Genomic DNA, 72,089 nt, shown 5'->3' with positions numbered 1-72,089 from the left:
CAGAAAAATCATTAGAAACAATTAAGTATTAATAGATTTAAATACCACTGAGCCTCTTGGGCTTGCAGATCGGAAGGTTGGCAGTTCGAATCCCTGCAATGGGGTGAGCTCCCGTTGCTCGGTCCCTGCTCCTGCCAACCTAGCAGTTCGAAAGCACCCCCAAAAGTGCAAGTAGATAAATAGGTACCGCTCCGGTGGGAAGGTAAATGGCGTTTCTGTGTGCTCTGGTTTCCATCACAGTGTCCCGTTGTGCCAGAAGCGGTTTAGTCCTGCTGGCCACATGAACCGGAAAGCTGTCTGGGGACAAACGCCGGCTCCCTTGGCCTGAAAGCAAGATGAGCGCCGCAACCCCATAGTCACCTTTGACTGGGCTTAACTGTCCAGGGGTCCTTTACCTTTACCTTACACGTATAAAATCTGTCAAAAATATACATGAGACTGCAATCAGCCTTTGCTTCAAAACATTGCCATTGGGAAGCCTATCTTCTATAATCTTATGAGGATGTCTACCTGTTGCTGTTATAAACACACACACACACAGAGTGGTACCTCTGGTTGCGAACGGGATTCATTCTGGAGCCCCATTCGCAACATGAACAGGATGCAACCCGTGTCTGCGCGTGTGCGGGTCGCGTTGTGCCGCTTCTGTGCATGCGCATGACGTCATTTTAAGCGTCTGCGCATGTGTGAGCGGCGTAACCCGGAAGTAACCCTTTCCAGTACTTCCGGGTCACCGCGGGATGCAACCTGAAAAGATTTAACCTGAAGCAAACGTAACAAGAGGTATGACTGCACACACACACACAGTATAAACATAAACGGTATAAAAGGAAAAAGGAATGGGGAGGGTAGAGGAAAAGGAATAATAGAATAGAATAGAAGGGACCTCCAAGGGTCATCTTGTCTAACCCCCTGCAATGCAGGATTCCTAGATAAAGAATCCCTGAGAAACAATCATTCAACCTCTGCTTAGAAACCTCCACTGAAGGAGAGCCCATAGAATCATAGAATCACAGAGTTGGAAGAGACCCCAAGGGCCATCGAGTCCAACCCCCTGCCAAGCAGGAAACACCATCAGAGCACTCCTGACATATGGTTGTCAAGCCTCTGCTTAAAGACCTCCAAAGAAGGAGACTCCACCACACTCCTTGGCAGCAAATTCCACTGTAGAACAGCTCTTACTGTCAGGAAGTTCTTCCTAATGTTTAGGTGGAATCTTCTTTCTTGTAGTTTGGATCCATTGCTCCGTGTCCGCTTCTCTGGAGCAGCAGAAAACAACCTTTCTCCCTTTCAGAGGGAGTCCACTCTCAAAAAAGCTCTTGCCATCAGAAGGTCCTTCCTAATTGGTTTAGGTCTGCCCCTCGAGAGCAGCAGAAAAGAAGCTCACTCCATCTTCCCTTGTGGGGGCGTCAATTTCAGGGGGTGAAACTCAACGTTTGCATATTTCTGGCTGTGAGGAATTCAAATCTGCTATTGGTTTTGTTTAATCAAGAACCACATCATCTGCTTTCGGAAAACCTAACAATTTCAATTTTACCTCTGAAATGTTAGGTAATGCATAATAATAATAATAATAATAATAATTATTCATCATTTTTTATTTGTATACCATCTTTCTATCTTACAATACTCAAGTCGGTTTACAAGCAGAAGAAACAAAAAATGTACAACTTATAACAATCCAATGCAATACAAAAATGTGATAATAAAACAAAACTTTAAAATAAGCAATCTACATCAAAAAGTAACATTCAACAATTATTAGAATAGTATAAAATAATAATATCAACATATAAAAGTTAAACAGAAATCCACTCAACAGTTACAATAAACAATTTCTAAACTATAATCAATAAAACAACAGCAATCCATAGTACATAAAATAATACAATACAAATTGAGAAGCAGAGACTGGAGAGGGGAGCAAGGCAGGAGGAAGGAGGACTTGCCTAACAAAGTCCCTCCCCTCACATAATAATAATAATAATAATAATAATAATAATAATAAAGAATATAAATACATTTGTAAGTACTTGGTAATCATTTTCAATTAAAGTCATCCCATGAGCCTTTGCACTGACCTTTGAGGTCTGTGGAGAATTGGAGTTTGAGAAAGGGGGATTTTTGTGGACTTTTGGTGGAATTTGCCGGTGTTTTAGGGGGACGTTTTTGGAAGTTGTTTGTTTGATTTTGAGATAGCACCTAAATAAAACATATTGTCATTTTCCTTGGGTGCTGAAAAACCCAGGAAGCCGCAAGTGGTGCCCACACTGACAGAGAAATAGGAAGTGCTGGACTGGCTCCAAGACTTTGGCCACCTCATGAGAAGAGAAGACTCCCTAGAAAAGACCCTGATGCTGGGGAAGATGGAGGGCACAAGGAGAAGGGGACGACTGAGGACGAGATGGTTGGACAGTGTTCTCAAAGCTACCAGCATGAGTTTGACCAAACTGCGGGAGGCAGTGGAAGACAGGAGTGCCTGGCGTGCTCTGGTCCAGGGGGTCACGAAGAGGCGGACACCACTAAATGGCTAAACAACAACAACAACAAGTTTGCACTGTACCTTTAAACTCAACCTCCTTGTTATTAGCATCACCTGGAGTTAGCTTTATATGTTTCTCAAAAAAATGTTGTTGCTAGCAGTGATTACATTATTATATGAGCACTGTTCCACAGCATTTCATATTTTCATTCACATACATTCATTCAAAATAAGATGGGGTATGTACTCTTTTTCATTACTGTTTGTATTATAGTTTATAATTTTTGTAAAGTGATATGTCACGCAGGTCATCGTCTGTAAATTTTTATTTTCAGTTTATGAAGCATTCTATATCCTCTCACCATGCTGACGAAGAATTCTACGAAACAGTACAGTGGTGCCCCGCAAGACAAATGCCTCGCAAGACGGAAAACTCGCTAGACGAAAGAGTTTTCCGTTTTGGAGGTGCTTCGCTAGACGAATTTCCTATGGGCTTGCCTGCGGGTTTTTTTCCCTCCCCCCCTTTTTCTAAGCCGCTTATCAGCTGATCCGATCAGCTGATAAGCCTCTAAAAGCCGCTAATAGCCGCTAATAGCGCTAATAGCGCTAATCCGCTAATCTGTCAATGGGCTTGCTTCACAAGACGAAAAAACTGCTAGACGAAGAGAATCACAGAATGGATTCTTTTCGTCTTGCAAGGCACCACTGTAGTCAATATCTGGAATCACTGTTCAGTGTTGGACGTCATATTTGCTGAATACGCAAAGCTTCACAGCTTGTCTTTCACCGTACAAAGTTTGATACCTCGCTTCATTTAAAGATTTTCAGAAACTTTGAGACTAAAGATTTCATTTTGAACTTTTAATGGTTTGAAGGATTATCTATTACATATGTATATGATCATCATGTTGCGTGGACATTCTTCATATTGGGACAGTGAGTGGCATCCATGTGACTCCTGGCACCTTAAGGAAGAACTATGTCATGAGTGAGGTCTGGAAGCTACAACTTACTCTACCTGAGATTGAGGCATCGCCATCGTAATCATAGACTTGTTTACATGTAATGCTGAACACAGGTGCAGGACATCTCTAATGCTCTCTGCACATGCACAAGTGTTTGTGGGAAAGTGCGTAAGCTTGCCAGCTTACACAGCTCAGCTCCGGAGTAAAGAGGTTCACAGTTTGCACCCTTCTTGACTGCAACAGTGTGAACACCTCTAATTATTTAATGCTGACATAGTGCCTGCAATGTTGAAAGACCAAAAGGACCCTAACTTCGTGCTCACCATCTAATAGGCATGGCATAAAAGGAAAAAGGAATGGGGAGGGTAGAGGAAGAGGAAGAGGAAGCATTGGGGCAGCTGTTCCTTCTCTGTCTCGTGGATGGGGACAGCCTCAGCTTCTTCCTTTCAGCTCTGCAGCCCTTGAGAGACCATCAGTTGGAGGAGCAGAGTGTTCTTTCTTTCTTTCTTTCTTTCTTTCTTTCTTTCTTTCTTTCTTTCTTTCTTTCTTTCTTTCTTTCTTTCTTTCTTTTCTTTCTGAGAGAGAGAGATGCAAGCTCCCGGCATCTCCTTATGTAAGGCAGAGAATTCAAAACCGCAATCAACCTCCGTTCAGGTCAGGGAAATCAAACAGCCGCACAATGTTCTCATCTATTCTGCAGAAGATTTGAAAGTAATTTGAGAGCAAAGAAACCCATTCGCTGCAAAATGCAGGGCTTGACGGCAGAAGCAGGTTCCCAGATCTCTCAGAAATATCACGTTGAGGAAACATCCCTGCAGCACTAGAAGGAGGAATGTTTTTATAGCGCTTTCCCAAAGTGCTCAACTTGTATTGCATAGAGCAATTGTTATGAAATGTTTTAAATTGTTGGGCTAGATGACCCCCGCCGTCCCTACAATGTTGCCATTCTATGATTCTATGTTTTTAATAATGGTATTCCACTATATTGCTTTTCCTACTCTGTCCTTCGCCGCCCATGGATCCTTTGGGCAAAAGTGTGGGGAGAGAAAGCTAATAAATGTATAGCTTTCATTAAAGCCTTGCAACAGCCCTGTAGGGTAGGACAATAAATTTAACCCCATTGCCACAGGCGGCTTTCTAGCTTCAGCTGGGGTTTGGGTTGGGTGTTCATCAATATGCGGATGATACCCAGCTCTACCTCTCTTTCAAATCAGCACCAGTGAAGGCGGTCAAGGTCCTGTGTGAGTGCCTGGAGGCGGTTGGAGGATGGATGGCGGCTAACAGATTGAGGTTGAATCCTGACAAGACAGAAGTACTGTTTTTGGGGGACAGGGGGCAGGCTGGTGTGGAGGACTCCCTGATCCTGAATGGGGTAACTGTGCCCCGGAAGGACCAGCTGTGCAGCCTGGGAGTCATTTTGGACTCACAGCTGTCCATGGAGGCGCAGGTCAATTCTGTGTCCAGGGCGGCTGTCTACCAGCTCCATCTGGTACGCAGGCTGAGACCCTCCCTGTCCACAGACTGTCTCGCCAGAGTGGTGCATGCTCTGGTTATCTCCCTCTTGGACTACTGAAATGTGCTCTCTGTGGGGCTAGCTTTGAAGGTGACCCCGAAACTACAACTAATCCAGAATGTGGCAGCTAGACTGGTGACTGGGAGCAGCTGCTGAGACCACATAGCACCGGTCTTGAAAGACCTACATTGGCTCCCAGGACGTTTCTGAGCACAATTCAAAGTGTTGGTGCTGACCTTGAAAGCCCTAAATGGCCTAAAAGGCCAAGTATACTTGAAGGAGCGTCTCCACCCCCATTGTTCAGCCTGGACACTGAGGTCCAGCTCTGAGGGCCTTCTGGCGGTTCCCTCCCTGTGAGAAGTGAGATTACAGGGAACCAGGCAGAGGGCCTTCTCAGTGGTGGCACCCGCCCTGTGGAACGCCCTCCCAGCAGATGTCAAGGAAATAAACAACTATTTTACTTTTAAAAGACAACTGAAGGCGGCCCTGTTTGGGGGAGTTTTTAATGTTTCTACTATTCAGTTGGAAGCCACCCAGAGTGGCTGGGGAAACCCAGCCGGATGGGTGGGGTATAAATAACAAATTATTATTATTATATTATAGCCTCACAGGGGTGAGGTACGGCTGCTGAAAGATTCTCCTTCTCTTTTCACACGGAGGTAGTGATCATAGATCACGGAATTGTAGAGTTGGAAGGGACCCAGAGAATCATCTAGTCTGACCCCCTGCAGTGCAGGAATACGCAGCTGTCCCATCCAGTCCAGCATCCTCATCTCACCATTGCTGACCAGATGCGCCAATGGGAAACCTGCAAGCAGGATCCGAGCACCAGAGCCCTCCCCCTCCCTCCTGCGGTTTCCAGAAACTGGTGTTCAGAACCATTGCTGCTTCCAACTGTGGAGCCAGAAAATGGGCATCATGACTATTGGCCCTCAATAGAGGAGTCAGTGTGGTGTAGTGGTTAAGAGCGGTGGACTCGTAATCTGGGGAACCGGGTTCACTTCCCCTCCTCCACATGCAGCTGCTGGGTGACCTTGGGCCAGTCACACTTCTCTGAAGTCTCTCAGCCCCGCTCACCTCACAGAGTGTTTGTTGTGGGGGAGGAAGGGAAAGGAGAATGTTAGCCGCTTTGAGTCTCCTTTGGGTAGTAATAAAGCGGAATATCAAATCCAAACTCTCTTCTTCTTCTTCTTCTTCTTCTTCTTCTTCTTCTTCTTCTTCTTCTTCTCAACAGCCCTCTCCTCCTCTGTGAATTTGTCCTTGTTGTTGTTTAGTCGTTTAGTCATGCCCGCCTCTTCGTGACCCCCTGGACCAGAGCACGCCAGGCACTCCTGTCTTCCACTGCCTCCCGCAGTTTGGTCAAACTCATGCTGGTAGCTTCGAGAACACTGTCCCACCATCTCGTCCTCTGTCGTCCCCTTCTCCTTGCGCCCTCCATCTTTCCCAACACTAGGGTCTTTTCCAGGGAGTTTTCTCTTCTCATGAGGTGGCCAAAGTCTTGGAGCCTCAGCTTCAGGATCTGTCCTTCCAGTGAGCACTCAGGGCTGATTTCCTTAAGGATGGATAGGTTGGATCTTCTTGCAGTCCATGGGACTCTCAAGAGTCTCCTCCAGCACCAGAATTCAAAAGCATCCATTCTTCGGCGATCAGCCTTCTTTATGGTGCAGCTCTCACTTCCATACATCACTACTGGGAAAACCATGGCTTCAACTATACAGGCCTTTGTTGGCAAGGTGTTTTGACCAAACGTGATCCACCTGAAGCAGGAACCGGCAAGCCACTCCAGTATCCCTGCCAAGAAAACTCCATGGACATAGGGGAATTTGTCCAGTCCTCTGCTAAAGCCACCCAGGTTGGTGGCCATTCTTGCGGAAGGGAGTTCCGCAGTTTAACAATGAACCACATGGAAAAGTCCTTTCTATTATCTGGTTGTCCGTTGTGTAAACTGAATCTCAGCTGTAGGATGTCGGATGTGCGGGGTACAAGTAATATATTGTTGTTACTACATGAAGGGAGCAGGGTGTCGGTGTCAGAAAGAACTTGGCGGAGGGGGGGCGTAGCGAAATTAGTGGAACTGCAACAGAAATGCGGCTTTCCTGCACACAGGAATGGAACTGTCTTGCCTGCTGCTGCTGCTTTGTGGAGGAGGATGAATTTGGTTCCTTCTGAGCAGAAGTTGCAGGGAGAAATTCTCTCCTGCCCAAAACTCCATTAGTGCATTAGGAACTTGCAAGGCCCTGGGGCATTCTCTGTTTCCACCACCGCAGTGCCTCTGCCAGCTCTGTGAGCCTGGAGTATGCAAATACAAGAGTTGCTGTTGAGAGTCTTTGAACTGAAGAGTCCTCAAGACAATTATCTTTGTTTTCGCAGCAAGGCAACAGCTTCCCACCGATTCGGTCCCTGCCGAATGGCAGAAGCTGCTCTTGCTGGGGAGAACATACCCAGGGTGTGTGTGTGTGTGTGTGTGTTCCTCTCCTTTCATAACACACCTTTGATCTGATCCTGCAGGGCTCTTTTCTCAAGCCACATCATGTTATTCTCTTCCTGGAACCTCTGGGTGACAACAGAGGTGGTTTGAGGGTAGCACAACCGCTGCGGCGCTACCAGGCTCTGCACTACAGGGGGCGCCATAACAATGTTGTAGAATGGAAGGTGAGACATGGTGGTGGTGGTGCGCCAAATTTTAGCACCGCACAGAAATCCGCTGAATTTTGAGAGCCCCAAATCCGCCACTGGTGACCAGGAGGCATGGAGCGCTGCAGCCGGGAATAGGCGCGTTTTGACAGTGGTGGACAAAAGCAATTGCCTCACACCCTTTCAGCCTCCCACAAAGGGCTCCTTGGGTCTTTCAATGGATAGTTTAATTCTAGCCTGACCCCAAGCAATACGGGAATATGCAGAGTTCCCGCACGGTCATCAAATCTGCAACCTTGGAATTATCAGCCCACGCTGGTCGCACTCCTCCTTCTGTCGCTGTCCTTCTTAAACTGCAGTGTTCATAACAAGATACAGCACTACAGATTGAGCCTGGCATTTCTGCATTCTCCTACCAGACAGAGTAGGCAAAACAGGTCCAGATGTGCAAATAATAATAATAATAATAATAATAATAATAATAATAATAATAATATATTATTTATACCCCGCCCATCTGGCTGAGTTTCCCCAGCCACTCTGGGTGGCTTCCAACAAAATATTAAAATACAATAGTCTATTAAACATTAAAAGCTTCCCTAAACGGGGCTGCCTTCAGGTGTCTTCTAAAAGTCAGATAGCTGTTTATTTCCTTGACATCTGATGGGAGGGCATTCCGCAGGGTGAGAGCCACTACCAGGAAGGCCCTCTGCCTGGTTCTTGTAACTTCACATGTCGCAGTGAGGGAACCGCCAGAAGGCCCTCGGCACTGGACCTCAGTGTCCGGGCAGAACGATGGGGGTGGAGACGCTCCTTCAGGTATACTGGGCCGATCAAATCTTCTGATCTGGAACAAACATCAGTGTATGGGGCAAAGACACAGAGCCCCGCACCCAACACTGGCATTCTTGCCGCTGCTTAGCTGGACTGCTGTGGCAGACAGCACCAAGGGCAAGACACTGGTGGGACGTCTGCCGCCAGTCAGGACCCCTACATGGAGCTGATCTCACCGCCCCCTGCTAGAGCTCATCCAGGTAAGTGGTAATGGCAGTGCAGGTCTCGGGAGAGCAGCTTCATAGCTCTGCCACATCAGACATGCTGCTACTGTCTTGAAGAAGGCAGCCTCCTGCAAGTTACAGTCACCACGAGCCCTTAGGGAAAAAACAGGGCACGCAAAATTGAAAATGATAGTCAAAAATTTTTGCTGCTTTAAAATGGGTAGGAACATATGACCTGTGCTGGAGGTTTATCAAAGTGAAAACTTTTCCAGAAAGCAAGAAGCAGTGGGATCTAAACTCTCTCTCTCTCTCTCTCTCTCTCTCTCTCTCTCTCTCTCTCTCTCTCTGTGTGTGTGTGTGTGTTTGTGTGTGTGCACACAAAACTAACTGCATCTTTAATTTCAGCCCATATTTCATCCTGACTTTCCAGGAAGCGCTTATGAAATACTTGCCCAGGGTGCTCGTGCCTACAAGCCCAGGTCCTTACCGAAGAGCAGAAAGCATCTCCTGCCATTGCAAAGGTGAGACTGTTTATAAGTTTCTCGGATTTGCTGAATAACATTTGCTTGCAAGCTGCCCCGTTGGGAATCGGAGGAAACTCGTTGAGATGCAGCCTCCTCTAATGAAGGAACACGTTGTTCTGGTTTCCCGAAGAAAAGAATGCGTATGGCACTGTGTAGCTCTCATCGCCACATGCCCTCCCCTGCACTCCAGGACGGGGACCGTTGTATGAGCTGCACAGAACATGAGCATCAAGGAGTGGGGCTTGACCTCTGAAGAAGGTCGTGCGACCTTCAGCATCACAATGCAAATGCTGGATCGCAAAGAGAGACACACGGTCAACTCATGCATTCATCTGCGATTGCACTCATCCCAATGCTCACATCTACACTGGAACATGTCTGCACATCTATGCAATGGTTGCCGATGGACGTGTGGAAAACGAGGAAGGGACTACCAGGAGATTAATCCCACTAATTTCTCCCATGTCTTCACAATGCCTTTGGTTTTAAAGATTTCATTAAATTCACTATGTAACAACATCAGTCAGGTAAGTGATGAAATATCCTACCCTAGTCCGGAAGCTGGTGTTAAGCAGTGCCTGCAAAACAACATCCGGATAACATGTTACGTTCTTATCCCAGACTGCTCTTTGTACAGAACGTATAAAAATTAGCCAAAAAGCTTTGAGGGGAGCCTTCTATTTGCATTTTTAGCCATGCATATAATGGATCTGTGCCAGTCAGTTGCAAGAGGGTCTTGTGCTTCAGACCTCGTGCCAGTTTAAGTTTATTGTTTAATTTTTCCACAAAGGCTATTTGCCATACATTGTTGTCCCAATTGGTCAGAGAAGCACCCTCATAAGGTCTTCCAGTTCCTCATTCTAATGAGCCTGGCCACTATGAAAAGAAAACTACTACTACTTCTTCTTTGGCGATCACTTGTAGCCGAGTAAGATTGTCTTCCATAAACACGGTTTTAAAAGTGACTGTGGAGGCCAATTCTGGATCCACAAGTCCTTCCACAGTGGGGACACTGGTTTCTGGGAGTGAGTTGATCATGATGAGGGTTTGCCAAGCGTGCCTTCCTCCTATAACATTTCTCCCTTTCATCCTGAGTTTGAGTGTCTTCAATGCCCATGACACCTTTGGTCAAGACTGTTCTCCAACTAGAGCGCTCACAGGCCAGTGTTTCCCAGTTGTTGGTGTTTATACTACATTATTTTAGATTTGCCTTGAGAGTCTTTAAACCTCTTTTGTTGACCACCAGCATTACACTTTCCATTTTTAAGTTTGCAATAGAGTAGTTGCTTTGGAAGACGATCATCAGGCATCCACACAACATGACCAGTCCAACGAAGTTGATGTTGAAGAATCATTGCTTCGACATCTTTGCTTCTTCCAGTACACTGGCATTAGTTCGCCTGTCTTCCCAAGTGATGTGTAAAGTTTTTCGGAGACGCCATTGATAGAATCTTTGGTGGAGTTGGAGATGGTGTTTATAAGTGGTCCATGTTTTACAAGTGTACAGTAAGGTTGGTAGTACAACAGCTTTGTAAACAAGCATTTTGGTTTCCCTGCAAATGTCCCGGTCCTCAAACGCCCTGCACTTCAGTTGGGAGAAAGCCGCACTCGCAGAGTTTATTAGAGGTTTATTGCTGCCATCTTGGAAGACCTTTCTCTAAGACCTTGGATCTTGGGGCTGATGTCCAGAGACCCACAGCTGAGAGGGCTCCCAAATCACTACCCAGAGGGGGACAGATGATGGGAGCAATGCCAAACAGGCCTGGCCTCCGCACCCATCCTGGCATTAGCAGGATGCTTCTTGCTACGGCATACTTCTTTAATTGGCAGTTTTTAAGAAGAGGTTGGGCGGCCATCTGCCATGGATGCTTTTGTTGAGATTCCTGCATTGCAAGGGGGTTGGACTAGATGACCCTCGGGGTCCCTCCCAACTCTGTGATCTTAGGATTCTTCATTTTTAAAAGCCTTCGTTCTCCTGAGGGTGGCCCAGTGGGCACAGACACAATTAGTGCTGCCCTTTTGCAACACTATGGTGCTTATCATTCCCAAGTAACTGAGTTGAGCATCAGGGCAGCAGAAGCAAAGCACATTTTATTCCTTTTGTCATGGGGGTGCTACAATGTACTAAGTGAGTTTTCAAATGCAGACCTGCACGTGCTCAGGGATTAATTATTGTTGCCCTTTAGAAATCAAAGATTGCAAACTTTCTTTGTTTCTGCTTTTTGCTCTAACCATATCAGGAATGTAAGAAGCAGTTGCAAAACATGAAATGGGCTTTGAGAGGGGGAGAGAAGAGGGATATGTATTGCGTGACTCTAAATTGAAGCAATAGACTTCTTGGTTGTTTTTTTTAAAAGACCCCCCTAATAAGACCATTAAATTCAGGTTCTAGGCACTGAACTGCATCAGTAAGAAAGTAAAAAACCATTTCAGGTGTGGAACACACCCAGAGGCTCATCTGAGAACAAACTAGGCATCTTCGCAGGACCTTCTCTTTGCCCAGGTCTTCCCAGGATCCTGGCAGAGCTGGTTTTTCAATGGGTCCTATTTTATACCCATCCTCTGGTTTTCAGTCTTGATTGTTTTAGCATGCATGCCACTTTTTAAATGTCATTAATCCTAGATTTTTAGAGTCGCGTTTTATTGTTTCATCTTCTCTCTTTTGGAAGCCACCCCGGGGGTGGGGGGGCAGTCCTTTAATTGAAGTGTGGGATATAAATAAGTCAAGTCAATTGAAATAAATAAATAAACCCCTCTCAGCCTTGAGAGCTCAGCTGACTTGAAAAAGCCCCTTGCGGAGAATCCATTTTCAAGAGCGGCTTCTTCACAGGGAATTCCTTGCCCCATAAAATATGAATGGTCCGTTTTAAATTATGAAGACGGAAGATGTACTCAGGGCATTTGGAGGGGATACGACTGGTGCTTTGAGGATGTTTCCCAGAAATGTTGTCCTCCCTTCATCTCATTTGAAATGATGGCTGATATATATATATATATATATATATTGTTTTCGTAGATTTTCACGGGTACAGGAATGCAGGTTTTGGTGTCCTCGTTAATTAAGGAACAAAAGAAGAAAAGAACACTAGCCTGGGAACTTCCCCTCTGCCCAGAACTTTTGAGGCAATACACCACACCCCTCTACAGTATTTATAGGAACTCAAACACTGAGATCCCGCTCTGTTCCAGTAACAAGAAGCCGAAAGCACCAGCCTGAAGATGACGAGTGAGACCTCGTCGAAACGTCGCCTAGACACCCCAACTTTTACACGGGAAGACACCCGAGGACACCAAAACCTGCATATATATATATATATATATATATATATATATATGCTTTCGTAGATTTTCACGGGTACAGGAATGCAGGTTTTGGTGTCTTCGGGTGTCTTCCCGTGTAAGAGTTGGGGTGTCTAGGCGACGTTTCGACGAGGTCTCACTCGTCATCTTCAGTAACAAGAAGCCGAAAGCACCAGCCTGAAGATGACGAGTGAGACCTCGTCGAAACGTCGCCTAGACACCCCAACTCTTACACGGGAAGACACCCGAAGACACCAAAACCTGCATATATATATATATATATATGCTGCAGGATTGAGGTCCTCTTTATCCCTAGATAGTGCGCACCCCGGAAATGATCTCTTTCAGCTTCTGCCTTCTAGAAGAAGGTACAGGGTTATAAAGACTAGGACTAGCCGCCTGAGAAACAGTTTCTATCCAAATGCGATTTTGGTTTTAAAAACAGTGTAAGGTAGTCTCTATGGGAGTATATTGTATTTAATTATGGGGTATTAGAGTTTTTAGGGGGCTAACAAAGGTCCGTATAGTTAAAGTTATGGTTTTCCCAGTAGCGATGTATGGAAGTGAGAGCTGGACCATCAAGACTATCCAGATTTGTCCAAGGATAGCTCGTCCTACAGGCGAGTAGGACCCTGGCAGAGACACATGCCTAACTGGCATGTTCTCTCGCTCCTGGTCGATCATTCGGGAGCTTCAAAAGCTTTCTTCAGCCTGAACATCACAGCGACTGATGCCAACCGACACCGGCACACTTAGGGATCCGCAGAGTTTGCGCATCATGCGCGTAACAGACCTCAGCAACTCAGCATTTTGGCTAATCTACTTTATTTTCATATCAACACACACAGAGCACTGCAACATGGCTCCCTCTCTCTCTAGCATCAGACAGCAAAGACAAAAAGGACAATAGACCCACTTCACAGAACACAGGAACACAAGCATCCTGTCTCCGTCACTTCCCACTCTGTGGAGTCAAAACATACATCGTCATGTGAAAGACAACAATCCCATGACTGCAATCCTGGAGCAGGAATTCTAACAATTACCAAGGTCTGCCCCTGTTCCCTCCGCTGGAACTTGTGGGTTTCCAATGAAGCTAGAATCATAGAATCTTAGAGCTATAAGGGACCCCAAGAGTCATCTAGTCCAACCCCACAATGCAGGAATGTCAACTAAAGCAACCATGACAGGTGGCCCTCCAAACTACTCTCAAAAATTCAGTATAAAATGGAAGCACTTCTTCACGCAGTGTAGAACTATGGAACTCCCTCCTGGAGTAGGCCGTGATGGGGACCGACCGAGATGGCTTTCAACAAGGACGAGGCAAATTCATCGATGGCTGCTAGTCATGATGGCTATGTTCTGGCCATGATTGTGTGGGAATGTTCAGGGATGCAGGAGAGGATATTTTGTTTGATTATAGCCTTTCCAACTTGTGTAAACAACTTCACAATTTGGCAGAGTAACATTCCCCTTTTTAAACTCACAGCGGATGCGTTTGCTCAGGCTCGCTAAAGCCTCTAAAATAACTGTTCTGGTATTTTTCCCTTATTCCCGCATAAAAAATAAGACACAGCCTTCTATAAAAGTATAAAAAGAGTTTACTCACTCACATTCTGTTCACAATCGGATCCCAGAAGGCAGACTTAGCTTAGCAAAGTAACATACACCTGGAAACTATCTCATAAGAAGACAGTCCCTTTGTCCTCTATTGGCTGGAGGCCAAGAGAGCATCTTTGGCTAAGCAGATGTTGCTTCTTTGATGCATGTAGTCAAAGAGAGAGAGGTGGCTGCCCTGCCCTGTGCTTTTGTTGTTACCTGCACAGGTGAGGCCACGCCCACCTCTAGTCACATGCAGAGGAAGTCTGTCCCAGCCCAGAAGGAAACAGGAAGTTGACCTGCTGGCTGGACAAACATTCCTCCCCATGTGTAAACATGTTCACTCTAGGAATGTTATACTTGACTGCTCTTGTGTTTCACATCTCACAGATTGGAGGCAGTAAATGCTTCTGAACAGCAGTTGCTGGAAGCCACAAGAGGGGAGTGTTGCTCTTGTGTTCGAATCCTGCTTGCTGGTTTCCCATTGGGGTGTCTGGCCTGATCCAACGGGCTCTTCTCACGTTCTTCTGTCAGCCTGGGACCTTCTGAATGCAAAGCAGCTGCTCTGTCACTAGGCTGTGGTCCTTCCAGTAAGAAAAAACTCCCTCTCCCCACCCACCCACACATTTCTCATTTTTCTTGAATTAGCGTGGAAGGTAGACGTTAGTCCTGAAAAGGGAGGGGGAATAATCCTTGGTAGCCTCTATGAAAAGCAGGGAAATTAATGAGATTCATTCATCTCCATTTCTCATTTGGCTGAGTGTTTTAAGAAAAAGGGTAATGAATTTATTACTTGTTTATATATTGCATTGTCTGTGTGCATGTAGATATAAACAACCAAGGGAGATGATCGTTTTTCTTTCCTTTTTTTATAAGCCGGCGAGATTCAGCTTTGCCGGCTGATGTTCTGCCTGCTTGCGAATCAGATTCGTGAAATCTCAGCCTCCGTTTGCAGGTATTGGGGGAGGACGAGGGGGGCCAAGTGGTAGAGAATTGCAAAAGGGGCCACCTGCAAGAAGAGGAGAAGAGCCTGCGGGATCAGGCCAATGGCCCATCGAGTCCAACGGAGCAGCCAACCAGATGCCCCCAAGGGAAACCCACAAGTAGGACTCAAACACAAGACCACCCTCCCCTCATGTGGTTTCCAGCAGCTCATATTCACAGAACCATGGAACTGTTGAGTTGGAAGGGACCATGAGGGTCATCGAGTCCAATGCTGGAATCTTTTGCCCAGCGTGGGGACCAAACCCATAACCTTGAGATCTCATGCTCTACCATCTGAGGTATCTACTGCTGACTCTTCATCCATGATTGATTGATTGATGGATGGATATAAAATGGCCAACGGAGGTCAGTGTCTGGTCTGACTAGTTCAGCAAGCTCCCCTGTGAGATTCTCACCCTTACTGACCAAAGGCCTCTTAGTGAGTGTCATGGCCAAGTGAGGATTCGAATGCTGGCCACCCAGGTCCTAGTCTGACACTCCAACTCAGTATCTGAAGAAGTGTGCATGCCAATAACAAACTTAGTTGGTCCCTAAGGTGCTACACCACTACACCAGTAGTGATGTATGGAAGTGAGAGCTGGGCCATAAAGAAGGCTGATCACCGAAGAATGGATGCTTTTGAATTCTGGTGCTGGAGGAGACTCTTGAGAGTCCCATGGACTGCAAGAAGATCCAACCTCTCCATTCTGAAGGAAATCAGCCCTGAATGCTCACTGGATCCTGAAGCTGAGACGCCAATACTTTGGCCACCTCATGAGAAGAGAAGACTCCCTGGAAAAGACCCTGATGTTGGGGAAGATGGAGGGTACAAGGAGAAGGGGACGACAGAGGACAAGATGGTGGGACAGTGTTCTCGAAACGACCAGCATGAAGGAAATCAGCCCTGAGTGCTCCCTGGAAGGACAGATCCTGAAGCTGAGGCTCCAAGACTTTGGCCACCTCATGAGAAGACTCCCTGGAAAAGACCCTGATGTTGGGAAAGATGGAGGGCACAAGGCGAAGGGGACGACAGAGGACGAGATGGTTGGACAGTGTTCTCGAAGCTACCAGCATGAGTCTGACCAACCTGCGGGAGGCAGTGGAAGACAGGAGTGCCTGGCGTGCTCTGGTCCAGGGGGTCACGAAGAGTCAGACACGACTAAATGGCTAAACAACAACAAGAAGTTGCTACTGGAAGGATTTCTTTTTATTGTGTTTTGACTATGGCAGACCAGTACTGCTACCTACCTGTAACTCCAACTCGGTGTTTCTCGAATGTGGGTTCCTAGGCTGTTGTTGGACTACAACTCCCATCAGCCATGACCACTGGTCCTGAAGGGTAAGGGTGATGGCAGGGGCAGATTTAGGGCAGCAGGGCTGGTTCCACTGCCAAGCCTAGGGGGCGCTGCAGGGCATTGCAACTAAGGTGCAGTGAATTGGGGCCGGATGGAAGGCGAAGGGGAGGTCTTGCTAAGGGTGCTGCTGACATTTGAAAGAAGGACGTCTGACCCGGATGATGGGAGTTGTAGTCCAACAACAGCTGGAGACCCACATTTGAGAAACACTGCTCTAACTACTACTTCACACTCCCTGGAAGGTCAAATCTTGGTAGCTGGTTTGGTTTTGTGGATGAGGAAAGGATGCTTGGATTGGGCCAGGGGCAATTTGGGTACCCCTTTGAGAGGCACCTGCAGAAAGAGCCCCACCCAACTCAACCCTCCGCCTGTTTCTTCTCCCCTTCCCTGCTCTGTCTCCTCTTTTCCGGAGCCTTCCTTTCTTTTCAGCACATAAGGGCGCCATCTATAGGGCCCTGGGAGATTTATTCCGAGAGATTTGCCACGAAGCCTCTCTTGCACGGGGAAAGCAGGAACCTGGCAGGGGAAGTTGGCTGGATTTTCAATGGATGGAATTTGCTAGTTGCTGTTCCCAGCAGGGGGGACACACATGCACACAGAGTCAAACTGAGCAGGAATAAACCTTTAGCTGGGGAACGGAGGATGCAATCCTGATGGCTGTAGGGGTCTGCTGCATTCCCCCCCCCCAGAGACGCACAGGTGTAACAGTTCCCAGCAGGTGTGACCTTCCTGGTCTCTGCAGTGCAGCCAGGAGGGGCCCAACTATATACAGTGGTACCTCGGGTTAAGTACTTAATTCGTTCCAGAGGTCTGTTCTTAACCTGAAACTGTTCTTAACCTGAAGCACCACTTTAGCTAATGGGGCCTCCCGCTGCCGCCGCGCCGCCGGAGCACGATTTCTGTTCTCATCCTGAAGCAAAGTTCTTAACCTGAAGTACTATTTCTGGGGTAGCGGAGTCTGTAACCTGAAGTGTATGTAATCTGAGGTACCACTGTATTAAATTAGGGGATAAAATACCCCTAATTAGGTAAAGGTAAAGGGACCCCTGACCATTAGGTCCAGTCGTGGCCAACTCTGGGGTTGTGGCGCTCATCTCACTTTATTGGCCGAGGGAGCCGGCGTACAGCTTCCGGGTCATGTGGCCAGCAGGACTAAGCCGCTTCTGGCGAACCAGAGCAGCGCACGGAAACACCGTTTACCTTCCCGCCAGAGCAGTACCTATTTAACTACTTGCACTTTGACGTGCTTTAATTAAAGACCCCCTAATTAAAAACTGCGGGAGGCAGTGGAAGACAGGAGTGCCTGGCGTGCTCTGGTCCATGGGATCACGAAGAGTCGGACACGACTAAACGACTAAACAACAACAATTAAAGACCAGTCCCACACCCCAAATTGATTCAGGGTGAAATCTACGTGTTCCTCATGTCAACCTGGGTGGTATTGCTGTCGGGGTGCGAGTACAACCCTGGTTTCGAGACACAACACATCTTTGCATGTTATTTTCACCAATGCACGTGTTCTTTTTAAATGTATTTATTAGATTGCATGCCTTGCAGGTAGTACACAAAAGCAGTACAGTAAATGAACGGCAGCAGTGTAAACTAAACGTGTGGGAAAGAGTAAGCGTCTTGACTTAGGAAAGAGGGGAGAGGTTATTGTGAAAAAGTATAGGATGTCTTTGCAGGTCTTAGGGATCAATGTTCCAGCTGTTCAATGAAGACTTTTTCCTAGTGTATCCATTTTTCGTAAGCGTTGGCTGGAGAACCAAATTGCAAAAGTTGGAAAGGCACAGATTTCAAAGGGTAATTGTGTTTTGCCCTGTGTCGTGGTTTGAAAAGTGCAAATTGGATAGTTTCTTATGAAAATGCAAGCAAAATTGGATTCCCCCCCCATCCCTTCAATAAATATATCCTTGAAAACACTACAATTTCAAGGCAGCTAATCAGTTTCAGTTTCTGAGAGATAAGCAGCTTCTAATTCAGAACACTCATTTTTCTCTCCCTAGACCCCAGAGAACTGGTGTTTTGCATGGACTGAAACAAGCTTCTCTCTGTTTCTTCGTGCGTTTATATTTCAAAGCGCAGATCTTTAATATTTTTTTTTTGCTTCAAAAGATGAAGGCATCTTAGGCAGGCATTTTCAGAATTGCACATGTCTACAGTTTAGAAGATTTGTAGCCGCCTAATACTGGAGATCGTCTTCCATAGCTCTTAGAAGGCATATTGGAAGCTGTGAAGGATTCCTAAAGTGATACCTTATAACCTTGCCTTTAACACAGCACATAATTAAACTATGAAAAAGGAGGCAGTGATGGCTGCCAAGTTGTATGGCTTTTAAAAGAGGATTAGACAAATTCACTGAAGATGGGGCTACAGGTTTATAAAGGACTTCCTTTTATCCCTCTTGAATCTTCTTGCACTCAGTTTTCCTGGATGCCTAGGAGTTCTAGTGTTAGGAGAGGAGAAGAAAAAACTTTTCTCTGTCTGCTTTCTCCCTGCCAAGCATCATATTACAGACTCCAATCATGTCGCCTCTTGTCTTTCCTCTAAACTGAAAAGTCCCTAACTTTGCAACCTTTCCTTATAGGGTAAGGTTACCAGATAGATAGATAGATAAACTTCATTCGCATTAGCCAACGGCCATAGCTGTGGGAATGTTCTGGGGTGCAGGAGAGGATATATTGACTAATTATATCCTTATCCAACTTGTGCTAACAAGTTCCCAAAATATCAGCAGAGTTTATAGACAGTCCCCTTTAAGTTCACAACGGTAACGTGTGCACAGGTTCGCTAGAACCTCTATAATAATTACTCTGGTAATTTCCCCTTTTGTTCCCTCTTAAAATACAAGACACAACACACTTTATAAAAGTATAAAAGAGTTTACTCACAATCTGTTCACAACATGATCCCAGAAGGCAGACAGGCTTAAAAAGGTTACATACACTTAGAATCTATCTTGTTGCAAGTTAGACCTTATCTCCTCTCTTGGCTGGGAGCCAAGAGGGCATCTTTAGGTGCTTCCCCATCGAAGGAAAATGGCAGAGAGAGAGAGAGATGGCTGCCTGCCCTGTGCTTTTGTCATTACCTGCACAGGTGAGGCCACACCCACCTCTGGTCACATGCGGAGGAAGTCCGTCCCCAGGAAGTTTACCTGCTTGCTGGACAGACATCCCTCCCCATGTTCTAACATGTACACTCTAGGAATGTTGTCATTGACTGCTCCTGTGTTTACAATAGCAACATAAAACAAGCAATATATACAATTAAAAAGACAACAAGGGGTAAAAAGGACAATCAAATGATCAAGATTATCGTTCAGATAGTAGTTACCAGATTTTTTCCAAAGAATCCGGGAACAGTTTTTTTTTTTTGAAAAGAGGGAATTTTTTTTCTATTTTTTTTAAAAAAATATTTTAAAAAATAAATAAAGAAGTAATATCTTCTCTTCTGTTGCACAGCCTTCCTCTGTGTCTCAGCCTGCTCTCTTGGAGAGCTATCTGCCATGGAATAGGCTCAGGTTGGGCCTGGGCTCAGCCAGGTGTCCTTGCCCTCCCGGTGTTCTCCTACCTTTCTTCCTTGGCAGCAGCGGCGCGGCAAGGTCAGGGCTCCCCTCTTCTTTCTCCTTCCTCTTTCTCTCTCTTCCTCCTCCTCCTCTCCTCCTCACTGTGTCAGCTCTGGGGTTTTTACTGGCCCCGGAGCGCCGCTGGGCCATTGGCTGGGTGGCCAGGCGCTCTTGCCTCTGGTTCGATTTGGGTTGCAGGAGGAGGAGTCAGCAGTTCCCTCAGTTGACGCGCCGGGCGTCCCCGGTTCCCCCTCGGCAGTGGCAGCAGCATCACAGTTGGCTCTGGCTGGCTTCAGGAGCTGCTCACTGCCATAACGCCCACCATTTTGCCTCGCCGGAAGTCCCCATATGATGTGTCTTGTGCCGTTGAACCAATCACGCAACATTCATTCCCTACTAATAAATCTATAACACTTAGAATCTAAATCCGGGGACATTAACTGAAATCCGGGGACAGATTTGTAAATCCGGGGACTGTCCCCGGGAAACGGGGACGTCTGGTAACCATATCATAGGGAGTCGCTCCGTCTGTCGGCAAGGTGCAATAAGAGAAAATGGAAGGCTCCAAGAAGGAATTGGGATAAGTTGGGGCATATCTCAAGATGAGAAGGAGCAGCAGAATTCATTGCAGAGGGGTTGGACTAACTGATCCTTGGTTTCCTTTATGACTCTACGATTATTTGAAAGGAGCCGGAGAAATGATCAAAGGAGCCAGTGGGAGCTCAAGACTGAAGGCAGGATCCTGGTGTCTTCCTGGCTCTCTCATTCTGTCGCAGCTGAGCAGATACGGAAAATCCCTCTCCACGCGGCTGTGAATCAGAGACTCTGTTATCACCCGGCTTCCAGAGGGTTTCTGCGACTGCTTTTAGTGCACTCTGGAATGATCTGAATTGCTATCAATCCAGCTATTTAAAGCAAACTAGGCCAGCTTCTGAAAGGTGGATAAGAGCAGGACCAGGAAGCTGTTGCCAGCTGACAAATAATTCAATTTTACAGGGCTGTCTAGAGGCATAAATGCCGGTCGTGGACACGGGGGGGACGGGGATGGACAGGCCTGATCTGTGCTGTGGAACAGAGGGGAAGGGGACCCAGAAGCCACCCTGATTTTGTTGGCGGAAGGGTGGAGGGTGAGAATTTGAGCAAGAATTTCTTTGCTTGTTCATTCATTTGATATATATATATATATTAAAATTACAGTGGTACCTCGGGTTACATACGCTTCAGGTTACACACTCCGCTAACCCAGAAATAGTGCTTCAGGTTAAGAACAGAAATCAGGCTCCTGTAGTGCGGCGGCAGCAGGAGGCCCCATTAGCTAAAGTGGTGCTTCAAGTTAAGAACAGTTTCAGGTTAAGAACGGACCTCCGGAACGAATTAAGTACTTAACCTGAGGTACCACTGTAGATATCATCCCGCTTTTCATTCCAGGAGAAATTTTGAAGCAGCTAACAGCAAATTAAATGAAAAAGCCTGTACAACAACCAGAACATCAATAAAATCCAACTGAAGACAAAAACTAAAGGCCAAAGTTTCGTGTTTGCAATAACATTGTAGTTTTAGGTCTTAAATGGGGGCTGAGGAGAGGGCTTTTTGAAAGGTTATTGTTATTATTATTATTATTTATTGTGTAATGTATTATTATTATTATTATTATTATTTATTATTAATTTATTCAACTTATACACTGCCCTATATCTGGAGGTCTCAGGGCAGTTCACAAGAAGACCACAACATATAAAATCAAACCAAAAGCAGTAACTCAATAACGCCCCCCCCCAAGCCACATTCTAAAAGGGTCTTGGATGTCAATCAAATCAACCAAAGGCCTGTTTAAAAAGGAACATTTTTGCCTGGTGTATAATGAAGGAGCTAGGCAAACTTCCCTGGGGAGAGCATTCCAGAGACAGGGAGCCACTGCAGAGAAGGCCCCGTTCTTGTGTTGCCACCCTCCAGACCTCTCGAGGAGGAGGCACATGAAGGAGGGCCTCAGAAGATGACCTCAGGGACTGGGTTGGTTCATATGGGAAGAGGCGGTCCTTGAGGTATTGGGGTCCTGAGCTGTTTAAGGCTTCATAGGTCAAAACCGGCACTTTAAATTGGGCCCAGAAACTAATTGGTAGCCAGTGGAGTCGGATCAGGATCAGTGTAAGATGCTCAAACCGCCTTGCTCCGGTGAGCAACCTGGCAGCTGAATTCTGCACCAGCTGAAGTTTCCGAACCGTCTTCAGAGGCAGCCCTAGGTAGAATGCATTGCAGTAATCTAACCTTGAAGATACCACTTGATTGTAAAAAGAACCCTCAGAGTGGTTTATGAAAAGAAAGAAACAATAAAATTATCAATAGGAAGAAATAAGGACATTTTAAAAATTTCTAATAGATAAAATGACAATAGACTATTGTTGTTGTTGTTTAGTCGTTTAGTCGTGTCCGACTCTTCGTGGCCCCCTGGACCAGAGCACGCCAGGCCCTCCTGTCTTCTACTGCCTCCTGCAGTTGGGTCAAACTCATGCTGGTAGCTTCAAGAACACTGTCCAACCATCTCGTCCTCTGTCGTCCCCTTCTCCTTGTGCCCTCCATCTTTCCCAACATCAGGGTCTTTTCCAGGGAGTCTTCTCTTCTCCTGAGGTGGCCAAAGTCTTGGAGCCTCAGCTTCAGGATCTGTCCTTCCAGTGAGCACTCAGGGCTGATTTCCTTCAGAATGGAGAGGTTGGATCTTCTTGCAGTCTATGGGACTCTCCAGAGTCTCCTCCAGCACCAGAATTCAAAAGCATCCATTCTTCAGCCACCAGCCTTCTTTATGGTCCAGCTCTCACTTCCATACATCACTACTGGGAAAACCATAGCTTTAACTATATGGACCTTTGTCGGCAAGGTGATGTCTCTGCTTTTTGAGATGCTGTCTAGGTTTATCATCGCTTTTCTCCCAAGAAGCAGGCGTCTTTTAATTTCGTGGCTGCTGTCACCATCTGCAGTGATCATGGAGCCCAAGAAAGTAAAATCTCTCACTGCCTCCATTTCTTCCCCTTCTGTTTGCCAGGAGGTGATGTGCCCAGTGGCCACGATCTTCGTTTTTTTGATGTTGAGCTTCAAACCATAGAATAGACTATAACACGCCTCAATTTTCTAAACATCTGATTAGGCGTGTCTAAAGAAAAAAGATTTTAGCAAGTGCTGAAAAGAAAACAGTGATGGTGCCTGATGGATATCATGAGGCAGGGAGTTCCAAAGTGTAGGTGGTGCTACACTAAAAGATCCTACCCTCTGAAGCAGGAGAGAAAAAGATGGCTACATGACAGCCTTTCCGATATGTCACCTCTCTGTCTACTCCAGCCTAAACCTACCCAACTCCTTCAACAAGTTATGACAGCCATCTTCAAATATTTCAAGGGCTGCCACAAGGAAGAGGGAGGGAGATTGTTTTCTCCTGCTCTGGAGGGGAGGGCTCAAACCCATGGCTTCAACGTACAAGGAAGGAGATTCCATCTAAACATGCGGAAGAACTTTCTGGAGAAATGAGCTGTTGCACAGTGAAACTGTCTCCCTTGGAAGCTAGTGGACTCCCCTTTGTTGCACGTTTTCAAGCAGAGGTTGAGATTTCCATTCCACCTTAAGGAGCAGATGTGTGGAGCTGTTGCGTGTCACATGTCTGTTTACATTCCAGTTCAGCTTGCTGGGAACTTCCGTTTCGTATAGCTTTTGCTTTTCCTGTTCTCTCTGAGACGATGAGAGAGTGTGATGGCCTGGGACTCGGACTCAAATCTGAACCTGAGGAATCCCAGCCTGCACAGGATCCTCCGCCTCCAGAACCAGCTGGGCCAGGACTGGGGCCTGAGCCTGAAGGGTCCTCACCTGTGCTGGATCCTCAGGTGCAGGCACCAGCTGAGTCTGCTCTGGCTCCTGAGGTGATGGAGGACCCATTGCCTGCAGGTGCTCCACTCTCAGCCCCGTCAGGGGAAGGTGAGGTTGCCTCTGGGTCCGGTCACCCTCCAGCCTCTCCTGAGCTGCAGAGGCTCAGGGCAGAGGCGGAGGGAACTAAGTTCCCGCAGGAGGAGTGCTCGCCTCCAGGCCAGGAGAGGTAGTCACCAGAGGATCAGGGCCGCCCTATGCCTCGGGGCAGATAAAAGCCAGCCAGCCCAGTCCCAGGTTGCAGGAGCAACATTGTTGGTAGCCTGTTCCTGCCTGCACCCTGTCCTGCTCTTCTGCCAGAGTTCCTGACCCCACCCAACTCCCTGCCTTGGACCCAGCTACAGCTTTGACGGACAACCTCCATACCGCACCATCGACCTTGGACTGGACTCAGATCTCGCCTCTCGGTTAGCCCCCGGGACCAGCACAGAGAGAGAGATGACATGTTTCTTTGTCCTGATTTATGATTAATAAATCTGTAGTTGTAGTATGCTTCCACAAGCCTCAGGCCTATTCTGTGTGCCCAGTTCGCTCTGCTGATAGCGTGCCCTGGCTTTGAAACCTGGGTCGCTGATTTACGTCGGGCAGAAGCCGATGGTCTTCGCAGCAGGACGACTGGAAGGGAACGGCTCAGCTGGGGCTAGCCAGCTAGCCTCCCGGCCCTCTGCATGTCGACAGGATGGCCATCTGTCATGGATGCTTCAGTTGAGATTCCTGCATTGCAGGGGCTTGGTCTAGATGACCCCTGGGTACCTTCCAACTCTAAGATGCTATGATTTTGAGCTGCAGACAGCGTAATGTCAGACTTTCAGGTCCATCGAAACTGACCAGAAGCAGCTTTCCAAGGTTTCAGAAACTGAAGTCTCCCTCCGCCCTGCCTGAAGAGGCCATGGATTCACTCTGGGTATAAGGTTACCAGATGTCCCTGTTTCCCGGGGACAGTCCCCATATTTACAAATCAGTCCCCTGACAAAATCCTATCATTCCTACTGAAGTTGAAAAGTGTCCCCGGATTCATTGGGAAAAAATCTGGTGACCTTACTCTGGGACCTTTTGCAAGCTAAGCACATGTTCTGCCGCTGAATTAGGGTCCTTCCCTTTAGGTGGGATGCAACTGTCGGTCCACAACACGCCGTGCAAATTTCAGAGCAAATCCCAAAATATAAGCATCCGCAAATGCAACAACACGAAACTAATGAAGAGCAAATAGCAAACTAATGGTTATTACATTCAATAATTAATGAATACTAATACCAATGCTTTTAATATTTATTTAGTTCCAGCGCGATAAACAAGTGAGTCCTTCATTTGCATGTGGGATGCAAATTCAAATTTATTTGCAGAGTGCCCCCTATTTATTTTCCTTTCCCAGCCTCACTCAGGTCTTGAGCAGTGGATTTGGGGCAAAAAAACCCAAAACAGCTTGGAACAAAGTTTTAGATGAGTTCTTTAAGCAGAGGCTTGACATCCATATGTCAGGAGTGCTCTGATGGTGTTTCCTGCTTGGCAGGGGGTTGGACTTGATGGCCCTTGTGGGCTCTTCCAATTCTATGATTCTATGATTCTATGATTCTACTGTATGGGCGGCGGAGGGGAGGAGATGCAAGCTGGGAACAGCTTTGTTTCCTGCATTGCAAGGGGTCAGGTTATATGGCCCCTGGAGGTCCCATTCTACTCTGCAGTTCTAGGATTCTGTGAAAAATACATCTTTAAATAACAAACCACAGGTTAATATGGAAATGGGACAGAACAAATTTGGGAATTAACAATGCAAAATTTACACAGAGTTGTACTGGACACTGTCATCCCTAGATAACTTAAATCCATTTCAGTGGGTCTCCTCTGAGTAGGACTATGTTCACAGGACAGAGTTCACAAAAATGGATGGGTCCAGCCACCCTTTACAAAAAGGCAATTTGAAGCGAGAGGAAAACGTGTATTCAGAGAGAAAATTATGCTGAAAAACATCTTCATGTATGTGACAACGGCCGCGAGAGTTCTAATAGCACAAGGATGGAAGACTGAAGAAACCCCAACTAAAGAATCATGGAAAGAAAAATTGATGGACTGTGCAGAACTGGCAAAACTGACATACAAGCTACGGGACAAGTATAACTGTGACTTTAAAGATGAGTGGGAACCCTTTACAAAGTATTTGAAGACATAACAAAGCAAACTGGACTCCTTGGCTGGCCTTGAATAAACATTCACAAACTTTTTATTGATAATAATCGGCTAAATAGTTTGAGGATCTATACAACTTTGTAACATGCAGAAAACAGCAGTCTCAGAGAAACCAAAGACTGGAACTGAGGGAAGCTGGGGGGGGGGGATGTGGGGGAGGGAGGAAAATGGGGGGGAATTAAGGATGATATGTTTCTGGATAATATGTTTTGTCTTAATTTTGAATATATATATAATTTTTTTTAAAAAAAGAAGAAAAACACAAAAATAAAGAAAAGTAAATTATGTCTGAAAATACATTTGAAAATGTGTTTACATGCAAAGTCCATAGCTTAGTAGAGCAAACGGCTCTTCATCTCAGGGTTGTGGATTGGAGACCCAAGTTGGTCAAAAGATTACTGCATCGCAAGGGGTTGGACTAGATGACCCTTGGGGTCCCTTCCAGCGCCATAGTTCTAAGATTCTATGAAAGTTTTGTGTAGATTCCCTTTAAAAAACAAGCCTATAGGTCAATGCAGGAAGGGGGTGAGATGGAGTTAATAGAGGAAGACATGGACCAGAAATTGGCCAGTTTTATCACCCGTTAACTGAAGTCCCCTCTCCTATGCGCACCCTGCCCTCCTCCGAAGGCTCATTTGTTTCAACTGCTTTGGAAAGAACTTCCCCCTGTTCTTCTTAGATCTTCAATTAGCCAGCACGATTGGCTCAGCAGAAGAGAATTAATGCAACATATGCTAAGTGTATGCATGACCTATTTAACCGAGGGATAATCTTTTTCTTCTCTTCCTGGTTAAGGCTCTTTAATGGTATAGTCCTGGTGCGCATCAGTGGGTATAAAATTCCCATTCTAAGTAGCAGCATTAGGGCTTGATGAACCAGCGGAAGGCAGTACAGAGGAAAGATGTGCCCAACCTCAGGCTGGTGGGCAGCTTCTTCAGGGGATGAAGGGGGAGGCAGGGAATCGAAGGGGGTGGGAATGCCTCTTGGCCACCTAGGAGGGCACTTTCTATGTTTCTGTGAGAGTTGGTCTGCCCATGGACCTGGTGCTTGAAGCCAGCTTCCCACAGAGCATGTCCCTGGTGAAGGAAGCATGAAAGTCTTATGTGGGGAGAACACCCTTAATCCCACCCATTAAGGTTAAGAAAGTTTTCTCTTTGGGTTTGCTGAAGTCTTGTCAAAAGCCGTCCAACTTAGTAGCCATCAACCCATCCCACAGCAGTGAATTAATGAGATGTAGCATGAGGACTTAAAAAGCAGAGACATCACCTTTCCAACAAAGGTCCGTATATTTAAAGCTATGGTTTTCACCGTAGTGATGTATGGAAGTGAGAGCTGGACCATCAAGAAGGCTGATCGCCGAAGAATCAATGCTTTTTATTTATGGTGCTGGAGGAGACTGGAGAGTCCCATGGACTGCAAGAAGATCCAACCTCTCCATTCTGAAGGAAATCAGCCCTGAGTGCTCACTGGAAGGACAGATCCTGAAGCTGAGGCTCCAAGACTTTGGCCACCTCAGGAGAAGAGAAGACTCCCTGGAAAAGACCCTGATGTTGGGAAAGATGGAGGGCACAAGGAGAAGGGGACGACAGAGGACGAGATGGTGGGACAGTGTTCTCGAAGCTACCTGCATGAGTCTGACCAAACTACGGGAGGCAGTGGAAGACAGGAGGGCCTGGTGTGCTCTGGTCCAGGGGGTCACGAAGAGGCAGACACGACTAAACGACTAAACAACAACAAGCACGAGGACTTCATATTCTCCCTGCCTCCATCCCAAATATACTGCCAAACAATTTTGTTGCATGACCTCAGCTTCACCCAATGTGCAACGAGCAGGAGGAGTAAAGTTTAATTGCATATTGCAGAGGGTGGGGTGCGGTGGGGGGAAGTTAAGAGATATCTGAAGTGCATTGTTAAATAAATAAATAAATTGTGCCCCAGTTTGAGGGTGCTTTTTTTCCTTTTTTGAAATAAACAAGGGAGCATCTGAAATTAATCCATGTCTGCTTTTTATGCAAATGCTGCGTTGATTAAACCTGGACATTTGCTTTGGTCACGGCACTCTCAAGAAACCTCTGCCCCACGCCCTTTCCCCTTAATCAACTGTGTTTTTGTAAGCAATGTTGTTCGGTCACCGAACATGCAAATGAGGGTTCTGACCCCTGTCCTGGACCGGAATAATGCATGGAAACTGCCTGGTTTGTTTTGTAAGCCTGGCTGAAATGACCCATCTCCAAATCATATGCAGAAGTTGGTCAGATTTGCTCACCAGCTTCTCCACCGCTCCAGCAGTAGGAAAACTTACTTTGCCACTGAAACATCCTCAGAGACGGAATTTGCTGGGATGTATTTTTCCCCACTGCTACCCTTTGCTACCCCTTCCCTCTCCTATCCTTTGTTGTTCATTTATCTATTAACTTGCAGTCTTCCCGTCTGTGTATTCAGGAAGGTAAGCAGCAGCAATTTATTATTTACTATTATTGCACAGTTTTACAGGCTCTTTCCAAAAGCAGTTTGCAACCTACTGAATACAGACAATTTAAGCCTTTCAAAATATCAAATTCATTTCAAATGCCACTAAAAGGCCAGGACAGAACGACAATGACCCGATATTGCTAAAGACATCAGAATCAAACCAGGATGGGATTTGCACAGCTTCCATCATAATCAGCTGCCCCCATTAAGAATGTAATAAAAGCCTTGAAGGATCAGGCCAATGGTTTATCTAATCCAGCATCCTGCTCTCACAGTGCCCAAGATGGGAAACCCGCAAGCAGGATTCGAGCACAAGAGGAATTTTCCCCTCCTGTGGTTTCCAGCAACTAGGATTCAGAAGCACGGTTTTGTGGGATGTAAACACAGCAGCAGTCAATGACAACATTCCTAGAGTGTACATGTTAGAACATGGGGAGGGATGTCTGTCCAGCAAGCAGGTAAACTTCCTGGGGACGGACTTCCGCCGCATGTGACCAGAGGTGGGTGTGGCCTCACCTGTGCAGGTAATGACAAAAGCACAGGGCAGGCAGCCATCTCTCTCTCTCTGCCATTTTCCTTCGTTGAGGAAGCATGTAAAGATGCCCTCTTGGCTCTCAGCCAAGAGAGGAGATAAGGTCTATCTTGCAATAAGATAGATTCTAAGCATATGTAACTTTTTAAGCCTGTCTGCCTTCTGGGATCATGTTGTGAACAGAACGTGAGTAAACTCTTTTATACTTTTATAAAGACTGTGTTGTGTCTTGTATTTTAAGAGGGAATAAAGGGGAAATTACCAGAGTAATTATTATAGAGGTTCTAGCGAACCTGTGCAGACGTTACCGTTGCGAACTTAAAGGGGAATGTCTATAAACTCTGCTGATATTTTGGGAACTTGTTAGCACAAGTTGGATAAGGATATAATTAGTCAATATATCCTCTCCTGCACCCCAGAACATTCCCACAGGTTTCAGCAGTGGAGGTAGCAACACAAGTAGTGGCCACTCATAGCTTTGTCTTCCACGGATTTATCTAACCCTCTTTGAAGCCATCCAAGTTGGTGCCCATCCCTGTGGGAGTGAGTTCCATGGTTTAACTAGGTGCTGCATGGAGTCCTTGCTTTCCTCCAGGCCAGCAGCCCTGCCTGCTCATCCCTTTGCCCCAGTGGTGTAGCGTGTGAGATGTAATCCACAGGGAGCAGTCAAGTACAACATTCCTTGTAATGCTAGAGAAGACATGCGAGGGAATGTTTGATCTCGTTTTTTGACAGAATTACAAGCCTGGTAGATGAAGGGAACGCAGTGGATATAGCCTACCTTGATTTCAGCAAGGCATTCGACAAGGTGCCCCATGATATTCTTGTAAAGAAGCTGGTAAAATGCGGTCTTGACTATGCTACCACTCAGTGGATTTGTAACTGGCTGACTGACCGAACCCAAAGGGTGCTCATCAATGGTTCCTTTTCATCCTGGAGAAGAGTGACTAGTGGGGTGCCACAGGGTTCTGTCTTGGGCCCGGTCTTATTCAACATCTTTATCAACGACTTGGATGATGGACTCAAGGGCATCCTGATCAAATTTGCAGATGACACCAAACTGGGAGGGGTGGCTAACACCCCAGAGGACAGGATCACACTTCAAAACGACATTGACAGAATAGAGAACTGGGCAAAAGCAAACAAGATGAATTTTAACAGGGAGAAATGTAAAGTATTGCACTTGGGCAAAAAAAAAATGAGAGGCACAAATACAAGATGGGTGACACCTGGCTTGAGAGCAGTACATGTGAAAAGGATCTAGGAGTCTTGGTTGACCACAAACTTGACATGAGCCAACAGTGTGACGCGGCAGCTAAAAAAGCCAATGCAATTCTGGGCTGCATCAATAGGAGTATAGCATCTAGATCAAGGGAAGTAATAGTGCCGCTGTATTCTGCTCTGGTCAGACCTCACCTGGAGTACTGTGTCCAGTTCTGGGCACCACAGTTCAAGAAGGACACTGACAAACTGGAACGTGTCCAGAGGAGGGCAACCAAAATGGTCAAAGGCCTGGAAACGATGCCTTATGAGGAACGGCTAAGGGAGCTGGGCATGTTTAGCCTGGAGAAGAGGAGGTTAAGGGGTGATATGATAGCCATGTTCAAATATATAAAAGGATGTCATATAGAGGAGGGAGAAAGGTTGTTTTCTGCTGCTCCAGAGAAGCGGACACAATGGAGCAATGGATCCAAACTACAAGAAAGAAGATTCCACCTAAACATTAGGAAGAACTTCCTGACAGTAAGAGCTGTTTGACAGTGGAATTTGCTGCCAAGGAGTGTGGTGGAGTCTCCTACTTTGGAGGTCTTTAAGCAGAGGCTTGACAACCATATGTCAGGAGTGCTCTGATGGTGTTTCCTGCTTGGCAGGGGGTTGGACTCGATGGCCCTTGTGGTCTCTTCCAACTCTATGATTCTATGATTCTATGGTCCAGCCAGTCAAAACTTCCTGTTCCTCCTGGCTGGAGCATCCTTCCTTTGCATGTGATAGAAGGTGGGCGTGGCCTAACCTGTCCAGGTAACAAAAGGACCAGTCAGCACACTTCTCTTTTTCACTTCCTTCATCGTTTTGACCAGCTTTTAGCTAGGAATGCTCTGCTAGCTTCTCAGCAAGCAGAGGCGCTGGGATTATTCCCCCATATGGGGTAGACCCACATGTACATATTTGTAACTAAGTCTGCCTTCAGGAAGCCAACTGTGAACTGATGTGAGTAAACTTCTTTTATTGACTTTGAATAAGATTGTCGTGTCTTTATTCTTTTAAGAGGGGTTAAAAGGAATTTACCAGGAACTACAGTGGTACCTCGGGTTAAGAACTTAATTTGTTCTGGAGGTCCGTTCTTAACCTGAAACTGTTCTTAACCTGAGGCACCTCCCTCTGCCGCCACACTGCCACCACACAATTTCTGTTCTCATCCTGAAGCAAAGTTCTTAACCAGAGGTACTATTTCTGGGTTAGCGGAGTCTGTAACCTGAAGCATCTGTAACCCAAGTTACCACTGTATACAATTCAATCTGAGACAGACTGAATTGTATAATAGTGTGCGGCTCACACGAGCCTGCAACCAGCTATCTGCTGTGCATGTAAAAAGGGGAATGTAAACTCTGCTAAGTAAAGGAACTTGCTAGCACAAATTAGGAAGGATAGTAATAAAATAATATCCTCTCCTGCCACCCTGAACATTCCCACATAGCATGCATTGGAAGCACCCGGGACAAGGAAAGGGTTGTGCCCCCTAACCTCCTTGAGGGCATTGTGTGGGAGGCAACAGGTGGATTTTGCTGCACCCCTGCGGTGGCTGCTCCTCATGCAGGTTGGCTGCTGGTCGCTGTGTTTTCCCTCTCAGCTCTGTGAGCTCCCGGCGGGAGTAGCAGCTGGCACTCCTTGGCAAACTTAGTGGTGTCCCAGCTGTGCCAGAGTCACAGCTGCTGCAAGTCTAGGCTGTGATGGCCTGGGACTCGGGCTCGGACTCTGAACCAGAGGAGTCTCAGTCGACCCTGGATCCTTTGCCCCAGGCATCACCTGAACCAAGTCTGGGGCCTGATCCTGAAGAGTCCCAGTCTGCACAGGTTCCCCTGCAACAAGCACCAGCTGGGCTGAATCAGGGGCCTGAGCCTGCCTTGGCTCCAGATGCGGGGATGACCTCGTTGCCTCCAGCTGGGTCATCACTTACAGCTGCTCCACTACCAGTTTGGTCAGGAGAGGCTGAGGCGGCCCCTGGGTCTAGTAACCCACTGATGTCTCCCGAGCTGCAGAGACTCAGGTCTGAGAAAAGGAGAGACCTGAGTACTCGCAGGAGGAGTACTCACCTTCGGGTGAGACAGAGAGGTGAGTCGCCAGGGGATCAGGACCGGCCACTACCCGGACAAAGGTAAAAGGCTGTCAGACCCTGCCCCAGGTTGCTGGAGCAACATTGCTGTATGCTAGATCCTGCCTGAGATCCTGTACCTGACCTTGCCTGGTTTCCTGCCTCGTGTCCTGCCTAGGCCCTGTTGGAGTGACTCCTCAGGGAACCCTTGGATTTTGGGACCGGACCTGGGCCACGTGGCTCGGGCTACCCCCGGGCCCAGCACAGCACATAGGCAGAGGGCAGCAGAGAGCAAGACAAGGTGCCAAGGGCAGTCCTTCCTTGGCTGCACAGTCAAGGACTGTCAGTGGCAGGTCCCGGGTGAATGAGTGACTCTCCTCTCTGTGCTCCTGTGGTTGGGGGTGCCCCTCGCCCAAGGACAGAGACCAGGAGGGAGGCCACAGAGAAGGACCAGGCCAGGAGAAGTCTGGGCTCTGACTGGCAGGAGTTATACCCGGGGCAAGCGTCCCTTCACTGGCCATGAGGAGAAGGAGGCACGGCTGCAGCCTCAAGGGCTAGGTCTGAGTGCGTCTCACCTCTCCATGGCTCCAGAAGGCAGCCTCAGTGAGGGAGCCTGTTGTGGGGGCACCCCTCAGAATTCTGTGCCCGGGGCCACAGCCCCCCTTGCTCTCATGCTACGCCACTGCTTTGTCCCCATTCCCGCTGGCCCTGCCCAGACAAAGGCTGTTTCCGACATTGTCCACGCAGCCTCAAACCAATGCCTGCAGCACAGAAAGCGCACGGCCGGCTCCCCTAGCGTTGCTGGGCTGTCGAGATAAGGCTGCCTCAAGCCACAAATCCTCCACTCTGAGCGTCCCCTGGAAGAGGCAGGCAGGGAGAGTAAGTGGCGGTGCCCAAATGGCTGCGTTAAACAATGTGAGCCTGCGGGAAGCGAGCTGGAATTACATGAAAGGGCCAAGGCTCCGATGATGGGGACGGCTCTGCTGGGACTTGAGGGGGCTGCCTGCTCCTCTTCATTTCCAGCTGCTGACGGCGCCTCTGCCAAAAAAGAGGAGAGGGCAGAAATGATGGAGCGATGCTTGAGGAAGCCGGCTGGTCCATGTCTCCCTGGCGCGCCTCGGATGCGTCGCCTCGCGCGTCCTGACAGCGGGGTCTCTCCTCTCCCTCTCCCCGGGAGCGAAAAGCGGCCGCAGATCGTTACAGCTCTTCAGATGCAGGTGCCGCTGGTGGTTATGGATGGCGGAGCCTCGCAGGCATGTCGCTTCCCAGGAACGGAGCTGTCAGGGAAGGCCTCGCGTCATTTTCTGCTCGGCTGCCGGCGCGCCCCTGGCTGAGCGCGCCGGGACAAACGGAGACGGGCGGGCGAGGCGGCAGCTGCAAGAGCGTGGAAGGCAGAAAGAGGGAAGCGGGTCACGGGGAGGAGGAGGAGGAGCTGGGAGTTTCTGAACTGCAGGCTCCTCGCGTGTCCTCTAGAGATGGGAGTGGAATTCGAAGGCTGTGGGCATCGAAAGCCGAACCGCTCGAATCCACGTTTTCCATGAGAGGCGAAACAATGGGACGGACTCCCTAGAGCGGTTATGGACTCTCTCAGGGCTTTTATTGAGCACGAACTTAGGGGAGCTGAGTCCCCTTGCCTTTTTAAAATTAAATAATAATAATTTTCTGGCTGGGTGGGGGGAGCAGATATACACACAATGCCTGAGCCAAAAATCCACCCATATCTGTAATGATTAAAGTTGTGGTCATTCCTAATCCAGATCATTGTCTGCTTGAGTTTATTAATCACATCTTATATTTATCCTCTTCCAGGGGGTGGGTGGTTGGCACTGCCAACTAGGCCAACAACAAACAAACAAATGAAATTTGTGGGGATTCCCCCCCCCCAAAAAAACCCCAATGGTCTCTCCTTCCTTGGAGGTTTTTAAGTAGAGGTTGGAAGTCCTCTGCCTTGGATGCTGTAGCCGAGATTCCTGCATCACAGGGGGCTGGACTAGATGCCTCTTGGGGTCCCTTCCAACTTTATGATTCTATGAAACACAGCCGCCCTACGGAATTGCCACTGGTCCAAGTTTAACAATGTGGTTCTCCAAGCACACGATGTACGGAAATGTATATATTATGGCAAAGTGGATAGAAATAATTTGTTGGTGAAATTAGCATATGGAAATGGCACTGGCCTGTTTTTATGTTCTTAATGATGCCAGGCTCTTGATCATTTCAGTTGCTCTTTTCTGAATCTTTTCCAGGTCTGCAATATCCTTTTCAGCATGTAGAGTGGTGCACAGCATTCCAAGTACAGTCACGCCATTGGCATTATACATATAATGGCATTATGACACTGGCAGTTTTGTTTTCAGCCCCTTTCCTAATGATCCCTAGCATGGAATCGGCTTTTTCCACAGCTGCTGCATGCTGGCTCGACATCTTCGGTGAGCTACATTCGCAATGACCCCCAGATCTAAGTGGATCATATTCCAATGCCCCGATTCCTTTCCATCCTGCCTTTCAGGTTACAAATTCCTCCAAGGCACTTTAGTTACACACGCCATCAAGCTACCACTTCATAAGGACAACATTAGAATTCCTCAGGATCCTTGCAACATGGCAGTGGGAAAGTGAGCATCTAGGGACTTCTGGGATAGACCAGACCTGCTGCAAGTTCCAGCAACGTCACATAAAATCCCTCCCTTCCCAGTCGGAAGGAATCCAACAGCTCAGCAGAAAGGGTCCTCCCTGATGGGCTGTTTTTCTATGTGCAAAGAAATCATCATAGGGAAAAGTGGTCCTATCCAAATCTCCATCCCACGTTTATAGTGAAGGCGACACCAGCTTAATTTCAGGGAGACCACATGTTGATTTTCACAGTTTCCGAATCATAAATTTGCTTGCAAGAGATTTCTAACGTCTGCATGACATCTGTTTCTTGCTTACAGGAGGGTGTGATATTTAAGTCTTCTGGCAAATGCAAGGATTAGTATGCCGATCTTTTCTGCAGCTATTGGAGGTCAGGATGGTAATTATTCCTTCCAGGTCACGTCTGAGATAGGCGCTTGTAACCAGGGTCACAGATAGTTCAGGAGCAGTATATTTTACATTAGGCTTACCCTCCACTGCGCTGATGCCACGATGCACAGAAATAAACCATGTTAAAATTCCAGGCCAGCCCCCTTGCTTACAAAACCTTGAGGCTGCTAGTTCTGCAGGGGCTCCGTTTGAGGTGGCCTCCATTGCACAAGCTTCCCCCAGGGGAATCCACCCAGGGGAATCCCGGGCGTTTGGCTCCCACTCTCCGCAGCACACATTGGGCTCAGCTCAGAAGAAGAGGCCATTTCCCTGCTGCTTGCATTTGAGATTCCAGACCACAGTTTTGCTGCGTCCTTTTAACAATGTCATGCAAGCTATTTAATAATCATTAAAGTGGAATTGCCATTCTGCCGTCAGCTGCGGAGCCAAAATGCTCTGTTTGTGCCACATTGCCTTAATTTTCAGCAAGTTCAGCAGGATTCTTTTTCTTTTTAAAAAGGGAACCAGCCCAATTTGGATTTCCAGGAATGAGCACCCTGCAATTTCTCTTTATTTATAATTCATAGACGTATTGTAAAGAAAACAGCCCTCCCCGCAGAGGCGGCGAGCGATCTGCAGTGCTGCGTCGTCGCTTGAAGAGGACTGAGAATGAGACCCTTCTCTCTGTGATGCCTTCATCGTTTTCTCTCAGCAAAAACTCCCGCTACTTCTCGGTTACGGAAAACAAAAGGCTCCGCAAGCAGGCCTTCAGAGGTCATGTGGAAAAGATGTGTGGGCCATCAGGAGTCCTTCTGTGGAGTTCACAAAGATCAGGTGGAGAGTTTCGCTTCTCCTCGAACCATAGGGGACAACTCCTAGGGGCCGAGGGGTCTTTGCTCCCTCAATAAAATATTTGAGGAGGGTGAGCACCACCCCTAAAGTTGATGGGCCTTGCCATTCAAATGGTGTCTGTGCACCAGGCCACGTGATCAGTTATGCAGGGCAGGGCTTAATTGGTCCTACCAATATTTTATTCAAGTTGGCACCCGCGCCTCCAAAGAGGAACCGCTTCCGAGGCACCCCGATGGGAACAGAGGGTGCTGCCTTAAGCCACTTGTTGTTGTTTAGTCATTTAGTGGTGTCCGTCTCTTTGTGACCCCCTGGAGATGGTTGGACAGTGTTCTTGAAGCTACAAACATGAGTCTGACCAAACTGCGGGAGGCAATGGAAGACAGGAGTGCCTGGCGTGCTCTGGTCCATGGTTTCATAAAGAGTCGGACACGACTAAATGACTAAACAACAAAAATAAAGAAGGACGAGGGCATTTATGGACACTTAGCAAACAGTGAATGGGAGCCTTCTGCTGAGCCAGACATGTGATACATTTGGCTAAGTACTGTTTGCACTAAGTGACAGTGGCTCTCCAGGGTTTCAGATGCAGAACATTGCCACTTTCCACCTGGCAATGACAGGACTTGAAGGTGGAACTTTCTGCATGCCATGCAGATCTTCTGCCACTAGGCTGTGGCCCTTCCCATCTCCCTAGCCTCCACCCTCTGGCTTTTACCCAGACCTCTCATGTTGGGATCACCAAATTGTAGAGTTGGAAGAGACCCGAAGGATGATCTAGTCCAAACCCCTGCTGTGCAGGAACCACAGCTGAAGAATCTTTGGTAGATGGCTATCCAACCTCTGTTGTGAAACGTTCAATAAAAGAGAGTCCACCACCTCATCCGGTGGCGAACAGCTCTTGCTTAGAAAGCCCTTCCTAAGGTTTAGTTGGAATCTGCTTTCTTGTCACTTGAAACCATTGGTTTGGGTCCTCCCTTCTGGATCAGGGGAAGACCTTGCTCCACCTTCCATGAGACAGCCCTTTCAAGATTGGAAAATGGCTCTCCTAGCATCTGTCAGTCTTCTCTTTTGCACACTAAACATCCCCAACTTCTTAACCGCTCCTTACGTTGGTGGATAACTTCCATTTTTCCTATGCAGGTTGCGCCTCGTAGAGCAGAGTTAAAGGGACCTCAGAACTGGGGACCTCTTGTATCCCTCCGGTCCTCTCCTCCTGGTCCTTCTCACTAGTCTTCCTTCACACCCTTCTTGAAAATGTTTCCTGGTTGGAATGTATCCTTGAACTGTGTTAATGCTCCCCTGGATAGAGAAGTGTGTGTGTGTGTGTGTGTGTGTGTGAGAGAGAGAGAGAGAGAGAGAGAGAGAGAGAGAGAGAGAGATTAAACGCCCTTAGAATCATAAAGTCTACATTTCTGAGCACAATTCAAAGTCTTTGTGCTGACCTTGAAAACCCAAAATGGCCTTGGCCCAGTAGACCTGAAGGAGCGTCTCCACCCCCATTGTTCAGCCCAGACACTGAGGTCCAGCTCCAAGGACCTTCTGGCAGTTCCCTCCCTGCGAGAAGCCAAGTTACAGGGAACCAGGCAGAGGGCCTTCTTGGTGGTGGCGCCCTGTTAGGATTTCAAGCTCCCTGGTGCTGATTTTATGGTTGGTATATTTCACACGCCTGTCTGAATGGAGCCTGAGAAAGGAAGACTGTCTTATCTCTCTTCCGGTGTGAGTCTGTGGAACTGTACTTTCACTTTTACGCTGTCCTGTTCTCTCTTGGAGCTGGATGAGAGAAAGGACCATGATTCTGTGTCTCTGTAATATAGCGTATATAAATAGTAGTTTAGAACTACGATGCCTCTTTCTTTTGCTGTGTTAAGAGAGAAGGCTAGTGTGCATAAATCAAGTTGGTTTATGTCGCTTGAGTGCCTTGGAAAAGAAGGGGATGCCTTTTCCAGAGCTATGCTCACCGGATGATGCTCAGAGATCCTGGAGCATTATCCCAACATGCCCGCCCTGTGGAACGCCCTCCCATCAGATGTCAAAGAAATAAACAACTATCTGGCATTTAGAAGACATCTGAAGGCAGCCCTGCTTAGGGAAGTTTTTAATGACTGATGTTTTAATGTATTTTTAATCTTTGTTGGAAGCCGCCCAGAGTGGCTGGGGAAACCCAGACAGATGGGCGGGGTATAAATAATAAATTATTATTATTACAACTACTACTTCTGTTATATTTTTGTAATTATGTAAATCTCTTCATGTGCCTTGAGTGCTGTTTTAACTATGGGGGAAAAAGGTAAAAGTAAAGGACCCCTGACGGTTTAGTCCAGTCGCAGATGACTCTGGGGTTCCAGTGCTCATCTCGCTTTACAGGCTAAGGGAGCTGGCGTTTGTCCGCAGACAGTTTTTCCAGGTCATGTGGCCAACATGACTAAGCCGCTTCTGGCGAAACCAGATCAGTGCACGGAAATGCCGTTTACCTTCCTGCCGGAGCGGTACCTATTTATCTACTTGCACTTTTGGCGTGCTTTTGAACTGCTAGGTTGGCAGGAGCTGGGACAGAGCAACGGGAGCTCACCCCGTCGCGAGGATTCGAACTGCTGACCTTCAGATTGGCAAGCCCAAGAGGCTCAGTGGTTTAGACCACAGCATCACCCATGAGCCCAACTATGGAAAAGTGGCCTATAAATAAAGGACGGTTGTGATGATGGTGCTCCAAAAAATTCTGCATCAACTATTAGCCATGGTGACTTGGCCATCATCCCCACCCAATGAGCTTCCATTGACATCTGGGTGGCCATGTGGACTTGGATCCAATCCTGCTACGATCTTCTGACATTCTTCTGTTTCAGAAGCTTGACAAGTAGGCTCAACTGAGTAGAACTTCTCAACCAGTTTAGCCCAGCCATGATTTATGGGCCATCCAGCTTATTCCCCCATCGTATTGTATTTTGTAGGTTTCCAATGCAAGCGTCAATAGGGATACAATTTTTTTTTAAAAAAATTAAAATATATATATTGCTCTTCTATTAATAATACAGCAGCACATAAATAATGGATGGGTAATTAATAATACGGCCGGGCGCGAATTCCCTCCGCAATTCATGGATGAGAATGAAATGTCAAACAGAGATTACGCAATGAATATTTGATGTTTTAATTTATTGTGTAATTTCAAAGGGGACAGTCACTTGGGTGCTTGATTGAGGCCATGATCTTAGGCATGCTTACGTGGAAATGGGTTGCTCTGGAGTCGGTGGGATTGTGATGCTCCCACATGGTGCTGCATCTACAGAGAGAGCGTGCAACCGGTTGGACTCACTTGGGCATAAGCTTGCTGCATGGCAGCCGGGACAGGCAGAGACAGATGCGCTAAGTCCCATGCTTGACTCTTGCCATCCAAACCTGGTTTGGCAAACCTGCAAGTAAAAGTCAGCTCCTGGACCAGAGGAGGAAAGCATGGTGTCCTCCAGTTGATGTGGGTTACAACTCTCATCAATTCGAGCCAGAAAACCTAATGGTCATAGAACCTTCTTCTTCTTTGGTGATCACTTGTAGCCAAGTAAGATTGTCTTCCATAAACACGGTCTTAACAATGATTCTGTAAGTAACTGTGGAGGCCAATTCTGGACCCACACATCCTTCCACAGTGGGGACATTGGTTTCCAGGTGAGAGCTGATCACGATGTGGATTTGCCAAACATGCCTTCCTCTTAGCATGTTTCTCCCATGTGTCCTGAGTTCGAGTGTCTTCAAAACCCATGACACCCATTTTTAAAAAGATTTGCCTTGAGACAGTCTTTAAACCTCTTTTGTTGACCACCAGCATTACGCTTTCCATTTTTAAGTTCGGAATAGAGTAGTTGATTTGGAAGACGATCATCAGGCATCCGCACAACATGACCAGTCCAGCAAAGTTGATGTTGAAGAATCATTGCTTCACCACGGGTGATCTTTGCTTCTTCCAGTACACTATCATTAGTTCGCCTGTCTTCCCAACTGATGTGTGTAATTTTTCCGAGACACCATTGATGGAATCTTTCGAAGAGCTGGAGATGGGGTTTATAAGTGCTCCATATTTCACAAGCATGAAATATAGAACCATAGAACCATAGAGCTGGAAGGGACCTCCAGGATCTCCAACCCCCTGAAATGTAGGAACTGCAGCTGAAGAATTCCTGACAGATGGCATCCAGCCTTTGTTTAAAAGCCACCCATGAAGGAGAGTCCACTACCTTCCAAGGAAGTCTGTTCCACTGTCAAACATCTCTTACTATCAGAAAGTTCTTCCTGATGTTCAGTCAGGATCTCCTCTTTTGTCACTTGAGTCCATTGGCTTGGGTCCTCCCCTCTGAAGCAGCAGGCTCACTCCACCTTCCATGCGACAGCCCTTGAGATAGTTGAGGACAGCTATCATATCACCTCTCGTTCTCCTCTTCTCCAAGCTAAGCATACCCAACTCCCTCAACCATTCCTCATAAGGCTTGGTTTCCAGGCCCTTGGTCACTCCAGTCGCCATGCACCACAGATCTTCCACCTTGTCAATGCCCTTCTTAAACTGGGGTCCCCAGAACTGCACACAGGACTCCAGTGGCGGCTGGCCAAGGTAGAATAAGCTCCTGAGAGATTGCAGGCTCTATTCATTGACCTTTGGGTGGTGGTCCTCTACAGACTTGACTCAGCAAACCTGCAAGTGAGAATCAGACCAGAGGCACACAACAGGGTGTCCTCTAGATTTTGGGAGTGACAACTCTCATCAGCCCCACCGACAAGGCTCGTAGTCAGGGGGTATGGGAATAGCGATATAAAAAGGCATTGATTTATGTTCCAACCCACATTCGTCACCTGCAGGGCTGCTTCCGTCTCACTGTAATTTGGCTTCTAGCAAAAACTGTGTTATTTGTCTCAGCATCCACTGAGGTGGCATTTTACACAATTCATTGTGTAATTATTTTATTACTCCACACCGTTCTTTGCAATGCAGAGGAAACACAGTGCAAATGATGGGGGTAGGGGGATGAACATAATCAATTTCATATCGTTTAAAGAGTGAGAACAACAACAGCGGCAGCAAACACCGTCAGTGTTTGCTGGATCGATTTCCTTTCTGAACACGGGACTAATAAGAAAACACTGGCAGCTTCCAATCCTATTTTTGCTAGATTCCTTTGACAGCAGGATCCTTCAATGCAGGGAGATGGTCCTTGAGGGTCCCCATCCAATTCTACAATTCTAGGAAGTCTTTGAAATCCCTAGATTGGAATTGTAGCATGTTGGCTAGTGCTTGGCCACTGTGCAAACAGGTTGCTAGACTAGTGGGCCATTGGCATCATCCAACAGACAGGCTCTTCTTATTTACTTATAAAAAAACAAAACCAAAAAAAAAAAAAAAACCCACATTGTCCAGTAGCACCTTAGAGACCAACTAAGTTTGTTCTGGGTGTAAGCTTTCGTGTGCATGCACATCTCTCAGATATGGTATGGTATGGTATGGTAAACCTGTTGAAGACTGTTAACGACTGCAGTTGGACTAATTGCAATCATTAACAGTCTTAACAGGGTTCTGTTTCAGTGTATCTGAACAAATGTGCATGCACACGAAAGCTTATACCCAGAGTCCAAGGTGCTACTGGAAGGGACGCGGGTGGCGCTGTGGGTTAAACCACAGAGCCTAGGACTTGCAGATCAGAAGGTCGGCAGTTCAAATCCCCGCGACAGGGTGAGCTACCGTTGCTCGGTCCCACCTTCTGCCAACCAAGCAGTTCAAAAGCATGTCAAGGTGCAAGTAGATAAATAGGTACCGCTCTAGCGGGAAGGTAAACAGCGTTTCCATGTGCTGCTCTGGTTCGCCAGAAGTAGCTTAGTCATGCTGGCCACATGACCCGGAAGCTGTACGCCGGCTCCCTCGGCCAATAAAGCGAGATGAGCGCAGCAACCCCAGAGTCAGTCACGACTGGACCTAATAGTCAGGGGTCCCTTTACCTTTTAAGGTGCTACTGGACAATTTTTTATTTTTTTAATTTATTTTGACTGTATCAGACCAACACAGCTACCTACCTGAATCATATTTTCTTATGTTTACCCATCCCATGTACATGGACTATATCAGGGATGGAGGAAGCACCCCCCCAAGGCTCCCCCCACTTTTCATTGCTTCCTAGCAAGAGGTCTCCAAAGCGACTTACAATATTCAACACGTTCAACGCAGCAAGCCGTAAAAACCACCATCGGCAATAAAATAAGCAGCAAGCAGCAGACAAAATCAATAAACAGCAGTCAATAAAAGCACGGGGCCAATAAAAACTAGCAGCAACAATTCAATTAAAAGCCTGGATAAAGAGGAGGAAAAAGGGAAACAGCTGGTGTCTAAATGATCATAATACAATTCCATCCTGGGGGGCTGTTGCAGAGGCATGAGACTGCGGCCGCAAAGGCCTTCTTCTCTGTCAGCACCCAGTTAAGTTCTGAAGGTGGTGCTGGGGATGGGGAGGAGAACCTGGAGAAAGTCCTTGAAAGGAGGTCTCAAGGAACAGGCAGGTTGACACTGGAACTTGTGGGCATCCCAGGAAGGTGGAAGATTCGGGGCAGATAAAACAAACATCTTCTTCCCACAGTGTAGAGTTAAACTATGGAACTCATTGACCCAGGAGGCAGTGGTGTCCATCAACCAAGATGGCTTTAAAAGAGGATTGGATAAATTCATGGAGAAGGAGAGGGCTATCAGTGGCCACAAGCCAGGTGTGATGGCCTGGGACTCGGGCTCGGACTCGGAGCCAGAGGAGTCTCAGTCTGCTCCGGATCCTCTGCCTCAGGCAGTGTCTGAACCAAGTCTGGGGCCTGATCCTGAAGAGTCCCAGTCTGCATAGGTTCCCCTGCATCGAGCACCATCTGGGCCGAGTCAGGGGCCTGAGCCTGCCCTGGCTCCAGATGCGGGGATGACCCCCCTGCCTCCAGCTGGGCCATCACTTACAGCTGCTCCACTACCGGTTGGGTCAGGGGAGGAAATTAAAAAATGCCAAGGGGATCACATATTCAGCTTTTAGCCAAGTAGGGGCAGGAGAGGTGGCGGGTGTATAATATTTGCACAATGGCAACCTCCAGGTTCAGTCTATCAAGGTCTGATTCCTTTGCTGAATGAGAAAAATCCTCTACGTGTTCCCAGCTGATGCGTATCACTTTCTTCCAATTTGTGAACCGTTATCGGGAACGATCCCATCAAGGACCAGAGCATGTAGCTCCGCCAAACGACCAGCGTTAGCTCATTTGACACAAGCAAACATTTCTGAGTGGCTGCTGGGAGAGTCGTACTTGGGTATTTGGCGGAGGGCGACACCCCCCAGGCAGCTGCTGCCAAAACCCACTCCAATAAACACAAAAGACGTAACCAGCTGTATTTTTGAATAAATAAGGTATACTATTCATTGTATCAAATTGTAGATTTCAACGGAAGTCTCATAAAGTTCAATGAAAAAAGCAGAAGAACCAGTGAATCAGTTCATTCTATATCCCGTTCATGCATAAGGTCCATACATGTATAAGTGTCTATTCCACCTGTCTGTTCATTGTTGTTGTTGTTGTTGTTTAGTCGTTTAGTCGTGTCCGACTCTCCGTGACCCCCTGGACCAGAGCACGCCAGGCACTCCTGTCTTCCACTGCCTCCCGCAGTTTGGTCAAACTCATGCTGGTAGCTTCGAGAACACTGTCCCACCATCTCATCCTCTGTCGTCCCCTTCTCCTTGTGCCCTCCATCTTTCCCAACATCAGGGTCTTTTCCAGGGAGTCTTCTCTTCTCATGAGGTGGCCAAAGTATTGGAGCCTCAGCTTCTGTCCTTCCAGTGAGCACTCAGGGCTGATTTCCTTCAGAATGGAGAGGTTGGATCTTCTTGCAGTCCATGGGACTCTCAAGAGTCTCCTGTCTGTTCATAGAGTCCAATAATCCACATGAAGGGTTGTTACAGTTCCACAGAATCCTTTCACAGAGTCTAAGACAAGGATTTCCGGAATATTAGCCTTGTTTCGCCATTCTAGGCTTCATCAGTAGTACAGGCTCTAAGTAATGCAAATAAATACACTATCGTAATCTCACACATTTTCCAGCAAAAAATAATATTAAAAAAACTTTACACTACTGTACATACCATATGTAATGTTACAGGATAGTGGACCTTATAGCATAGTGGTGGTTGCAGTAAACAACACCTTTTACAAAGCAAGATTATGTGGAGAAGCACAATATTGGTTTGAGTAACAGGTGTTGGCAATCCACAGATACAAAATTTCTTTCTGAAAGTGACCCATATGGCACAACAGAAGTAAAGCAAATTTAATCCATGCTCAGATATTATACATGTAAACTCATACATAAATGTAATCAGTTTTCAGGTCTAAAATAATAGCAGCCCACAGATACATGGACGTTGTGCATGAACGGTATATAGAATGAACTGATCCACTGGTTCTTCTGCATAGCTGTCAACTTTTTCCTTTTTTTAAGGGGAATTCCCTTATGCTGAATAGGATTCCTCACAAGAAAAGGACAAAGTTGACAGCTATGTATCTTCTGCTTTTTTTGTTGAACTTTATGAACAATTAATGAATGTCGATGCAAAGATTTTGAATGCAATATTGGCGGCAAATTTGCAAAAGGTTTATGTAAATTCCAGGAATGTTCCTGGAAAATAGGGACACTTGGAGGGTATGTTGATGTTTGCTCTGACTCAGCAGCAAACAGCGGATTTTTCTGGGGAAAGGGGCAGGATCAAAGCAACACCTCTCAGACCCATGCCTAGAAGTCATGGATCAGATGGAAGTGGGGGTGAGCCCTCAGTCTTTGAGCAAAGGGGGGCCTTTCCTATCAGGCATCTGGCTGGTCCCTGTGAAAACAGGATGCTGGAATAGATGGGCCATTGGCCGGATCCAGCGGGCTCTTCCTAAGATCACCATCTTTGAAGCTGGGGGGGACCCCACACCCTCTCCATTTCGTCTAAATGGCACGTGTGCTGGTCCCATTGGTTAACCGTGCGGTGAGGTCCGAGTCCAGTCTGAGGTCAAGGGTGCAGTATGGAGGCTGTCCGTCAAAGCTGGGTCCAAGGCAGGGAGTAGGGTGAGGTCAGGAGCTCCGGCAGAAAAACAGGACAGGGTTCAGGCAGGAACTAGCAACCAACATTGTTGCTCCCGCAACCTGGGACTGGGGCTGGCTGGCTTTTATCTGCTCCGAGGCATAGGGCAGCCCCGATCCTCAGGTGACTCGCCTCTCCTGGCCTGGAGGCGAGCACTCCTCCTGCGGGAACTTAGTTCCCTCCGCCTCTCTGCCCTGAGCCTCTGCAGCTCAGGAGAGGCTGGAGGGTTACCGGACCCAGAGGCAACCTCAGCCTCCTCTGACGGGGCTGAGAGTGGAGCACCTGCAGGCAATGGGTCCTCCATCACCTCAGGAGCCAGAGCAGACTCAGCTGGTGCCTGCACCTGAGGAGCCAGCACAGGTGAGGACCCTTCAGGCTCAAGCCCCAGCCCCGGCTCAGCTAGTTCTGGAGGCGGGGAATCCTGTGCAGGCTGGGATTCCTCAGGTTCAGCCTCCGAGTCCGAATCCCAGGCCATCACACCACGCCTCTTAATATTGTAGCCCTTAAGAGCTCTAATACTCCCGCATTTTGGAGCTGGAATGAAGATTGAAACCGCCCTTAACGCAGCGTTTAAAACGAAAGGTTTTTTTGTTAATTGAATTAATTATGTGCCGTGTGTGAAGAAGGGCTTTCTTTCATCTGTCCTCAATCTGCTGCCAATCAGTTTAATTGGGTGAGATTGTGCTTTGGTACTATGAAGAAAGGGAGAGGAGGAAAAAAAAAACCCTCTCTCTGCCTGCACCACACATACCTTTTACAAACTGTGATATCCGAAGTCTGGCAAGAGCTCCCCCCCCCCCCAATGGACTACAAATCCACAAGGGAGCTGACAGAGGCTGCTGCAGCAGGTAGCTGGATAACCGTCCTCTCGGGGGGACAGTCTAAGCTGGACAAACAAAACATCGCAAATAGCTCCTGTTAAGAGCCTGCAGGATCAGGCCAATGCCTGTTCTCATAGGGGCCAACTAGATACCTGTGGGGAATCTGCAGGCAGGATCCAAGGACAAGACCCCTTTCTCCTTCTCTGGCTTCCAGAAACATTGTTGCCTCTGGCTGTGGCGGCTGAGCCCAGCCACCCTGGCTAGTGTGCTTGGCCCAGAGGTAAACCCGAGCAACGCGGTCCAGGTCTGGTCCCGAATGCAAGAGTTGCACGAAGAGTCAGTCCAACAGGGTCAAGGCAGGAAACCAGGCTAGGTCAGGCACAGGGTCACAGGCAGGTTCCAGCAAGCAGCAATGTTGCTCCCGTAACCTGGGGCGGGGTCCGACAGCCTTTTATCTCTGTTGGGATAACAGCCGGTCCTGATCCCCCCGATGACTCACCTCCCTGTTTCGCTGAAGGTGAGCACTCCTCCTGTGAGTACTCAGGTCTCTCCTTCTCTCAGACCTTAGTCTCTGCAGCTCAGGAGACATCAGTGGGTTACTAGACCCAGGGGCCTCAGCCTCTCATCTCCTGACCCAATTCAGCCTCCCCTGACCCAACCGGTAGTGGAGCAGCTGTAAGTGATGGCCCAGCTGGAGGCAGCGAGGTCATCCTCGCATCTGGAGCCAGGGCAGGATCAGGCCCCTGACTCAGCCCAGCTGGTGCTTGTTGCAGGGGAACCTGTGCAGACTGGGGCTCTTCAGGATCAGGCCCCAAACTTGGTTCAGATGCCCCCTGAGGCAGAGGATCTGGTGCAGACTGAGACTCCTCTGGTTCCGAGTCTGAGCCTGAGTCCCAGGCCATCACAGCTAGTAGCCATCAGCAGCCCTCTCCTCCTCCATGAACTTGTCTACACCTCATTTAAAGCCATCCAGGTTGGTGGCCCTCATTGCCTCCTGTGCGGGGTGTGATCCATGGGAGGCAGTCAAGTACAACATTCCTTGTTTAGTGGACATGCAAGGGAATGTTTGGTCCAGACAGTCAAAACTTCCTCCTGGCTGGAACATCCTTCCTTTTGCATGTGATAGAAGGTGGGTGTGACCTAACCTGTCCTGGTAACAAAAGGACGAGTCACGCAGCACACCTCTCTCTTATTTTAACTTCCTTCTTTGTTAGACCAGCTTTTAGCTAGGACTCCTCTGATAGCAGAAGCACTGGGATTATTCCCCATATGGGGTAGATCCACATGTACATATGTGTGACTAAGCCTGCCTTTAGGAATTCAACTGTGAACTAATGTAAGTAAACTTCTTTTAATGACTTTGAATAAGATGGTGGCATCTTTATTCTTTAAGGAGGATTCAAGGGAACTTACCAGGAATGTACAATTTAATCTGAGACAGACTGAATTGTATAATGGTGAGAGGCTCACACAAGCCTGCAACCAGCTATCTGCTGTGCATGTAAAAAAGGGAAATGTAACTCTGCTACATAAAGGGACTTGCTAGTGCAAGATAGGAAGGATATTAATAAACAATATATCCTCTCCTGCCACCCTGAACATTCATTCACATCCTGCAGGAGCAGTTCCATAGTCCTTTCACTGCGTGAAACTGCACTGCCTTTCTACAATGTTTCCTGAATCTCTCAACATTCAGCTTCATGGGATGTTCAGAACTTCTAATGCTATGAGAGAGGGAGGGAAGACTTTCTCTATCCATTCCTTCCATGCCATGCATAATTCTAGATTATGCACAACCCTGTTTTTCAAACTTCTATTATTCTAATGTCTGTTTCACACCCACCAAGCTCCCTGTCTCCCCTTGCCAGCAGAGTGTGCTCAAACCCATCTACAGTCATACCTCTTGTTATGTTCGGTTCAGGTTACTTCTTTTCATGTTGAGTCCTGTGGCGACCCAGAAGTACCGGAAATGGTTACTTCTGGGTTTTGCCACTTGCGCATGCGCAGACGCTCAAAATGACATCATGCTCATGAACAGAAGCAGCGAATCACAACACACGTACGCGCAGACACGGGTTGCGTTCTGCTCATGTTGCAAACGCAACTCCGGAACGGATCCCGTTTGCAACCAGAGGTACCACTGTACTCTCTGGCATGCTCCTCTCACGAGGGATGGGCACGGCCTTCCCATGCTAATAATATCTCTCCTGTGTTTGATGCAGAGTATCTGTTAGCCAGAGGCGATGGTGGAGTGCCCGGCATTTCCCTGGGAATTCTGAGGAGGCCCGGAGAGAGACGTTCCAGAAGAGTTTCCCTCCATGCAGGCGTATCAGCTCAGCTAGGTTACGCGATATTAAATTGCTCCCGCAGCTCATTTCCATAGCACACAAGAGAGAACTTTGCCAAGCAAGTGCGCTGTGCATTCATCTATCTGTATAACTTAACAAGGGCTGGCTCCCTTGCTGTCCCCCCCACCCACCCCTGCTGATAATGCAGAAGATCATCATTACTCTTTTTAATGTCAGCCTTCTCTGAATTGTCTGTGTGCGCCTTTCGCTTGCAAAATAACCTGAAGAAAGTAGGGGAGGAACAAGGTTGCATTTTTTTTAGTGCCGCTGGTATTGGCAGAGCAGAAGAGCAAGCTCATGTGTTCAGACCCCAGGCCATCCATCAACCAACAAGCTGAGGCATCTTACCTGACTCCCAGATTTTCTGCCGCTCAATTAAAGGAGCCCCCAGCCTCTGGGAGTCCAAGTCCTGATTTTCAGAGAATCAAAGAATTGTAGAGCTCCAAGGGATCCCCTAAGGATCACCTAGTCTAACCCCCTGCAGTTCAGTAATCCCAGCTAAAGCACCCCTCACAGATGGCCATCCAATCTCTGTTGGAAAACCTCCAATGAAGAAAACTCCAATACACTTGGAGGCCATCCCTTCCACTATTGAACAGCTCTTGCCATTATTAAGTTCTTCCTAGTACATGGGAAAGGGACGCGGGTGGCGCTGTGGGTAAAACCTCAGCGCCTAGGACTTGCCGATCACATGGTTGGCGGTTCGAATCCCCGCGGCGGGGTGCGCTCCCGTCGTTCGGTCCCAGCGCCTGCCAACCTAGCAGTTCGAAAGCACCCCCGGGTGCAAGTAGATACATAGGGAATGCTTACTGGCGGGAAGGTAAACGGCGTTCCGTGTGCTGTGCTGGCTCACCAGATGCAGCTTGTCACGCTGGCCACGTGACCCGGAAGTGTCTGCGGACAGCACTGGCTCCCGGCCTATAGAGTGAGATGAGCGCACAACCCTAGAGTCTGGCAAGATTGGCCCGTACGGGCAGGGGTACCTTTACCTTTACCTAGTACATGGGACTTCCCTCTAGTCCCTTCCTTGGTTCCATTATTTGTCAATGTATCACATGTCCATTCTTAACTTTGAAGTTACCTATTGTCCATTCATAACAAAATTAGAAGTAATCCTAAAGGTAAAGGGTAAAGGGATCCCCGGCCATTAGGTCCAGTCGTGGCCAACTCTGGGGTTGCTGCGCTCATCTCGCTTTATTGGCCGAGGGATCCAGCGTACAGCTTCCGGGTCATGTGGCCAGCAGGACTAAGCCGCTTCTGGCGAACCAGAGCAGCGCACGGAAACGCCGTTTACCTTCCCACTGGAGCGGTACCTATTTATCTACTTGCACTTGACGTGCTTTCGAACTGCTTGGTTGGCCAGAGCAGGGACCGAGCAAAGGGAGCTCACCCCGTCGTGGGGATTCGAACCGCCGACCTTCTGATCGGCAAGTCCTAGGTTCTGTGGTTTAACCCACAGCGCCACCTGCGCTAATCCTAAAATCCTGCTAATGTATTAATCTGTGTACAGTGCTACTGTATATATGCAATAAACATCTCTTATTCTTCCTTAAATTCATTGTCATCTCATCCTCCTTGTTTCATTGTCATTTTTTGCCTTTTCAGATTATTCCATTAGTTTGACTTGCCAATCTTCTTTAGCTGGGACTCCGTCTTGCTTCCAACGTTGTGCTAACAGTGGCCATTTGGCAGTGGTTGCATACATAAATAAATTCTTTTGTGATCTTGGTAAGTCCACTCCTGTGATACTTAGTAGGAAAGCTTCTGTGTTGTTTTTTTTAAACAAAGATTATTTTAAACAAATCTTCGGTTCAACTGCATTTGGAAGACCGTGTCTCGTTCTGGCTGCCTGATCTCAAAAAGGATACCGTAGAGTTGGAGACGGTTCGGAAAAGGGCAACCCAGAGTCTCAAGGGAGTGGAGTGATGCTCCTATGATAAAACTTTGCAGCGTCAGGGATTTTTTAGGCTGGAGAAAAGGCAAGTATGCATTGACCTTCCCGCAATCTATTTGGGGTCTTGCTTTGCTTGGCCCACCCACCGCTTTGCCCCAATGTTCTCTCACTGCTCCACAAATCAGGCAGGCAGGCAGGCAGGCAGGCAGCCTGTCGGCAGTGTGGGATGGAAATCAGGGCACTGTGGTAAAGTTTGCTGACAGCTCTTTCTTTCAGCCTCTACAGGAATAGAGCTGCAATTTAGATTTCTTTATATATATATAAAGAGGATGCACGACGTCAGAGGCTGCAGGGACTATATCTCCACAGGGCCGCTGCCTATTGTGTGCGGGAGTCTGAGATGAATATTAAGCGATTGGGGTTTATGGCGGTGAAAGGCTATATTCCAAAAATAAAATGTTACAGTACCGCACCGTGGAAAATGTAATTATCTCACAGTCCTCCTGGATCCACCGCCTTTTTTAATCAACGGTGACATCCTGATAAAACCTAATTGTTATTCTCCTGCAATCCTGTGATAAACATCCAGGAAGACGTCTTCCCGGGACTGAAGGGGGCTGCAGGGGAGCTGTGAGCCCCCTCGCTCAGCCAGGGTGGGCCAATTGGGCAAGAGGTATCCATCAACGTTCCCTCCTTTGTCCTCCCCATGGCCACCACTCCAATGGCGTCCTTTAGCCTTCCTTATAATACTGCCGTTTTGAAATGTTATTTATTTATTTACTTGTCGAAATTGCATAGTGCCCTTCACCTGAAGATCAGAGGGCGGTTCGCAACATTAAAAAAGAAAATGAGAAAGAAAATGCATAATAAAACAAAAGCATGTCAGGAGTGCATGCAGGAGCCGGGCCCTGTGACCAGTAGGGCTCCGCAGGACTGGGGCCTTCCTAAGTTTGTTCTGGAGAGGCAAGGCGCGGCCGCACAGGTGAGGCTGCTTGGTAACTCACAGCACCTGGTGGCAAGAGCTGGGAAGGGATCATAGAATCATAGAATCATAGAATCATAGAGTTGGAAGAGACCACAAGGGCCATCGAGTCCAACCCCCTGCCAAGCAGGAAACACCATCAGAGCACTCCTGACATATGGTTGTCAAGCCTCTGCTTAAAGACCTCCAAAGTAGGAGACTCCACCACACTCCTTGGCAGCAAATTCCACTGTCGAACAGCTCTTACTGTCAGGAAGTTCTTCCTAATGTTTAGGTGGAATCTTCTTTCTTGTAGTTTGGATCCATTGCTCCGTGTCCGCTTCTCTGGAGCAGCAGAAAACAACCTTTCTCCCTCCTCTATGTGACATCCTTTTATATATTTGAACATGGCTATCATATCACCCCTTAACCTCCTCTTCTCCAGGCTAAACATGCCCAGCTCCCTTAGCCGTTCCTCATAAGGCATCGTTTCCAGGCCTTTGACCATTTTGGTTGCCCTCCTCTGGACACGTTCCAGTTTGTCAGTGTCCTTCTTGAATTGTGGTGCCCAGAACTGGACACAGTACTCCAGGTGTGGTCTGACCAGAGCAGAATACAGTGGCACTATTACTTCCCTTGATCTAGATGCTATACTCCTATTGATGCAGCCCAGAATTGCATTGGCTTTTTTAGCTGCCGCGTCACACTGTTGGCTCATGTCAAGTTTGTGGTCAACCAAGACTCCTAGATCCTTTTCACATGTACTGCTCTCAAGCCAGGTGTCACCCATCTTGTATTTGTGCCTCTCATTTTTTTTGCCCAAGTGCAATACTTTACATTTCTCCCTGTTAAAATTCATCTTGTTTGCTTTTGCCCAGTTCTCTAATCTGTCAAGGTCGTTTTGAAGTGTGATCCTGTCCTCTGGGGTGTTAGCCACCCCTCCCAGTTTGGTGTCATCTGCAAATTTGATCAGGATGCCCTTGAGTCCATCATCCAAGTCGTTGATAAAGATGTTGAATAAGACCGGGCCCAAGACAGAACCCTGTGGCACCCCACTAGTCACTCTTCTCCAGGATGAAGAGGAACCATTGATGAGCACCCTTTGGGTTCGGTCAGTCAGCCAGTTACAAATCCACTGAGTGGTAGCATAGTCAAGACCGCATTTTACCAGCTTCTTTACAAGAATATCATGGGGCACCTTGTCAAATGCCTTGCTGAAATCAAGGTAGGCTACATCCACTGCGTTCCCTTCATCTACCAGGCTTGTAATTCTGTCAAAAAACGAGATCAGGTTAGTCTGACATGACTTATTTTTCAGAAATCCATGCTGACTATTGGTGATCACAGCATTCCTTTCTAGGTGCTCACAGACTGTTTGCTTAATGATCTGTTCCAGAATCTTCCCTGCTATTGATGTCAGACTGACTGGGCGGTAATTATTTGGGTCCTCTCTTTTCCCCTTTTTGAAAATAGGGACAACATTTGCCCTCCTCCAGTCTGCCGGGACTTCGCCTGTTCTCCAGGAATTCTCAAAGATGACTGCCAGTGGTTCTGAGATCACATCTGCCAGTTCTTTTAATACTCTTGGATGCAGTTCATCTGGCCCTGGAGACTTGAATACATCTAATCTAGCCAAATATTCTTGTACTATCTCCTTAGTTATTCTGGGCTGTGTTTCCTTTGCTGAATCATTTGCTCCAAATTCTTCAGGTCGGGCATTGTTTTCTTTATCGGAGAAGACTGAGGCAAAGAAGGCATTGAGGAGTTCAGCCCTTTCTGTGTCCCCTGTTTGCATTTCACCATCTTCTCCTCTGAGTGACCCCACTGTTTCTTTGTTCTTCCTTTTGCTACGAACATACCCATAAAAGCCTTTTTTGTTGCTTTTAACCTCTCTAGCAAGCCTGAGTTCATTCTGTGCTTTAGCTTTTCTGACTTTGTGTCTACACGTGCTGGCTATTTGTTTGAATTCCTCTTTGGTGGTTTCCCCCCTTTTCCATTTTTTGTACACATCCTTTTTTAATCTTAATTCAGTTAAAAGTTCTTTAGATAGCCACCCTGGTTTCTTTAGGCACCTTCCATGTTTTCGTCTCATTGGTATTGCCTGACGTTGTGCTTTTACTATCTCCCTCTTAACAAACTCCCAGCCATCATGAACTCCCTTTCCTTTTAGTATTGCTGTCCATGGGATCTCACCCAGCACTTCCCTAAGTTTTATGAAGTCGGCTTTCTTAAAGTCAAGAAATTGAGTCCTAGTATGCTTGGCTGCTACTTTCCGCTGTATAGTAAACTTCAGAAGAGCATGATCACTCGCGCCTAATGATCCTTCCACATCTACCCCACTAACCAGGTCATCAACATTGGTTAGGACCAGATCTAAAATGGCTGTTCCTCTTGTTGCTTCTCCCACTTTCTGGACAATGAAGTTGTCTGCAAGGCCAGTGAGGAATCTGTTTGACCTCAGATATATTTGGATATAAGGTCAGCATTTCCCTTCGGCTCTTTGCCACAGCAACACACTTTCTGCCTTGCTGCATTTGGCTTCTTGCTTCCTGATCTTTGGACCTCGGCTTCTTGACTCCTTGCTTCTCAACCCTCGGACCCTTGACTTCATGACTCCCTGCTTCCCGACTCTCGGACCCCTGGTTTCTGGACTCTCGTTCCTGCTCTCTCCCTGCCATCTTGCTCCTGGTCCTGACATCTTCATCTGGCACTTCGATTGCCCATTGACCAGACCGTGGGAAAGCAGGAGCAAAACAAAATTTTATCGATGTTTAAATATCTGAAGGGCTGTCCCATGGAAGGTAGAGAAAGCTTGTTTTCTTCTGCTCCGGAGGGTAAGACATGAACCAATGTCTTCAAGTTTCCATAAACAAGATTCTGACTAAACATCAGGAAGAACTTTCTGATGGTAACTGTGGAATGGACTCATTTGGGAGCTGGTGGATTCTCCTTCCTGGAGGTTCTTGAACAAAGGCTGGATGGCTCTGTCAGGGATTCTGTAGCTGTGATTCCTGCAGGGGGAGTGGGGGCTGGATTAGATGACCCTTGGGGACCGCCCAACTCTGCAGTTATTTGATTCTATGAAACAACTTCCAGAATCCCCCTTCAACCTGGTCATGCTCCCATCAGCCAAAGTGGCAGGTGGCCATCTTGGGTGGGGCTGACGGAAATCTGCTAGCCTACTATTTTACATTTAAATCAATGCTTCTTGGATTGCTGGGTTTTTTGGGGGGGTGGGTGGGTGGGGGGAGGGATGTTTTACTTCTCACCAGTTTAAAGTATGGATAGGTTCGATCATCTTGCAGTCCATGGGACTCTCAAGAGTCTCCTCCAGCACCATAATTCAAAAGCAGCAATTCTTCGGCGATCAGCCTTTTTGATGGTCCAGCTCTCACTTCCATACATCACTACTGGGAAAACCATGGCTTTAACTATACGGACCTTTGTTGGCAAGGTGATGTCTCTGCTTTTTAAGATGCTGTCTAGGTCTGTCATTGCTTTTCTCCCAAAGTTAAAAAGTCCCAAATGCTGCAGCCTTTATTCATAGAGGACTTCCTTCATCCTCTTGACCAGGGGTCAGCAAACTTGTTCAGGAGGGGGCCGGTCCACTGTCCCTCAGACCTTGTTGGGGGCCGGACTATATTTTGAAAAAGAAAAAAAAAGAATTCCTATGCCCCACAAGTACAGTCATACCTTGGGTTGAAGTAGCTTCAGGTTAAGCATTTTCGGGTTGTGTGCGTTACTTCCGGGATTCACCGCTTGCACATGCACAGGCGCTCAAAATGACGTCACGCACATGCACAGAAGCAGCAAATCGTGACCCTTGCATGCGTGGGTGCAGGTTGTGTTCACTTCAGGATGCAAATGGGACTCCGGAACAGATCCCGTTCGCATCCAGAGGTACCACTGTAACCCAGAGGTGCATTTTAAATAAAAGGACACATTCTACTCATGTAAAAACATGCTGATTCCCGGACCATCAGTGGGCTGGATTTAGAAGGCGAATGGGCCGGATCCGGCCCCCGGGCCTTAGTTTGCCTACCCATGCTCTTGACCTTTTTGGTTGCCCTTTTCCAGCTCTACAATAGTGTAAGGCACCCAGAACAGCAGAGAGCCCTCTACCATGGGAAGGAAAGCTGCAAAATTTATTTAGTGCTGGATCTGAACTGGGATTCCCTTAGCATACACCTATAGCCTTCTTTTCCCCCTTTTGTTTTTAAGGTAGTGTTTTGCACATGGCAGACATTGGGTGGGGTGGGGCTAGTGTCCTCAAGGCCTCTCCTTATTTTGCAAGACTCGGAAGATAATATTGAGCGCTTTCCCTGTCAATAGAACAGAGGGATCGATAAACATTGTCTGGAAAACTTGTCACCCGATAGAGCCTCTGTTCTTTCCAGCATCTGTCCCTGAAGAGCGGAGAATGTCAAGCTTTCACCTGCCTTCCTCTGGCAGTTGTCTGGCAAGTCCACCAGAGGGAACAGCTGCCTTCTCCACAAGGACTGTGTCCAGTTCTCAGGCAAGATCATTCTGGGGAGAAGATGGGCAGCCACGTGGATCTCTGTGTACTTGCCAGGCGCCCAGACCTCATGGCTGGACCCCCATTGATCGGGAGACTAGGTCCCAAGGCAGCTGTAAAAATAGAAGAGGAGCCCTGCTGGGTCAGCCTAAGCCAGTGTCCTCTTCTCCAGCCCAGAGCATCCAGGAGGGCCAGGAATAAAATGCCCTTCTCTGCTTTGCAGCTAATAGAAGTTCACAGTCAGAGAGGTCTGTTAAAATTAGAGATTTTGTTTCTCACGGATCCATAGTTCCTGTGAATAGACCTCTCCTCCTCCTCCTCCTCCACCTTTGTCATGAAGTTGTTTCATCAGCCTTTAAAGCAAGCTAATGGACATCTCCACATTTTGTGTTAGTGGATCCAGTAAGTTCATTATGTACAGTGGTACCTCGGGTTAAGTACTTAATTCGTTCTGGAGGTCCGTTCTTAACCTGAAACTGTTCTTAACCTGAAGCACCACTTTAACTAATGGGGTCTCCTGCTGCTGCCATGCCGCCAGAGCACGATTTCTGTTCTCATCCTGAAGCAAAGTTCTTAACCGGAGGTAATATTTCTGGGTTAGCGGAGTCTGTAACCTGAAGCGTATGTAACCTGAGGCGTATGTAACCCGAGGTACCACTGTATGGTGAAAAGAAAACAACCCTTTAATAGAATCATAGAATTGGAGAGTTCAGAGGGACTCAATGGTCATCTAGCCCAAATCCCTGCAATGCAAGAATCTGAAGAAGAGGAAGAAGAGGAGGAAGAAGAGGAAGAAGAAGAGGAAGAAGAAGGAAGAGGAGGAGGAAGAGGAAGGAAGAGGAGGAGGGCGGCACTGGTTAAAATGTGGCACTTCCTGAAACAACTTCATGGTGAGTACCGGCACCTTATCTTCTAGGAGAAAACTAATAATAATAATATTAATGATGATGATGATGATGATGATGATGATAATTGTACCCCACCCATGTGACTGGGTTGCTCCAGGCACTCGGAGCGGCTCCCAACAGATATAAAAACATAATAAAACATCAAATCTTAAAAAGCTTCCCTATACAGAGCTACCTTCAGATGTCTTCTAAAGGTTGTATAATCAATCATTTCCTAGACATCTGATGGGAGGGCGTTCCACAGGGCAGGCACCACAACCGAGAAGGCCCTCTGCCTGGTTCCCTATAACCTCACTTCTCGCAGTGAGGGAACCAGCAGAAGGCCCTCAGAGGAGGACCTCAGTGTGCCGGGCTGAACGTTGGGGGTGGAGACGTTCCTTTAAGCATACATGGCCGAGTCTGTTAGGGCTTTACAGGTCAGCAGCAACACTTTGAATTGTGCTTGGAAACATACTGTATTTTTCGCTCTATAAGACGCACTTCCCCCTCCTAAAATGTGCGTGCGTCTTATGGAGCGAATGCAGGCGGGAGGCTCTGCTCAGCGCTTCCTTTGAAGAGCTGCATGGAGTGTGTGTGCGGCTCTTGGGGGCTTTTCCCTGAAGAGTGAGAAGGGCTGCCCTCCTTGGGGAAAAGCCCCCAAGAGCCACACACACACACTGCGTGCTCTTTAAAGAGAACGTGGATCTTGGGGGAGCCTTAGCCGCACGCAGCCTCTCCCGGGCAGGGGATGAAGGCTCCCCTTGCCCAGGAGAGGTTGTGCGCGGCCATCTCATAAGCCAGGACAGCCAGCGGTATTGCTGCACTGCAATCCCGCTGGCTGTCCTGGCTTCTGGGATTCAGAATATTTTTTTTCTTGTTTTCCTTTTCCAAAAACTAGGTGCGTCTTGTGGTCTGGTGCATCTTATAGAGCGAAAAATACAGTGCCTGTGGTGAATCTGCTGCCTATGAAATTCCTTGAGCGACTCAAGTATTAGGAGAAAGTGTTGTGGGAAATGCTCTCGCCCTTCACATCTAGTTCAGCATCCTGGTCTCACAGTGGTCAACAGATGTCCCAGCAGGAAGCTACTGAGCAAGGCTAGAGCACAACAGCCCTTTGCTAGTTTGCTGTGTTCAGGGAGCTGCTTACAGTTGGAAACCTTCAGAGATATGGCTTGGGGGCAGGAGTGGGCTGCCTGTTGCAGACTGTCCCAAGTGTCTCTTTTGGAGAGGAGACCTTTCCATGGGGGCTACAAAAACCCATATCGGCCAATGACTTTCTTTACATTAAAATGCATCACCGGCCTTCCTGGAAAATTGGCTCAGTGGGACACGCAATCAAAATGCTAAAAGGCAACCGTGGAATGGTTACATAGGATTTAACCCTTGACAAATCAGTGTTCTTCCCAGCGTTGGAACTGAGCCCCGGAGATGTTCTTATAACAGGGTCTCGGTCGCCAGCAATTGCAGGTCTTCTAATCTGCTGCAATGCATGGAAACTGGGAGGGCAGCATCCTGGCCAGAAATGGATCCCTCTCCTTTGTTGTAACAAATGGAAGGGGCTAGCAGAGGTTGACTTGGTGGTTTCTGCATATGGAACTTCTTAAAGGAGCTGGACAGATTGCTTAACCCCCCTGCCCAGCTGGCACCCACCCGTTCCCTCCTGCCCACCTTCTTCAGCATAAAGTAGTTTCCGCTATGCACTCTGTTAAGTGACACAGATTTCATTTCTTCATTTCCCTTTTAATTTGTATACCATCTTTCTCTATTGCTCTACACAAGGCAGTTTCCGTAAGCTGCAGAAACAACAAAATCTAAAACGAGGATCGCACATCCCATAACAATCCGACCCAATACAGATGTGCCACAATAAAAAACATGACCTTAAAATAAGCAACTTGTATCAAGTAGTGTTCAATAATCCGTTTAGAATATATTACGCAATAAAATTAACTCTCAAAATGTCAGCAAAGAATAAACAGAAATCCACTCTCAACAGTTACAGCAAATCATTACTAGACTATAATCAATGACAACAAAGTCACAACACATAAAATATCACAGTGCACGAAAAGGCTGTGTAAAAAGTTCAAACTACAGCAAAGTTACATAGCTCATAAAATTAAAAAATTCCCTAGCATAATTGGCCCCCTGGTTGAGGACCATATCTAATCCACAAGACTCTTTTCGTCTGTGTATTTCCGGTCTCTTCACAGCTGGAAATCCACATTAGAGATAGGGATAGAGATAGAGATTTGTGTGTGCTTTATGTAAACCCGATATTTTCTAAGGATGTTGTCACTCTGCAGTTCACATGGCTGCCAACAGGTGGTGCTCTGAACTACAGCATCCAACAAAATGGGCTCTCGGAGCTGCTGGTCCATCACAGCTGTGCTGGAGGGTTTGGAGAAGGGCGATGGGAGAAGGGGGCAGGCGGGTGGACAACTGAGCAGCCCAGGTCAGCAAATGCCTTGGTGAATCTCCCAGTCTAGTCTAGCATCCTTTCTCACAGTGGCCAACCAGAAGAATGTTGCAAATTGGAAGTATTGCTGTCTCCATTTGTGGAGGTAGAACCTAGCCATTGTGGTTAGGAGCCATCGATAGCCCTCTCCTCCAGGAATTTATCTAATCCCCCTTTAAAGCCATCCAGTGTTCTGATTGATGTAATGTGTGAGAAGTGAGAAGGTCAACATTATCAAGCCCATTTCGAATTGGAATGAAATTGAATTAGTTTGGCACATTTAAAGAGAAATATGATGGACCCAACCATTTGAAGCTGTTTATTTATGGGATTCTGGGTGTGCATTGAATATTAATCACAGGCAAAATCCCATGAGGCGGTGAGCTCTCCCCTTCTCACAATAGCAGCCAGGTTAGATGGCAGGAACTGCAGGAAATTTGCCAAACAGTGGGATTTACTGCTCGCTGGGACATTGTTCTTTCAAATGGCAGACAGGCCTGAGGTCTAATCAACAGAAATGGAGTGTCCCAACCAAGGGAAGTCATTGTGCTTTGGTCAAACCCCACCAGGAGAAGTGGGTCCAGTTGTGGGTGCCACAATTTAAGTAGCATATCGACAAGGCAGGATTATGTGATCAAAGGTCTGGAAACCAAACTTTATGAGGAATGGTTGAGGGAGTTGGAGATATTCAAGCTGGCAGAAGAGAAGACTGAGAGGTGATAGGTGTGGCATGTATCCATTGGAGGAGTCAAGTACAACATTCCTTGTTTGCCTAGAGTGGACACGGACAGGGGAACTTCCTGTTCCACCTGGTCTGGAGCATCCTCCTCCTGCATGTGGCCAGGTAGGTGGGCGTGACCCTGGCAGACCCCAGAAAAGGTCCAGTCACACAGCCACCTTCTTCTCCTTTGATGCCTTTTCTTCTCTTGGACTGCACTGCTGGCTCTCTGGACCCGTCCTTACAAAAAGATGTAAGCCACACTGTATCTGTAGCTACAAGCTAAAGCCTGACTTCAGGGATCCAGCTGTGAACTGGATCTGCATAAACTTCTTGTTATACTTTTAAAAGAAGCTTCTTGTGTCTTTATCCTTTTTAGGAGGGATAAAAGGGGTCTTGGGACGCAGGTGGCGCTGTGGGTTAAACCACTGAGCCTAGGGCTTGCCGATCAGAAGGTCGGAGGTTCGAATCCCCACAACAGGGTGAGCTCCTGTTGCTTGGTCCCAGCTCCTGCCAACCTAGCAGTTTGAAAGCACGTCAAAGTGCAAGTAGATAAATAGGTACCACTCCGGCAGGAAGGTAAACGGTGTTTCCGTGCGCTGCTCTGGTTTGCCAGAAGCGGCTTAGTCATGCTGGCCACATGACCCAGAAGCTGTACGCCGGTTCCCTTCGCCAATAAAGCAAGATGAGCACCGCAACCCCAGAGTCGTCCGCGACTGGACCTAACGGTCAGGCGTACCTTTACCTTTACCTTTAAAAGGGGTCTTGCCAGGAATACACTCCAATCAGAACGAAGCCAGGTTGGATTGCTTAAGTAAAGAGATTCAAAGGAATCTACCAACTAGCTTCCTGCTATATATTGGGGAATGTCTCTCTGCTGCTGATTCACAAGTGTGCATTAGGAAGGATACTATTAAATCAATATATCCTCTCCTAGTACAGTGGTACCTCGGGTTACATACACTTCAGGTTACATACGCTTCAGGTTACAGACTCCGCTAACCCAGAAATAGTACCTTGGGTTAAGAACTTTGCTTCAGGATAAGAACAGAAATCATGCTCCGGCGGCGGCGTGGCGGCAGTGGGAGGCCCCATTAGCTTAGGTGGTCTTCAGGTTAAGAACAGTTTCAAGTTAAGAACAGACCACCGGAACAAATTAAGTTCTTAACCCGAGGTACCACTGTATCTACAACATTCCCACAATTGGATAGCCATAGAATTCCTGTCGCATGGAAGTTTGCAGCAAGCTTCTTTTCTGCTGCAAGAAGTTAGGACCTCAACCAACGGCAAGAAAAGAGAGTCTGGCTAAACTTTAGGAAGAGTTTTTGGTGGTAAGAACTGTTACCTGAAAACAATGCTATTTTTCTAGAAACAGAGGGGCTGGAGCTCACCACGAACTTCTCCCTTGTTCCCTTATGCCAATGGCACCCAGCTGGAAGGTTCTGGAGCTGAGCTCTGGCTGGGGAAAAAGCCCCACCTGGAAAGGCAATGGACTCACCTTCATTGGAAGTTTTTAAGCCACAGGTGGATTCTTCAGATGTGATTCCTACATTGAAGAGTTGGATAAAGGATGCTTTGGGTCCTTTCCAACTCTCCATTTCTATGGTTCTGTAAAATCTCCAGTCTGCCATGGAGTCGAGCCACTAATTAGTGCCACTGTATTCTGCTCTGGTCAGACCTCACCTGGAGTACTGTGTCCAGTTCTGGGCACCACAGTTCAAGAAGGACACTGACAAACTGGAACGTGTCCAGAGGAGGGCAACCAAAATGGTCAAAGGCCTGGAAACGATGCCTTATGAGGAACAGCTAAGGGAGCTGGGCATGTTTAGCCAGGAGAAGAGGAGGCTAAGGGGTGATATGATAGCCATGTTCAAATATATAAAAGGATGTCACATAGAGGAGGGAGAAAGGTTGTTTTCTGCTGCTCCAGAGAAGCGGACACGGAGCAATGGATCCAAACTACAAGAAAGAAGATTCCACCTAAACATTAGGAAGAACTTCCTGACAGTAAGAGCTGTTTGACAGTGGAATTTGCTGCCAAGGAGTGTGGTGGAGTCTCCTACTTTGGAGGTCTTTAAGCAGAGGCTTGACAACCATATGTCAGGAGTGCTCTGATGGTGTTTCCTGCTTGGCAGGGGGTTGGACTCGATGGCCCTTGTGGTCTCTTCCAACTCTATGATTCTATGATTCTATGGTTGACATTGATCCACTGGTTCCATGCCAGGCTAACCCCTATTTCTGTTATGTCAATGAATGGAAGGGGAGGACAGGGCCCACGGCCCCTTTCCTCCTGGGGGAAAGGATGGGATACAAAAGTAATGGATAATGAAAAGTTCTACAAGTGAAGCTTTTCCAGCATACCCATAGAGTGATATGGATATCACCACCTGAGCCAGTGTGGTGTAGTGGTTAAGAGCGGTAGTCACGTAATCTGGGGAACCGGGTTCGCGTCTCTGCTCCTCCACCTGCAGCTGCTGGGTGACCTTGGGCTAGTCACACTTCTCTGAAGTCTCTCAGCCCCAGTCACCTCACAGAGTGTTTGTTGTGGGGCAGGAAGGGAAAGGAGAATGTTAGCCGCTTTGAGACTCCTTCGGGTAGTGATAAAGCGGGATATCAAATCCAAACTCCTCTTCATCTTCTTCACCTGTTGAGTTTACAGCTGTGAAACAGATGTTAAGGGCGCAGGAGCCTTCAGAGAGGGGGAAAGTTGGCCAGCATGACTGCATAAGGGATCGTGGTCTAACAGCAGTGACATAGCACCTGGTGCAGCTGCCCGGCACATGTCTGTCTTGCAGGGGTGTCACAGAATACTGACAGAAACCGGAGTGGAAAGTGCCAATGCTTGCTTATTTCAGTGTTTCCCAACCACTGTTCCGTGGCACACTAGTGTGCCGCGAGATGTTGCCTGGTGTGCCGCGGGAAAAATTAAAAAATTCGAAAGATTTTTTTTTTAAGTCAAATTTTCGATTGGGGCGCCGTCACTAGATGACCCCTGGGGTTCCCTCCCTCCCTCCCGCTCTGCGCCTCCCTCCTCCTCCTCCTCCTCCTCCGGGGAGGCCCTTCCTGGCTCTCGGCCAAGGCTTGGCGGCTGCCACTCACTCGCTCGCCCACCCGTCCCTCCATCCCTGCACCCAGCCTCTCCCCCTCCGTCCCCGGCGCGGGGGCTGCCGTGATCCGTAGTCCCCTCGCCCTTGGGCTCCGCGCCCGCGCGGGGTGCGCAAACTACGTTTCCCAGCGTGGCCTGGCGGGCCGGGCGTTTTGTTTGAAGCGCTCTTCTCCCGGCCATGGAATGAGCGCGGCGGCGGCGGCCGGGCGGGCAGGGACTCTTCCGTGCAGACCCCGCGCAGCCTGCCTGCGCCCCCGCGGAGATCGGGGGGCAGGATGGAGCCCGGGGATCCCCGCGGAGGCGGAGCGGCGGAGGCTGCCCCCCAGGTAGGGCTGCGTCGGGGGTTTTTTATTTTTGCAATGCTGCATCCGCGCCGGAGGGGACGCATCGGACCGCGGGGAGACCCCTTGGCGGGCGTGCAAGGCAATGCATGCGTGCAGGCGTTGCATGGAGTGCAGTGCAATGCAATGGCAACGCGGCGCCCTGCATGCATGCATGCAACTTCCACCGGCGCTTGGCAGGTGAGGGGGGTCCCCAGTGGGCGGCAGAGAGAGCCGGGAGGGCGAAGGGGAGCCGGGGGGGAGCAGCGCTGCTCCCCGAGCCGAGCCCGGGGGGAAACTTCGGCGTCGTTGCGCCGGGTGTTGGAAGCGGAGGCTGGCGGGGGCCCCTCACCTGCAAAACCTGGTCGCCTCTCATATATTTCGTGCATTGCATTCATCGCCCGCTTTCTCCTCCAAGGAGCTCCCGGGGGCGCGCGTGGTTCTCCCCGTGTTATCCTCGCAACAACAGCCCTGCGAGGTGGGTCAGGCGAGTGGCCCAAGGGAGCACCCAGGGATTGTCCTGGCCAGGTGGGGTGATTTGAACCCTGCTCTCTGCCCGGTCTTCGTCCTCATTTAGCCCCCACATGTGCATGACTGTGCATGACTGAGGTTTCCCCCCCTCGTCTTGGCTATGGTGTGAGTCTGTCCTGTTAATTAATGGGGTTCTGCCTTCGGAGAAGATGAGCCAGCCCTCAAGGAGGTGATTATGTAATTTGCTAGCAATTCATGTCCCTCCCGACGTGACGCTGCGCGCTGACGTCACGGGGCTGTAATGGTGGTGTGCCTCGAGATTTTTTTCAAGAAACAAGTGTGCCTTTGCCCAAAAAAGGTTGGGAAACACTGGCTTATTTGTCGTCCCCATGTCTGGAATGGAAATCAATCTTGCAAATATGATCAGCATTTGCTGCTAGTGTTGTTTTCTGTCTGCAAATGGCAAGTAATTGATCCTCCCCCGATTTGCATTGGGTTTCTTTTGCATTGAAATGAATGGGGTGGGATAACATAATGGCAACACAATTTACATAATTAATTCTGTAAATTACATTAAGTTGCAGCATTTTGCCATGGTGGACGGCGAGGCGAATGATGTAGCTCTCGGTGGAAGACAAACTGCAGCAGAACATCGAATCATAAAATTGCAGAGTTGGGAGTCATCTAGTCCAATTTTGGGACACGGGTGGTGCTGTGGGTTAAACCACAGAGCCGAGGACTTGCCGATCAGAAGGTTGGGGGTTCGAATCCCCACGACGGGGTGAGCTCCCATTGCTCGGTCCCTGCTCCTGCCAACCTAGCAGTTCGAAAACACGTCAAAGTGCAAGTAGATAAATAGGTACCGCTCTGGCGGGAAGGTAAACGGCGTTTCCGTGCGCTGCTCTGGTGTGCCAGAAGCGGCTTAGTCATGCTGGCCACATGACCCGGAAGCTGTAAGCCGGCTCCCTCGGCCAATAAAGCAAGATGAGCACTGCAACCCCAGAGTCGGTCACGACTGGACCTAATGGTCAGGGGTCCCTTTACCTTGCCTACTCCAATTTTATTTCATTCCATTTATCTATTGAAGGTGTTACACATTATCCCTTCCCTCACACCTTTTCCCCCCCACTACAAACCTGTGAGTCAGGTGAGGCTGAGAGGCTGCAATTGACTCAAGGTGATCAATGTATATGAGTACACAAAAGAGTGAAGACAGGAGTGCCTGGCGTGCTCTGGTCCATGGGGTCATGAAGAGTCAGACATGACTAAACGACTAAGCAACAACAACATACAAAAGAGTAAAGGACCCCTGGACACAACTATGGGGTTGTGGCGCTCATCTCACTTTCAGGCCGAGGGAGCCGGCGATTGTCCACAGTTTTCCAGGTCATGTGGCCAGCAGGACCAAACCACTTCTGGCGCAACGGGACACCGTGACAGAAACCAGAGCGTATGGAAACGCCATTTACCTTCCCGCCACAACGGTACCTGTTTGTCTACTTGCACTGGTGTGCTTTCGAACTGCTAGGTTGGCAGGAGCTGGGGTAGAGCAACGGGAGCTCAGTCCCTCGCATGGATTCGAACCGCCGACCTTCTGATCAGCAAGCCCTAGGCTCTGTGGTTTAGACCACCGTGCCACCTGCGTCCCTGTATATGAGTATATGACGTTTATGTCTGTGGAGAGATCAAACTCAGGAGAAACTTCCTGATGTAGAATAGGACGTCCCTATTTTGACTGGAGAAACCTTGGAGGGTAAGCTGGGGTCTGTCTCCAGGTTTGGATTCCACAGTATAAGAAAGATGTTAACAAACTGAAGTGTGCCCAGAGGAGGGTGACAAAGGTAGTAGGTACTTGGAGACTCATGTCCTCTAAAGAAAGGGTGAAAGAGCTGAGCACATTTGGAGAAGGCCAGAGGGACATCCAATCCTGTGACCCCCCCCCCCATCTGCAATACAACACAGTCCTTGATTTTCCCCTTCAATGAGAACTCAACCCTCACACAACACTGTCTTGGCTTTGCAGCGGAGCCACAGTCCCGTCGACAGCCAAGATAGCATCAGGTATCTTGGCTTGATGCCTCCCAATCTAGTTAAGGCTTTGGCCTACCACCATCTGCCCCTTCTGGATGGACATTTTGACAAGCAGGTCAGCTTTTTTTCCAGCCTGCATCATCTGTCATTCATTTTGGGCAAGGATATTGCACTGACAAGAAGAAGGAAAAGGAAAGGGAGGGGGAGGCTTCTGTTTGTTTGTTTTCTCACAGCAAGAACATAAGAGGATCCTGCTGGATCCCTCTAGCCCAGCCTCCTGTTCTCACAGTGGCAAACCAAATATCCCAATGGGAAACCTGCAAACAGATTTCAGGAACAAGAGCAGTCTCCCCTCTTGCAGTTTTCAGCAACTGGTATTCAGAAGCACTGTAGCTTCAAAATTGGAGGCAGAGCGAAGCCATCCTGGCTAGCAGCCATTGATAGTGTTCTCTTCTATGAATTTGTCTAATTCAAGCATATCCAACAGGTAGATCGTGATCTACCAGTAGATCACTGGTAGATCACTGGCTCCCCCCAAAGAAGCTGAACAACTGTGGCTCCCCTAAAAAAGGCTCAACATTTTACCTCCTCCCTGAAAAAATTCAACAACTTTGACCCGAACCCCCCAAAAGGGGGTAGATCACTGCCAGTTTTTAACTCTGTGAGTAGATCACAGTCTCTTGGAAGTTGCCCACCCCTGGTCTAATTCATAGACAAAGCCCCCCAAGTTGGTGGCCATCAGTGCCTCCTGAGAAGCATATTGCACCTCTGCTCAGAGATCTGAACTGGCTGCCAACTTCTTACTGGGCCCAGTTCAGAGTGGTATATAAAACTCTTAATGACTTGGAACCAGTTTACTTGTTGCGTCACCTTACCTCAACCACTTATGCTCAACCACTTCAATGTGCAGAACTGGTGCTGTCACAGATTCCAAATAACACTTATACTGCACTTGTAAGAAATCAATATTTTGGCACAGCGCCTAAACTTTGGAACTCCCTGCCAATTGACACCTGACAGGCACATTCGCTGTGCTCTTTTCAGTGGCTGATTACCATATTTTTCGCTCTATAAGATGCACCAGACCATAAGATGCACCTAGTTTTTGGAGGAGGAAAACAAGAAAAAAAATATTCTGAATCCCAGAAGCCAGAACAGCAAGAGGGATCGCTGCGCAGTGAAAGCAGCAATCCCTCTTGCTGTTCTGGCTTCTGGGATAGCTGCACAGCCTGCATTCACTCCATAAGATGCACACACATTTCCCCTTACTTTTTAGGAGGGAAAAAGTGAGTCTTATAGAGCAAAAAATACGGTTGTTGTTGTTGTTGTTGTTGTTTAGGTAAGCCCATCTAGACTCGTAGATATGTGTCTTTTTTACTGTTAACGTTAATTATCTTTAAATGTTTTTAGTTGCTTTTACATGTTTTAATTGATAATTTTAAATATTTCATGTGAGGTTCTAATATACATGTGTGATATATGCATTTTGTTAAATCAATGAATGTTAAAAATAACAGTTAATGAAAAGAAATAGGCATTGAGTTTTCTGCTGGAAATTCTGGACAAATTTCTAGGTGTACATTTGCGGGGGGAAACATTAGATGTACACCTAAAATGTAATGTATGCAGGGACCCCAATTAGAGATTAGCTCAGATATGTCATGTTTAAGCAATGCCTACATTGCTGGGATCTCCCAGTATGGTTTAGCATATGTCTGCTCCTTATTTTTATACGCCAATTCAAAATGTATTCACAACATTTTGGGATGGGGAGGGGAAGGCAGTTTTGCTTTCCTACAATGCCAAGTTTTGAGAGTTTTGACAATTTCCCATGTTTGCCAAAGACAGGGCTGGGGTGGAGGACAGGACAAATTCCCTTGGGTCGGGGGTGTTGGTTCTGCGTAAAGAACAACCTCCCCCCCTTTTTTTTTGCTGGGAGGAAATGCCATTAGCATGCCATATCAAACCATGGAGGCTGACTCACCACCTTAAAATTGGATTTGGAAGGCCCTGGCTCCCCCCCCCCCCACATGTGTGAAAGCCCTTGCACAGACTCATGTGCTCAAATCTCAAGCCGAGACAGCAAAATGATCTGGAGCGTTGCCTTCAAGAATGTCTGCCAAGCAGGAAGGAGGGGAAATGAATGGATGGTCTGGTCCTCAGGCTGCTTTTGCACCTTCTAGCCCTTTGTCTGATCGCTGAAGAATTGAAGGCTGATCGCCGAAGAATTGATGCTTTTGAATTCTGGTGCTGGAGGAGACTCTTGAGAGTCCCGTGGACTGCAAGAAGATCAAACCACCTCACGAGAAGAGAAGACCCCCTGGAAAAGACCCTGATGTTGGGAAAGATGGAGGGCACAAGGAGAAGGGGACGACAGAGGACGAGATGGTGGGACAGTGTTCTCGAAGCTACCAGCATGAGTTTGACCAAACTGCGGGAGGCAGTGGAAGACAGGAGTGCCTGGCGTGCTCTGGTCCATGGGGTCACGAAGAGTCGGACACGACTAAATGACTAAACAACAACAACAAGCCCTTTGTCACTGATGAACCAGGATGTGGCATCTTCTCTGGTCTTTGGGGCTTCTACCCCAGCTATTTCCCCTCTCCTCTGGTCACACCACTCACTGACCACCCCCTTTCCACCCCAAGCACTGTTGCCTGAAGGGAACGAGCCCTTGAACTCTAGTAAGGAGCAGGACTGGCCAACAACCCTTTGCCACCAGGAATGAAGACCCATGTGGGACCCTGCACTCCAACCCATGTGCAAAAGCCAACCATGCTGGGAGTTGCATCGCAATTCAGCACTGGCAATGGGACAGCTCCTCCACGTCTGACTTCCTTCAGATGCTCAGGGGAAGTCAAACAGCTCACACAGCTGTGTCGCCTCCCCTCAGCAACTGCCACCCGAGGCAAGCACTTCCCTCAGCCTAATGGTAGGGCCGGCCCTGCTAAGAAGAGCCTGGCTGGATCAGGACAAAGGCCTTTCCAGCCCAGCTTAGTGTTTTCCATGGTGATGAACCAGGTATCTTTGGGAAGCCCAGAATCACAAGACCACTCTCCCGTTCATGAAACCCAGTAACTGGCTTTTTGAGAGGCTGTCTGTCTCTGATCCTGGAGAAAATATAACAGGCTATGGGCAGGACCATTCACTGTCTGAGACCACATAGTGTCACTGTGTGACTGAGTGGAGAATACCAGTACAAAATAATCTGATCCAGTAGAAGGCAGGTCCTCATGGACCTCACTATCAAGGATCCCTTCTCTCACACAAGTACTCTGACTAGCTAGTGAGGTCCTCTTGGGAGGGCCTTCTCTGTGTTGGCACCCTGTCTCTAGAATTCTCTCCAGGAAGACCTGCCTTCTGCTGCTTGAAATGTCCCTCTTTTATTTGCCCAGGCCATCTAGGTGGTGCTTATTAAATGCTATTTTGTTGTTGTCGTCTTGCTTTTATTGTCTCAGAAAGGGAGCCTGTGCTGGATCAGACCCAAGGTCCTGTTCTCACAGTGGCCAACCAGATGTTCCAATAGGAACAATGCAATCAGGATAGAAGCACTACAGTACCTCTCCCCATTTGTGATTGCCAGCAACTTGTATTCAGAAACATTCTCAAATGCTGGAAAGAGTGTGCAGGGGTCCTGCTGGATCAGGCCAATGGCCCATCATAACACAGCATCCCATTCCAACGTTGGCCAATCAAATGCCCATGGGAAGCCAGCCAGTGGGAAACGAAGCCCCTGTCAATTGGTGGGGCTTTTTGCAGGTGTCTTCTGCAACATATAATTAACACAATAATAGTGCATTAGTGGCGGATTAGTATAGGCAGCGACCGTTGTAGGCGCACCCGATATGTGCATGACCGCGCATGTGAGCATCGCACTGAACGTGGAAGTGACCCAGAAATGTCACCAAAAAAGTCTCAGAAAGGGGCACAGAAAACTCTGCAGGCTTTTTCAGTGGTGTTTCAAATATACTTGATTTCACTTAAAAGCATGGTAAATTGGAACGTAACCCCCATGTAAACTGGAAGTTGTCTTTAATGGAGTCCACACACCTCACTCTGCTCCATGAATGATCATGCATTGTCTAGTGATAGCCTTGTACTCAATGAATTTAAGAACATAAGGAGAGACCTGCAAGATCAGCCTCCTCAATTATTTCTCTTGATAGCGTATATTCATTCACCCCAAAATTTATGAATTGTCCATGTTGTTGGATGGTGGTTGGCTAAGCTCCCCAGGGCAGATGGGATCTGGAGTCCAGCCCCATCTAGAGGGCTACAGGCTAATCATCCCTGGCCAAGAGTCCCAGTTCTCACTTTGGGGGCCATGTCCCAGGCTCAAATCCCAGATTAGCCCATATTTGAGGAAATGAAAATTAAATCATCTGTGGGAAGAGCTCTGCTTGGGGTGGAAGAAGACACACATTGCCTCCAGACCACCTCCATAATTTCAGTGATGGCTTCAGATCTTGGAGAACCGGTACTAGCCAGTGGGCTGATTCAACACAAAGCAGCTCTCCCAGAAGGGAGAGGGGGCTTGAGAATAATGCAGGTCACCCTCTTATTCCCCCTCCCAGGTTGACTCTGAGAACTTCTTTCTGTATATATGCAGGTCTTCGCTTTTGAGAAGCTCCTGGGAGGGGTATGTCCTGTGGGTGCCAACTGGCTTCTGAGGCCACCCAAAATCAAGTTGGTGAAAAGACCTGATGCCCCAAAGTGTGATGCAGCCCAGGAGCAAACACTCTAGCAGAGAGTTCCCCAGCTTGGGGGGAAATGCTGCTAGAGTCCCCTTGCACACCATGTCATCCAGATTGGGGGGGTGGGGGGGTTATGGCTGGCTTTGCTTTGGCTTCCAGGACCGGGTCCAGGAGTCACATATTTAAGAACATAACTATTCTTCACTTATTTATTCCCCTCCTGTCACCCTAAGGTCCCAGGGTGATGGCCCAATGGACCGTCTAATCCAGCACCCTCTTCTCACAGAGGCCAAACAGATGCTCATTGTGGGAAACACAGGAGCAGGACCTGAACACAGAACTCTCCCCGCTCCTGTGGTCTCCAACAATTGGGATTCAGAAGCATTATTGCCTCCAACAGTGGAGAAGAGCATAGCCATCATATCTAGTAACCCTCTCCTTCTTGATTTATGGCTTATATTAATGGGCCTAGAATCCTAGAATTGTAGAGTTGGAAGGGACCCCAAGGGTCATCTAGTCCAACCCCCTGCAAAGCAGGAATCTCAGCTAAAGTATCCAGGGCAAATGACCATCCAACCTCTGCTTCAAAACCTCCAAGGAAGCAGAGTCCACCTTCTCCCGAGGGAGAGCGTTCCGCTGTCTAACAGCTCTTAGTGTCAGAAAGTTCTTCCTGGCGTTTAGTTAGCCGTGTCCATTAAGAACATAAATTGAGCCTGCTGGATCAGGCCAGTGGCCCGTCTAGCCCAGCAATCCGGTTCTCACGATGGCCAACCAGATGATGCGCATAAGCAAGCCCTGAGCGCAAGAGCCTCTCTCTCTTCCTGCAGCCTCCAGCAACGGGCATTCAGAAGAACTGCTCCCTCCAACTGTGCCATTCTGGCTGGTAGCCATCGAGGGCCGGCTCCTCCGCCAATTTCTGTTTGCCTCTTTTAAAGCCTCCAAGTCGGTGGCTGCCGCTGTCCGTCCCCCCCCCCCCACGAGGAGGGGGCATTTCCACGCTTTAGCTATGCGCTGCGTGAAGGAGCTCTTTCCATCCCTCTCGACTCTCCCCAGGAGACGGGTCGGCGCGCCCTAGCCAAAGATGTCCAAGCAGACGTGAGCGAGATCCCTGCACCCAACCGCTTGCCGACGAAGCGTGCGGTGCTGCCCGCAAGCCGGCGAGCTTCCCACAGGCCAGGAGGAGGGAAGGAAGGAGGAGGTGCGCGGAGGCTGGGCAAGCAGGAGGCAGGCAGGCGCGGCGCCTCCCATTCCGCGGCGCTCGCGAGGAGGAGAAGCGAGAGGCGGCGGCACGAGCGGTCCCAGCGGCTGTGGCGGCGGTAGCGGCGGCGCGCGGTTGACGCGGCCGGCTCGGGGCTGCCTTGTCGGCTGGCGGCTCGGAGCACGTAGCGCCCAACGTGACCGCGGCGCGCAAGCCCCGCAGCTGCTGCCAGGCGCGCATCCTGCCTTTCCCAGCCCGGGCCCGCCGCTGCAGGAGGAGGAGGAGGAGGAGAGAGCCAGCCGCCCGCAGGCCCGGGAGTGCGCCGGGGGCGCTCCCGCCATGGCTGCGCCCTGTTCCGCCGCCGCCGAGCCGCTGCCG

This window comes from Podarcis liolepis (assembly GCF_965112155.1).
Source record: "Podarcis liolepis genome assembly, chromosome: 1".
In the NCBI taxonomy this organism is placed as follows: domain Eukaryota; kingdom Metazoa; phylum Chordata; class Lepidosauria; order Squamata; family Lacertidae; genus Podarcis; species Podarcis liolepis.
This window is presented reverse-complemented; position numbering follows the sequence as displayed.